Source organism: Miscanthus floridulus, chromosome 9 (assembly GCF_019320115.1).
Source record: "Miscanthus floridulus cultivar M001 chromosome 9, ASM1932011v1, whole genome shotgun sequence".
NCBI lineage: Eukaryota > Viridiplantae > Streptophyta > Magnoliopsida > Poales > Poaceae > Miscanthus > Miscanthus floridulus.
The window spans coordinates 110,595,587-110,667,675 of NC_089588.1; the positions used below are offsets into that span (position 1 = coordinate 110,595,587).

The 72,089-nt window shown below is 45.8% G+C and overlaps 2 protein-coding genes, 1 long non-coding RNA gene and 1 pseudogene across 4 annotated transcripts; all 4 read right to left on the reverse strand.

Moving 5' to 3' along the window:
• Nucleotides 1-14,950: 14,950 nt before the first annotated feature.
• On the reverse strand, nucleotides 14,951-17,196 carry LOC136482634 (MEIOTIC F-BOX protein MOF-like; annotated as a pseudogene).
• Nucleotides 17,197-22,380: 5,184 nt separating this feature from the next.
• Nucleotides 22,381-24,797, reverse strand: LOC136482635 (MEIOTIC F-BOX protein MOF-like). Of its 2 annotated transcripts, XR_010765143.1 has the most exons (5): nucleotides 24,661-24,797; nucleotides 23,244-24,372; nucleotides 23,094-23,139; nucleotides 22,857-23,006; nucleotides 22,641-22,778 (listed from the first exon to the last, which is right to left on the reverse strand). XR_010765143.1 is itself a non-coding variant. In XM_066479849.1 (4 exons), exons 2-4 carry the CDS (start codon nucleotides 24,357-24,359, stop codon nucleotides 22,575-22,577), a joined length of 1,620 nt encoding a protein of 539 aa, XP_066335946.1. In that variant the 5' UTR covers nucleotides 24,360-24,372; nucleotides 24,661-24,797; the 3' UTR covers nucleotides 22,381-22,574. The 2 variants fall into 2 exon arrangements, 1 of the variants encoding a protein (XP_066335946.1); XM_066479849.1 differs by having other exon boundaries at nucleotides 22,381-22,778; nucleotides 23,094-24,372.
• Nucleotides 24,798-53,246: 28,449 nt separating this feature from the next.
• Nucleotides 53,247-53,738, reverse strand: LOC136480567 (uncharacterized). Its single transcript, XM_066478071.1, has one exon. It carries the CDS (start codon nucleotides 53,736-53,738, stop codon nucleotides 53,247-53,249), a length of 492 nt encoding a protein of 163 aa, XP_066334168.1.
• A 9,161-nt stretch (nucleotides 53,739-62,899) lies between these two features.
• Nucleotides 62,900-64,002, reverse strand: LOC136482636 (uncharacterized). The gene is made up of 2 exons (XR_010765144.1): nucleotides 63,526-64,002; nucleotides 62,900-63,402 (listed from the first exon to the last, which is right to left on the reverse strand). It is a non-coding gene; the product is annotated as an uncharacterized lncRNA (long non-coding RNA).
• Between the last annotated feature and the right edge of the window lie 8,087 nt (nucleotides 64,003-72,089).

Sequence of the window (72,089 nt, forward strand, 5' to 3'; positions counted from 1 at the left end):
CTAGGAGATGTTCACCATCCTCCTAGGTTATACACTTCATCAAGATTTCCTCCTTCATGTTCTTGTGCCACAATTTGCCATCGATGAGCAGATACTACTTACTGCGAAGCATCAGGCATTTGTTTTTTGTCCGATCGGTGTAACCGCTACCATCTATCAGGTACTTAATGAAAGGTACTCTCCAGTTAGGCTCATTAGTGGTCGGAGGTGGTTTGGTGGTGTTTGATGCCAGAACCGTAGCCACCAATAGCTGGTCTGGAGGCTTATCGACCGCAGGATCTTCTTCTTTGATGGAGGGCATGAGCAGGTCTTGAACAAATATGCCATGTGGGACTTTGGCTCAGGATGATCCTAACTTTGACAGCGCATCTGCTGCTTGATTTTTGTCCTGGACCACATGTGTGTACTCGATGCCATAGAACTTGCCTTCCAGCTTTCTGATCGATTTGCAGTATGTTTCCATCTTTTTGTTGGTCATATCCTAGTCCTTGTTGAGTTGGTTGATGACCAGAGCTGAGTCTCTGTAGACATAGAGACGCTTGACACCGAGTTCGACCGTGATGCGCAGACCGTGTAGGCATGCTTCATACTCGGCGGCGTTATTAGATGCCGGGAAATGAATCCTGAGGACATATCGGAGCTGCTCCTTGGATGGTGATACAAAGAGGACTCCTGCCCCTGCACCATCGATGTTGAGAGAACCGTCAAAGTACATTTTCCAATACTCGGTGGGCCCCTAAGAGGCAGGTGTGCTTAAGTCTGTCCACTCGATGATGAAATCGACAAGTGCCTGAGACTTGATTGTAGTATGGCTTGCAAATTCCAAGGAGAAAGGGCATAGCTCCATTGCCCATTTGACGATGTGCCCATTCGCATCCTTGTTGTGAATGATGTCTCCCAGAGGGTACTCGGTCATGACCACCACGCAATATCCGTCGAAGTAGTGTTTCAACTTTTGGGATGTAATTAGTATGGCGTAGATCAGTTTCTAAATCTATGGGTACCTAGTCTTGGATTCAATGAGCACCTCATTGATGAAATAGATTGGTCGCTGTACCTTGTAGATGTGGCTAGGCTCGTTGCGCTCGACCACCATGGTAGTGGAGACCACTCGATTAGTTGCCGCAATATAAAGCGGGAGGGTTTCGTCTTCTCTAGGAGCAGTGAGGACCGGAGGTGATGTAAGGAATTGTTTCAGCCATGTAAAGGCAGCGTCTGCTTCCTCCGACCACTCAAACTTCTCGGATGCTTTGAGCAGCTGGAAAAATGGTAGTCCTTTTTTGCCTAATTTTGATATGAAATGACTAAGGTAGCCATGCATCCGGTAAGCTTCTAAACATCCTTCACCTTTTTGGGCGGCTTCATGTCCAAGACAGCTTTTACTTTCTCTGGGTTAGGGCATATGCCATCGTGACTGACGATGTTGCCAAGCAGTATACCAGATGGAACACCAAAGATGCACTTCTTTGGGTTTAATTTCCACTGGAATGTGTTAAGGGCTACAAAGGTATGCTCTAGGTTGTCAACAAGGGTGGACGCTTCCTTGGTTTTAACGACTACATCATCAACATAAGCCTCGATGAGGTCGTCTTTTATTTCATCTTTGAGGCAGGCCTGTATGGCGCGTTGGTAGGTAGCCACAGCGTTCTTGAGCCCAAATGACATGGTCATGTAGCAGTAGGCGCCGAAAGGCGTGATGAAGGATGTCTTGATCTGGTCGTCCTTTTTGAGAGCGATCTGGTGATAACCAGAGTAGCAATCGAGAAAGGAAAGCAGCTCACAACCGGCAATTGAATCTACGACCTCATCTATGTGAGGTAAGCCGAAGGGGTCTTTAGGGCAGTGTTTGTTGAGATCAGTGTAATCAATGCACATTCTCCATTCCTTATTCTTTTTGCGTACAAGAACCGGGTTGGCTAACCACTCCGGATGATACACTTCTTTGATAAATCCAGCTGCTAAAAGCCGTGTAACTTCTACCCTAATAGCCTCTTTTTTGTCGCAAGTAAACCGTTGTAGCTTCTGCTTGATGGGTTTGGCCTTGCCATCGACATTTAAGGAGTGCTCGATCAAGTTCTGAGGTACACCGGGCATGTCAACGGGTTTCCATGAGAACACACTCATGTTGCTTCTTAAGAACCTGACGAGCGCGTCTTCCTATTTAGGATCCAGGTTGGCCCCGATAAGGGCCATTTTGCTGGGATCACCGTTGACCAGCTAGATCTCTTTGTGCTCTTTGGACTTGATGTTCTTGCGTGGGGCCTCGAGCTCTGGGATCTCTAGGTGATCGGCTAGGGTCTTCTTGGCATCGAGCATGGTCTCGGCCATGCAAATAGAGAGGTCATGAGCCTCTGCTATTTTGAAGCTGTCATCCTCGCAGGTATAAGCTGCGTATATGTTGCCCCTAAGAGTTAGAACCCCTTTCTCAGTAGGCATCTTGAGCACCAAATACCTGTAGTGAGGTATGGCCATGAACTTGGTGAGCGCTGGTCGACCAAGGATAGCATGGTAGGTGCCTTCGAAGTCGGCGACCACGAAGTTGACGTAGTCGGTGCGGAAGTGGTCTGGGGTACCAAATTACACAGGTAGCGTGATCTGCCTGAGAGGTGTAGAGCTATGTTCGGGGAGAACACCCTAGAACTGTGCCTCGTATGGCTTGAGATCAGCCTGGGTTATCTTCAGGGCTGGCAAACTGTTCTTGAATAGTATATCGATGGAACTGCCACCGTCAATCAGCATTCTATCGAACTAAACCTTGTTGATACAAGGATCGAGAACCAGAGGAAAACACCCTAGCTCAGGTATTGCGGCCCATTGGTCCTTTCTGCTGAAGGAGATCTCGCGGTGAGACCAAGGAGGGAGCCATGGATCGGCGATGAGGTTGTCGGCATTGGCCACGTTCAAGCAAGCGCGGGCAAGCAACTTGCGCTCTTGCTTGGTCTCAATGGACACTCTGCCCCCAATGATGGTGTGGACGTGGTCGGTTGGCTTGACATACTTGTGATGGGGATCTACGTCTTCATCATCGTTACGCTGCTCCCCTGCATCGTTAGGCTTGTTGGATTTATCCAGAGCCTGTTGGCACGTGTAGATGGATTTGAGAACACAACAATTCTCCATGGTATGGTTTGACTTGGGATGGAGCTGGCATGGTCCTTTCAATGCTTTGGCATAGTCTTCTTCGTAGTTGCGACGTCCACCACCTTTTTAATGGTGTTGACTTCGCCGTCATCTTCCCGAGCACGCTTGCCCCTGTAATCGTCACGGCGATTACGCCGCTGATTACGTTGGTCGTGGTGGTCGCGGGAATCGTTGCGCTAGTTGCAGTGATCAAAATTGTTGTTCCGACCATGGTTGCCGTGGTAGTCGTCGCGGTGTGGGGGCTGGTCAGAGCATGGAACCCTTGCTGCTTCTTCAATGATTATCTTTTTAGCATCATCGGCATTTGCATATTTTTTAGCAGTGGCTAGGAGCGCTATGACCGATTTAGGTCTTTTGCGGAGGAGCTTGTCCCTTAGGGCATCATGGAAGCGGAGACCAGTGATGAAAGCTTCGATTGCCTCGTTGTCGGAGATTGACGGGACCTTGATGCGCATCTCCGAGAAGCGTCGGACGTACTCGCGCAGTGGCTCATCTTTGCGATCTCGAATCTGCTATAGATCATATTTGTTGCCGGGTTGTTCGCAAGTAGCAATGAAGTTGTCGATGAATGCTTGCTTGAGCTCTTGCCAAGAATCAAAGTAGTTCGCCAGCAAGCTGACTAGCCATTGGTGGCCCACATGGCCGACGGTGACTGGGAAGTAATTAGACATGACATGCTCGTCAGCCATGGCTGATCTGCACGTGGTTTCGTAGAGCATGACCCATAACTCGGGGTTCTCCTTGCCGCCGTACTTCTGGAGTTTTTTGAGCTTGAAGTTCTTGGGCCATATGACTTGGCGAAGGTGAGGAGTAAACTGCTTCAAACCCAGAGGGCCATGGGTAGTATCATATTCCATACGGCGATAGCTTTCGTGGGATGCACGATCATTGGCTCTTTGGTTAATGCGATCTTGTAGATCGCGTTCTCTGAGGGAATGGTAGAGATCGTTATTGCCATCACGGCGATCCCGATTGCCATCTTGGTTGACCCTACGACCGTGGTTACCATGGCGATTGTTGTGGTTGTCTCGTCGATTATCGTCTCGGTTGTTGTGGCGGTTGTCATCCCGACCACCGTTTCTGACTTGACGGTTGTCTGATGGGTCGTTGTTGTGCAAGCCACATTGGTTGAGTGACTGTGGGCGACTTGAGCACTGGTGACTGTGGCTTGATTTGACTGAGGCAGACGGAGCTCGAGCTTGGTTTGCAATCTCTATGGTCTAGGCCATAGCAGCCGTCAGATAGGCTTGTACATCATCACGAATTGCCTAGGTTTCCGGGGTATTGGGTAGTCGTTGCATTATTGCCATAGCAACAGCTACGTTGGCGCTTGGAGTCCTAAAGACCTGCTTTCCCCTACCCTATCAAAGGCATTGTTGAGGTCACGTGGCTGGAACCTTATGCGTCGTGCCTCCTCTTTCACCTCGGCTTCGGCTTGTCTGCGATTAAACCGGTCAATATTGTGTGCTTCGCGTGCTAGCCTGTCTTATTCTATTTCGCCAACTGCCGGTGGTTCATCATTACTAACGACATTGATCAAGCCTCCTCGCCTTGGTGGGAAGGATGGGAATCGTGGGAACCCCGGGGAGTGGTCTGGGATATCCAGATCGTATTCAACTTCTTCATTGTCATGATGCTGGAGCTCAGTGTGGACGGAGCCATTAGATGCGATGCCGAACGGGGAGCTTGAGCTGCCCTCTTGAACTGTGTGGACCGATCCTTCTTGATACTCCTTAATCCAAACCATGTTGACAAAGTTGCATAGGTTGTAGGGCTAAGCCTAGTAATTCTCCATCAAGGCTTCGCACTCAGAGAGCCAGAGACCCGTTGCGGGGGCTAATCGGCGATGAACGGAGCGCCCTTCAGGAGTAGATGTGACCACGAGATCCATACCAAGTCGTGCAAGATGACTGGCCTGAGCTAGTCAGGTAGATCTGTTGTGGGTAGTGGTTACCTGCTCAGTAGGTTGATTTTGAATCGAATCTACCAGAGCTAGGGTTTCAGCAAGCTTGGTGCCGACCCGATCGATGGAGTTGAGCAGGTCGGTGTTGTCGATCTACCTCCCTTTGTAGCGAGGAAGCGAACAATGGGTTGTCAGCATGGCTGAAGACGATGCTGGTGTGGCCGGAGCCAGGTCCAACGTGGTCAGAGCCATAGCCGATGCCGGTGAAGCAGTGGTCGATGCAGATTGGATCCGTGCCTCCCCCATGGTCATGGCGATGAAGTTGTCGGTGCTAGTGGTCTAGGTGATCTGGCCGATGGTGAACGTGAGGCCGTTCGGCATAGCCATGGATCCAGGGATGATGACCATCTTGTTCTTCTAGGAAGCAGTACGCACACCCCCTACCTAGCACATCACTATCGATGAAATATGGTCGACAGTCTACCTAGGGGTATGCCCAATGTAGTAGATTATCGGCAGACAGATGCGCAAGCTACAAACAAGATGGTGATGCAAGACAGACACGAGGTTTTATCCAGGTTCAGCCGCCGCGAAGGCGTAATACCTACATCCTGCGTCTGATTGTATTGCTGTATGTTAATGAGAGATGTTTTTGAGAGGGGTCCCCTACCCACCTTATATAGTCTGGGGGCATGGTTACAGATCTGGAAACTAATCCTAACCAGTTACAATTGCCATAGGTGGCCGGATAAGGATTCCTATTCTAATCAACCAGGATCTTGCTTGATCTCCAAGTTTGCCTTGATTCCTTGCGTGGGACTCCGAGCAGATTGGCCAGGCCGCGCATCTTCTAGTGGGCTAGACCCCCTGGTCTGGGCCGGCCCAAGCCTAACCATAAGGGTATAGGGGTTAATACCCCCATAATTATCAAGATTCTCATGTGCTCCTTGGGAGCCGTTAGATTCATCAAATTCCACATCATATGTTTCTTCAACCAAGCCGGTGGCATGATTAAATACTCTATATGCTTTGGACTTTGATGAGTAACCAACAAGAAAACCAATATCACAACGTCTTTGAAACTTCCCTAGGTGTTGTCGCTTCTTGTAGATGTAGCATTTACAACCAAACACCCTAAAGAAAGAGATGTCCGGCTTCTTCCCATTGAGCAACTCATAAGGTGTCTTGCCAAGGAACTTTTGAAGGAATAGGCGATTGGATGCATAGCATGCGGTGTTGATAGCTTCTACCCATAGAGCTTCGGGGGTGTTGTACTCATCAAGCATTGTTCTTGAAAGAGTGATCAAAGTCCGGTTCTTCCTCTCAACTACACCATTTTGTTGAGGAGTATATGTTGCGGAGACCTCATGTTTGATTCCAACTTCATCACAATAGGCTTCTATGTTTGTGTTGTCAAATTCCTTCCCATTGTCACTTCTTATCTTCTTGAGCTTCACTTCAAATTCATTTTGTGCTCTCTTGGCAAACTTCTTGAAGCATGATGCAACTTCGGATTTGTCATGAAGGAAGAATACCCATGTATATCTCAAATAGTCATCAACAATCACAAGACAATAAAGATTTCCTCCCAAACTTTTGTATGTTGTTGGCCCAAATAAGTCCATGTGAAGGAGTTCTAGCACTCTTGTGGTTGACATGAAAGCTTTAGTTGGATGAGTATTTACAACTTGTTTGCCGGCTTGACATGCACTACAAAGCTTGTCCTTCTCAAACTTCACATCCGTCAACCCTCTCACCAAATCATTCTTCATTAGCTTCTTGAGTGAGCTCATCCCAACATGAGCAAGTCTTCTATGCCATAACCACCCAAGTTTTATTTTGATGAATAGACAAGTCTTCAAATTTGCATCTTCGGAGGTGAAATCCACTAGATATAGGTTGTTGTATCTAAATTCTTTGAATATCACTTGATCATCATCCTTCTTAGATACAACAACTTCCTTCTTTGTGAACAAGCATTGGAAGCCAAGATCACACAATTGTCCAACAGATAGCAAGTTGAAGCTCAATGAAGCAACATGTAGCACATTTGAGATAGAATGATCATTTGATATTGCCACTTTGCCCAATCCTTTAACCTTGCCCTTTGAATTATCTCCAAATGTGATTCTTTCTTGTCCATCTACTTCTACATCTAGTGAGGTGAACATACGAGAATCACCGGTCATATGTTGTGTGCCACTATCAATAACCCAATAACTTCCACCGGTCTTGTAGTTCACCTACACATAAGAGATTAAGCTTTAAGAACCCAAACTTGTTGATGGCCCTTCACCTTCTCAACAAGTGACTTAGCAACCCAAATCTTCTTAGGCCTATTCTTGTTGGGAGGTCCTAAGAACATGACTTTTATCTTTCCACTAGAATCCTTTCTAAGCATATAGTGAGCATTGAAGGCAAAAGGTCTAGCATGCTTGGGCAAGGGTTGTAGTGGTGGAGTTTTACACTCATGAGCAAAGTGGCCTTCTTGTCCACACTCAAAACACTTCTTTGGCTTTGGCTTATGTTGTTGAGCTTGAGACTTCTTCTCTTTGTTTGCCATGTACTCAATGCCACTTCTATCCATCTTCATGATGGTGTTCATTAGTATCTCACTTTGAAGATACTTGCCTCTAGTGAACTTGCTCAATCCAATTTTGAGATGCTCTTTCTCCAACTTGAGCTTCTTGTTCTCTTCTTTAAGAGCATCATTGTTTTTCTCTTCCTTGAGCTTCTTGTTTTCTTCTTTGAGCTTCTCATTCTCAAGTATCAACCCATCATCATGAACAAGAGTTTCTAGCATTATAGACTTGGTGGTTTTGAGTTCTTCAAGATCTTTCTTGAGCTTTTCATTATCATTCTTGAGCTTGACAAACTCATCATAATCATCGGCCTCAACCACTTGCTTGCCCTTGCTACTAGAACTTTGCTCAATGCTCTCAATGATCAAATCATCACATGATGTAGCTATATCAATCTTAACAACATTGTTAGTAGCATCATGTGGCTCATTGGATAAATATTCTTGAGCAATAACAAGGTTATCATGATTAATCTTAAGAGTTGTATATTCTTCTTTTAGCTTGTTATGGCTAGTGATGAGCTCATTGTGTATCCTCTCAAGTTTATCATGTTTTTCTCTAAGCTCTTTCTTAGAAGATTTGAGCTCCTTAAGTTTGGATGATATAGCATCATTTGCTTCTCTAAGCTCAATACTAGCCTTTTCCGCCATATCACATTTTGCTAAAAGTGAATCATTTTTAGCTTCTAACTTGTCATTCTTAGCTCTAGTCTTTATAATGATCTTGGAGTATTTATTTAGCAATTTAACAAGATCATCATAAGAAGGTGATTCATACTCATCATCATCACTATCGCTATCATCATTACTAGCATGTTCATCACCACTACTCTCATCATCATTTGATACCTTGCATTCACCCTTGGCCATAAGGCATAGGTGTGTAGAGGATGATGGCGATGGTGGCGGTGAAGATGATGAAGAGTTAATAGCAATGGTGGCCACCTTCTCATTGTCACTATCATCATCGGATGAGTCACTGGATGAATCAATGTTCATGAGCCAATCACCAACGATGTATGCCTTTCCACTCTTCTTCTTGTGGAAGTCCTTCTTCTTGCCATCTCTCTTCTTGTATGGCTTGTCTTTCTTCTTCTCATCTTCATCACTTGAGTCATCTTTCTTGCCCTTGTTCTTGTTCTTAAACTTATCTTTCTTGGGCTTTGTGCATTGGTGAGCTAGATGACCAAGTTCTCCACAATTGTAGCAATCCATCTCAGAGATTGGCTTCCTTTTAGAGCTAGTGAAGAACTTCTTGCCATCAAACTTGATGCCACTCTTGTTGAGCTTCTTTAGCATCTTGGTGGTTTTTCTCACCATGGGAGCAAGGCTTGCATCATCAACTTCATCATCACTTGAGCTCTCATACTCAAGCCTTGCTTTGCCCTTCTCTTGACTACCTTTGAATGCTAAGTCCTTTTCTTTCTTCTTGTTAGAGGATGAGCCATCTTGAGGTGTGATGTGCATGTACATCTCATGGGCATTGATCTTTCCCAAGATTTGTGTCGGTGTAGCGGTGGAAAGATCACCTTGATGAAGCACGGTCACAATATGCCCATATTTGTCAATGGGGAGGACACTCAAGATCTTTCTTACAACATCGGATTGTTGCATTTGAGTTAGTCCAAGCCCATTGACTTCCTCTACAAGAACATTCAAACGTGAATACATTTCATTAGCACATTCTTTAGGAAGCATTTCAAAAGAGTTAAGCTTTTTCATGACAAGATGATAGCGTTCCTCATGCTCACTCTTTGTTCCCTCATAGAGCGCACAAATGTCCGACCATAGTTCATGGGCGTCTTTGTGGTTCCTCACCCGGTTGAACACATCTTTACAAATGCCTCTAAATATGGTGTTTCTAGCCTTTGCATTCCATTTTTCATAATTCAACTCATCGTCTTGTAGGTTAGTAGCATCCTAAGGTTTTGGGAATCCTTGTGAGGCGGCTCTAAGTATTCCAACATCTAGAGCTTCTAAGTACGCCTCCATGCGAATTTTCCAATATGGAAAATCATCCCCCTCAAAGATAGGAGGAGATCCATCCCCGTGAGGCATCTTTCTCTAGACGGTTAAGCCTAAATACGTGAGCACGAGGCTCCGATACCAATTGAAAGGATCAAGATGCCCAAGAGGGGAGGGGGTGAATTGGGCTAATTCTAAATTTCTTTGCAATAAATACACTCTACGGTTAGCCCAATTAACTCCTTGTGCCTAGAAAGTGTTTCTATTGATCTAACACACAAAAGTTTAGCACCCTAAGTTCCAATCATACTCTAGCATGACAATTCTAGGAATGTAAATGACAAGAATTGAATTGCTCAAAGTAAATGCTCAAAGTAAAGAGAGAAGGAGGAACGCGGTGATGTTTTGCCGAGGTATCAGAGAGTCGCCACTCCCCACTAGTCCTCGTTGGAGCACCCACGCAAGGGTGTAGCTCCCCTTGATCCACGTAAGGATCAAGTGCTCTCTACGGGTTGATTCTTCGATACTCCATCGCGGTGGATCACCCACAACCGCTCACAACTTGAGTTGGGTCATCCACAAGCACCGCCGGATGATCACCAAGCTCCCAATCATCACCAAGCCATCTAGGTGATGGCTATCACCAAGAGTAACAAGCACGAACTCTCACTTGACCACGACAAGCCTAATGAGAAGGGTGGATGCACACTTTGCTACTCTTGATCTCACTAATGAGGGCTCTCTTTGGGATTCTCAAATCTCAATCACCTCACTAGGACCTTGCTCTTTTTGGCACTCTCAAAGGTGTTTCTCAGCTGTTGGAATGAGCAAAAGTACCCCCACACACGAATGGAGGAAGTATTTATAACATGGGCTGAAAAACGAACCATTATGTGCCTCTGTGGGGTGACCGGACGCGCCGGTCAGTTCACCCCAAACTCTAGTGTTTACAGTGTGACTGGGCGCTGGCCAGCGTCCGGTCAGCACTGACCAAACGCGTCCGATCGAGATTTTCCCTCTCTGGAACCTTACTGGAGTCGATCGGACGCTGGCCTTCAGCGTCCGGTCGCACTAGACAAAAACACCTTGGTCAAATGAACTGACCGAACCCTGAGCTAGCGTCCGGTCACACCGGAGCCAGCGTCCGGTCAGTATTTGACCCTCCATTCACTTCCAACTTTTGAACGTACATGAATGAAGTTTGTTCCAATGGATCTAAGGGCTTTTTAGGAGCTACCTAGTGCTAGGATTAGCAAGTGTGCACCACACCTAACCCACTAGACTCACCTAGGTCAAGCTACCCGTCCATACCCCCCTTAATAGTATGGCCAAAGGAAAAACAAAGTCGTAAACTACTCTAAGTGTCTCTTCAACTCTAATCGACACTTAGAACTAGTCCATCCTTAACCTTGTCGTTCATCTTTTGAAAACCGAAACAATTTCCATCGTAGGGGCATGACCACCATGATAGCCCAATCGATCTCCATTACCATGACCTAACTTAATTACCTCTGCAAAACACATGTTAGTCATAGTAATCATGTATTGTCATTAATCACCGAAACCCAACTAGAGGCCTAGATGCTTTCAAAGGCTCATGTAACATTAAATTTCTAAACATCACGCTCCAAGTATCATTTTTTGAATAACAGTACAATTCATGTTTAACTTATATTATCGTGATATTATTTTGTTCCCGTTGTAATGCATGGGCATTATTGTGACGCCATGCTCTCCCTGACTGAGTTAATTTCACGAACTTTGTTTTTGGATTAAATGTCACTTTAACGTCAGTATTTAATTTCACACTATTATTATTTTATCGTGCGATCGTGTGTTTTTAGTACAAAAGTTTAACTGTCCCGTAGCAACGCACGGGCACGCTACCTATCTATAGAAAAGTTGAAGGTGGTTAGAAATTGTTCCTAACCATTTTTGATAGTTCCATCCCTAAGACCCTCCCTCGAGAAGGTAAAGATGGACATTTTTGTAAAAATCTCTCGCAATCTAAAAAGAGTAAAACGTGGACATCATCTTCGTGCGACAATTGATCGCTACGTCGGTCTGCCCCTCCGTGCGACAAAAACGCGCGCTCCATTCCAGGTATGAAAAAGGCGTCAATCATAGAACCGACGTGTGCTCCTTCTTGAGAAAATTGGCTATTTGCCTCCTCCTTCCTTCCCCATCCCTCAGCCTCGCGGACAATTGCCGACAGCCTCCATTGCCCCAAGCTCGCGCCCCCGCCGTCCTCATCCTCCGCCCCCTTCGTCGCCGTCACCCTCCACGATCTTGCACCGTCATCGCCCTCACCACAGCCCGCCCTCGATTGTGCACTAAACCCTAAACCAGCACTAAACCGTAATCAAGCACGTCGCCACTGTTGGCCGGTGGCAGAGGAGCCATGGCGTTCCTGTCAGATGCGAGGTGGAACATCGCCGAAGCACGTTGCCGCTGCTGGCCGGTGGCGGAGGAGCCATGGCGTTAATGCAGATGGGTCAATTTGGCAAGAACATCTTCTCTGAGTAGTGATCAGGCCAACCACATCCACAACCTCACGAAGAAGAGAGGCTGCAAGGTGCCCATTTTGGGGATCATCTACAACTGTTCTCGTTAATTTTTTTCTTCTGAATGCACGGCTGAGTACCACGAGTTCATTATAGATTGATTGAGGTACAAGCATGATTGAGTTCGTGTTTCGCGGGTCAGCGGGCGGCGGTGACGCGGTAGACGCGGCGTTCGGGGCAGCATTGACAGGGCGGTGCTAGAGCTGATGCCGCACAAGATGGCGCAGTATACACGCCGCCGACGGCCAACACCCACCAGGTATTCATACCCCTTCTCTTCCCTTCCTGCCGTCCGAAACCGAGCACACGAACCCTATTAGGATCTGATGTAATTAAAGTTTATATATGTATTTGCCTAATGAATACAATATTATTTTTCGACTATGACCCGCTAGCTGCAGCTAGCATCGGTCAAGGTAATCGCTTGAACTGTATAAAGTGTTTTTTTTTTTCCTGCAGCCGATTGTGTTGATGGACTTGTTTTCGGTAGTCCAAGAGGCTGGAACTGAAGAAAGCTAATTGGAGCTGTGAATCCTACAAATTCGATGATGTCTTCAATGAAAATGCTAGACATAAACTTGTGTATGAGGCAGTCCCAGAGCCTGTGCTTGAGGCAAGTCTTGCATTCCAGATGCCACTAATTAAAACGAGGGGCAATTTGAAGCCTTTTTTCTGCCAAACTAGGTAAAATAAAACGACTTCACAAAGAGAGACCCTTAAGACGTACTGAGACAAAAGATAGATGAGGAGTGGAGCCAAAAATTGGCTTCACCTTGCCTACGTGGAACCCAATGAGCATAAAACCCCGGATTGTCCCCGTTGAGGCTCATGGGCGCCTATGCGGGCGCTCGGCCACCAGAGCGCTCGGCCCTCGGGGCGTGCAGGCCAGCCTGGGCGTGCGACTGTAGGTGCACACGGGCCGCGGGGGGCACATCACCCTGGGCGCACGGGCACAGGGGCAGACGCTAGGCTGTGTCTGCCTGGGCGCGCAGACTGCCGGTATGCGGGGCGCCGGAGTAGGCGGGTCGAGGGAGCGACAAACGCTGTTCCTGAGTTTCCTCGCATTCGTCTAGCACAGAGGGAAACAAGATATGGACAGGAGAAAGAAGAGCATTTTGCGGCCTATTTGCTTGGCCGTAAACGATCGTAAATTTTCAGCCGGAACAGTATTTTTCTCTCATACCAAACCAGCCAGCAGTAATAATCCACGATCATATACGATCGTTTCAGCCCCAGCCGAACAGACTGTTGGTCTTTTATTCATTTTGTCTAATGTAAGGAGTTGTTTTATCAAATGGGGTACCAAAACGGCTCTAGCTCCACCAAAAGAGCCGTTCATGGAGCCAAAGCCAAAAAAAAAAAAAAAAGGACTTCGCTAGTGAAGTGGAGCCATGCCAAAAGAGCCTTTATGCTAATGTTGTGTACTGGCAACCTTGAAGTTTAGATTTGTTCTGTGGTTGGTGTGGCCTTGTTGGGTGTGATGCGACATAGGACTGTGTATGACTTTTATATATGTGGGTATAAAAAGTAGCACTAAACAATGCTGCACTTTGGCCCAGTGATTGATCTGTTTGCTTTGCCTAATGCCATTGCCATCACACGAGTGAAAAAGAATGAAGTAAAAGAGGGCCTAATTCGCCTGAGACTATCAGTGGGTCACTTTGGCCGGTGCTTGGTGCACTGCGTGGTTCTTAATCCATCGGTTTATTTGGTTGCCTTTTCAAATCCTTACATCACCCGCATTTGCGTTCCTATTGACTGAAATTTTGTTTCACCGACTGAAATCCTTATCCTTGCACATGATAAGGTTTGTTTGCACGAGTAAACGAACTGAAATTGGAACAGAAAACACACAAATTGTGCTGGACTTGATCACACATCTTGTGCATTGCAGAAGCAAAAAGGGTGAGCCAGCTAGAGGATTCAGTTCGTCTGTAGTCACCACAAAGTTTTCAGTTCATCAGTAGTCAGTAGAACCTCAAATAGGGATAATAGAGAAGAAAGATATCAATATACAATTTGAAATCTCCAAGTTAAGTTGAGAGGGTATGCATGTCAAAGCGGAGGGATTCAAGATATTTTGCACAAACATGACGGGGACCAATACAGGAGATATCTGCATAATGATGACAAAAACGCTGATGAATTTGAGTTGGTGTATAGTTTTCATGTAGCTCTCTGCCTAATCCCAAAGAGCCCCAGGGAGAAAATAACAGAAGAAAACATGCGATTTCCGGTGCATTTCTCAAGATTGTCATGTTTTATAATTGGCGACATTTCAGTAGGAAAGCAGTCAAGCACACACACAGAAGCCAACATCAAGGAAAAAAGAGTACATAGAGCTAAAAGCACCAGAAGCAAGTTAAAAAGACTAAAAATCAATAGCATATACAGTCAAAAGAGCAAAGACCTGCATCACTTCGAAATTGGTCAAAAGTATAGGCTTGCCATTTAGTGCATCTGAAGGCAACCCATAATATGCATGTAAATTCCACATCTGAACCATAAGGCAAGAATCCACATAGAAGGACATGCATGTTAAAGCAGAGGAGCTCAAGATATTTTGGACATACAAGTAGGGGACCCATACACAAGATAACTGAACAGCGATGGCAAAAACGCTGATGAATTCAAGATGGTGCATAGTTTTCGAAAGTGTGTACCTCTGCCTGGTCCCCAGAAGATCCGTTAAGGAGAAAAATAGAAGAAAACAAGCTATTTCCAGACCCATTTTTCAAGCTTGCGATATTTTATAATAGGAGACAGTTTCCCAATATGTAAGTGGACGGTGGGCAGTCGACACTGACACACAGCAGTACAGCACATAGGGCTTAAAGCAGATATTTTACAGAGGCAATCATATCCTTAAGCAAGGAAAGAGAGTAAAAATCAATAGCATATATAGTCAACACTTAAAATTAGTCAAACATATAGGCTTGCGATTTAGTGCATCTGAAGGAAGCCTATAATGTGCACATAAATTCCACATGAACCATTTGGTGAGATGCCACATAGAAGGCATGGGATAACAAAAACACTAATTAACTTTGGTGAGTTTAATGTTGTTCTTCGACAGATTCACTGAAATGTGCAGCAGAAGCCGCATAAGGTGGGGTCCATAGCCATCATTATATATGATTTCAACCTTGAGGTTCTCACACAGCAAATCCAGTCCACGGAGCTCAGAAGATGAGATCTCGTTGCATATGGGCATGTGTCTCTTTTTAGAACATTTTGGGAACTGTAGCCAGCATAAAAGATGTAAGACAATGCACTATGTTCGTTAGTTAATTATTAAAAACCAAACAACAGTATACCTTGCAGCACCGCAAAGTGACTTTCTCAAGAATAGGAGAACTCCGAAGAAAGAATACCAATGTCCTGAAGTTATCACTGAGATCACAGTTGTCCAGCAATAATTTCCTCAGGTTCTTGAATTCTTGGAATCTGGGTTCCTTACCAAGCACCTGTAGTACATTAGACAGTACCATAACATTATTGGAGTGAATAAAGAACATTGCAAGAGACGGCGAAGGCATACCCTTGTCCCAACACCCGATAATTCTAAATTTGTCGAGTTAGATATGCTACAAAGAAGCTTGAATTGATCGCCATCAAGTTTACTTCTGGCATGATTATATTTGTGATGCAGCAGATGAATAAAAGCCTTTCCAACGGATGGCACTTCGTTTAATGAAACACCACCACAAAATCTATAAACATCCACAGCCAGATGCAGATATGCAAGAGCAGGGGCCAAGATAACAAGCGCACAGGCAGCAGTATTTGAGCCACCATCAATAACCAATGTCTTCAGTGTGGGCGATATAATCTCAAAAAGACTGCGCCATCGACATTTTTTAAGAACCAAGGTCTTCAGCGATTGGGAGGTGATTGACATAATTTGACAACTGCAATCGTCCAGCTCCAAATCCTGCAAAGAGTGGTACACTGAACTAACACGCTTCACAAAATGGTCATCAAGAAGTACATGGCAGAGATGCAGCCTTTTGAGGCGCCAAGAACCTGAGCTCAGTCCCAGCTTACTGGCACGATCTGGGGTGTCATATTTCATGGCGCGACGGAGCCATCCTGCTGCCAGTCTATTGCCAAACATCGGAGCTCTGCTTCTAACCAATATTCAGCCAGAATGAATCCAATTGTGCAATGTTACAGCGGCGCATCAGGGTCACGGCAAAATCCTCAAAATCCTCCCAGTCCTTGTACTTGATGAAGTGCTTGTTGAAAGGATGCGGTAGCCATCGGTCACTGTCAGAATCAGAGGTATCACTCTCGGAGCTAGAACTGTCGTCGCTACTTGAGAGACAGATGCGATTGACATCAGAAGGGGGCGCCTTGTTGAACTCATCAAAGTCGATGTCCAGGGACGGCACCGAGCGCCAGAGGTGCCTCCACCGTGTGGACAGCACGCATGTCTGAACCACCTGACGGGCTTTCAAGAAGGACATGATGGCATGGAGGAGGCAGTCTGGCAGAGAGCTCAACCGATCCGGGCCGCCGGCCGAGCATCCGTCGATGACACCACTCACGCGGGCCCACTTCCTGAAGGCGTCATCAAGCTCCATGGCGTGCCCTGCTCGGAGCAGTTCTCACGTTAGAGAACCAAATAACCCAGCAAGACAAATAAATAAAAAGATAAACTTTTAAAAAATACATCTATACATAACACCACAAAATCCTGTTCCCATTACTAGATGAGTCGCGTTACCAGATCAAAGACGGCTCAAGATTTCGAAAAATGACGAAGCATTTTGCTGTGTTAGAACCATGTTCTTGATCGGAACATTGAAATCAAGAAGGGTTCACGAAGGGCCGAAAGCAAACCAGTCAATGGTACGGGGAGTGGGGCGAGAGATGTGCAGTCGGAGAATGGGGCTTACCGAGCGCCGCAGCCTGAACCTTCCGTGGGGGGAGGAGCTGCTCCAGCCGAAGGAGACGCAGCAGCGAGAGGGGCGGCGCCGGCGCCGGCGCCGCGAGAGGGATGGGGAATTTGGGGGTAGAGGAGCTGTGTTTCTGGGCCGGCCCTGTTGTGGGCTGCCGCGACCGAGTTTTAGCTTTATTATTCTGCTAAACAAAGCTTTATTATTCCATATATTTTGTTTATGCAGGATTCGTATGCTTTTTTAACGCAATTATTACCATTCTCTAAAGAAATCCCTCCACTCGAAATTATGGTTAAAATCAAACCTCATAAGATTTTGACTAATAATTAGCCAAACTATATGCATATTGGTCCCGTTCGGCTGGCAGAATTTTGGCTGAAACCGACTGAAAAACACTGTTCTGGCTGAATTATTTTGAGAGAAAAATACTATTCCAGCTGAAAAAGAAGCCGAGCAAGCCGAATATAGGGGTAAGCTGAACGGGGCCATTGTATAATTTCTCATTATCAAAATAAGGTCTTTAAGGTTTATCTTAAATTAAACTTCTTCAAGTTTGATCAAATTTGATGTTTGTCTAAGTTGGTGTTTGTAAGGTGCTTCTATATTTTTTTTATATAAATTTGGTTAAACTTAAAGTTTTAACTTGGGACAAAAACTAAAACACCTTATATTTTAGGGTTTTTTGGAAAGAGACAATTACAATTCTTCAACTTTTGAGAAATGCCATTGCAAATCGTCTAATCGGAGATAGGCCATTATAATTCCCAGCTTCGCTGAACCATGCCATTTTCTACACCCCAACCGTATGAGGGCCCACTGTTAGCACCGTATGTATATGGGACACAAACACTCGTGAAAATATCGGCCATCTCCGTTAGTCAACACCGCGTCGGTCTTCTTCTTTCTCTCGTCCCCGTTCCCCATCCCATCCCTGAACCCCAACCATATGAGGGCCCACTGTCAGCACCGTATGTATATGGGACGCAAACACTCGTGAAAATATCGGCCATCTCCGTTAGTCAACACCGCGTCGGTCTTCTTCTTTCTCTCGTCCCCGTTCCCCATCCCATCCATGAACCCTAGCTCGCGATTTGGCGGCGGCGGTGGCGACTGAAGGCATTGATAGGCGTGATTCAGGTGCGCGGCGGCGACGGTGCAGGCGACTGCGTTGGGAGAACCAACAGGCGGTGGTGATTGAAGTTGTTGGCGACTCCGGTGCAGGCGGCAACGATTGAAGTGGGTGGCGGCTTCGGTGCAGCTGTGGCGCCGGGAGAAACAGAGGGCTGCGGCGATTGAAGTGAGAGGCGGCTTCGGTGCAGGCGACGTGATGAGGGCAGGTTCGTCTGCTTCCAGCGGCACTGCAAGCAGAGGAGAGTGCCCCTTTTGCTTTGTTCCTCTGATCCGCATTTGAAGCAAGCAAGAGGATACGAAGGATCAGTGGTTTTTGAAGTGCCCCTACAATGTCAAGGTTTGATTTCTTGCCATGCTTGGCTTGTGCAAAGTCTTGTTTTTCACTTAATGACACAACTGTGATCTGAACAAAGGGTGATCCAACCACATGTGGCTTCATTCGCTTTGAGGTCGAGTATGAAGCTGCAAAAGCTCATGGACGCCGACTGCAGATGAAGGACGCAGTCTGTTTGAGTCCAGCGTCTGGTGAAGCATATGCCGGTTTGAAGGAAGAATTGGATGAGGTTCGCCAAATTGTGGACAGTCTTGTTTGTGATGTTCTGGCACTGAAGGTCCCGCTTAGTGAGCCAAAGGTGGCGCTGGTTGAGCCCAAGCACGAACTGGAGACCAAGAAACTTCATATTGTGATCGATTCTGTAGCTTTAGTATCTTCAGTGCAGGTGCGGCAGCCTCTGAGATCCCCAGCCGTCAGTGCCTACTTCCTTGCCCTGCCACCTCCTCTGGTTCTCCTGCCGCCAAATCGCCGAGCTAGGGTTCGTGGATGGGATAGGGAACGGGGACGGGGACGGGAGAAAGAGAGATGAGACCGATGCGGCACGGACTAATGGAGGAGGCTGATACTTGACGCACGTTTGCCTCCCTGTATACCTATGGTGCTGACAGTGGGCCTCATACGGTTCAGCTGTATAAAATGGCATGGTTCAGTGAAGCTGGGAATTATAATGGCGTTTCTCAGAATAGACGACTTGCGATTGCGTTTCTCAAAAGTTGAAGAATTGTAATGGCCTCTTTCCAAAAACCCTATATTTTATTGAACAGAGGGGGTGTTGAATAAACCCATCTTCCAATGATCTTTTAACGACCATTGTTCAGTATGTAAGACAAATTGAGAGTCAAGTATACCTTTAAAGAAACTTTATTTTAAATCACTACAAGAGGTTAGGCCTTCTAACTGTGACAATTACAGCCTTTTTCTCGTCATTGTACCCCTTTTTGTGACGATATGGCTGTGATCAGATTTTTTTTCTTTGAAGGGGATCAGACTCAGATGTACCTGCCTACCTGGTGATTGGCATTGATCCTTGCACCTGGTGAAAATGCTTGCTTATATATTTTATATCTCGTTACTGTTCAGGGTCTGGGACCTACCTGCGCAAGCCGTTTCTTTTCTTTACATGCTAATGAATCAACAGGTGCTACTACTAGATATTTCAGGAATGCATCAGCATCAGTTATCTGCTTCTCAAAATAGGATCCAGTCCAGTCTTTCCTGGGGTCAATTTGTCCTTTATACTGCATTGTTTAGTGTGATTTTCAGTCCAAGGATTATGATACTTGTTCTACAGGGCAAAATACTCATAAATTTTCATAATACTTTTACAGCTTTAACTAATTTTGTAATGGCCAACAAAGTGCCCCACCCATACAGCACACACCAAGTATTAAAAAATGATTTTTAATTTATGACCATCACATTCCATCAATTTGGTCATGAGCTATTGTCACAAAGATTGGGAAAGGTACATGGTGACGGTTATTTAGGACTAAATCACAACTTAGTCACAAACGTTTATCATCCAAAGAAAAATTGTCATAAACGCATTGTTTCTATGACTAAAAAATGTTGTCATATGAAAATTGTCATAGAAGGCCCAATCTCTTGTAGTGAATCCTAATATGCCTACTTAAAACGGACAATGGTTCTTTGTATGGAATATTTTCTTCCCTAATATAAAAGACATGCAACTCTCACTACGACAAGTATCTCATCACCGCTGGGCCTCAACCCCCTATCATCCTCGATTTTGCTCGGCGACGATAAAAATGGGCGGTAAAAATAGAGTTCATTGTCATCGATTACAGACCGATAGTGAAAAGCGAATAGATCTTTAAAAAATTGGTCATTCGTATGCTACCATCGATGTCATCCGTGTTGTCGTCATTGTCCTCAACCATGCTGCTGAGGGGAGGCGAGCCCCGCCGCCGCGCTTGGGAGAGGAAGGGCAGGCTGAGGTGGTGGGTGAGGTAGAGAGAAAAAGAGGGTGGCGATGCCTAGGGTGAGAGTGATAATGCACCTAGGTCCGTTTTCCACCCCCGCTGGAAACCTATAGTAAAAACTGAACTGGGTTTCACCGCTAGTTTAAGATATGAACCTGTGGAGAAAATGATTTTCACCATCAGTCCTATTTCAAATTAGCAGTAATAGATCATCACCATCAACTTTCGCCCTGTTCGTTTGGGCTGGTTTGGCTTATAAGCCATGGCTGGAAGTACTGTTGGCTGGTTTGGTGTGAGAGAAAAATACTGTTCGTTTAATAGGACTGATTCTATTAAACAGCCAAACCAGCCAACGAACAGTATTTTTCTCTCACACCAAACCAGTCAACAGTACTTTCAGCCAACAGTACTTTTTTTAATAGAATTGGCGGTTACCATAAGGGGAAACTATTTCTATAGTAGTGTCTCTTGCTTAGTTGAGAGAGAAAAAAACAGTTTTCTCGATGACTCCATATAAGTATTCGATTATATACAAGAATATTGCATATGTCAGTTTTGTGCTGTTATGAAATAAGTAGCCATTTATATATTTTATATTTTTGGGCATCATATCTTTTTTTTAAAATACTTGCATTGCATCACAAATAGGTAATAAGGATCATGTTACCACGGTCGAATTTTCCTAAAACATGCTTCATATTACAAGTTGGAGAATGAGCAACTGTTTGGCAACACAAAAGGAATGAATTCTAGATGCTTGCCCATCTTGCCTTTCTAGCAAGAGCATCAGCTATCTTACTTAGCTCTCTGCAGGTCTTGATTACCGAGTAGCTTCTTGCTCAATTTATATCCTGCACTTGAGCAATGATGGGACGCACTGACCAATATCCATGATGCTTTGACAAAGAAAAAAGTCTACTTAACCTCCACCTTTCATACTTGGTCTACTTCACCCCCAACTATAAAACCGTCTGTTTTACCCCCTGAACTTTCTAAAACCGTCTATTTTACCCCCTGTGCGGTTTTCAGCGACGGTTTTGCTACAGTCAAAATTAATCTAAGACAAAATTGGATTTTCCAATTAATCTAAAACTATAAAAAAAAATTGTAGTAAAGCATACCGTATTATATATTCACTGTGTAGATCTACTCATGTGGAGTCTAATAAAATTAGATTTTTCATTTTATGATTTTTCTATAATTTACTATGATTTTTCAAAAATTCATCGAAAGTTCAGGGGCTACTGTAGCAAACCGATGTTACTGTAGCAAACCGCCGCTGAAAACCACCTAGGGGTTAAAATAGACGGTTTTAGAAAGTTCAGGGGGTAAAACAGACGGTTTGGGGGTGAAGTAGACCAGTATGAAAGATGGAGGGGTTAATTAGACTTTTTCCCTTTGACAAATGCCATCACACGTAAAAGATAATGTGTACTCATTGACTTGCCCCGTTCGGTTGACTGAAACTTAACTGAAATTGACTGAAAACACTGTTCTGACTAAAATGTTGTGAGAGAAAAACACTATTCCGACTGAAAAGAGATGACGAACAAGCCGAAGGTAAGCCGAACGGGAAAGGTGTACTCGGTGATTATGTGTTCAGTTCATGTGTAGTCAGCACTCAGCACAAAGTTTTCAGTTCGTGTTCGTCCGTAGTCAGCACAGCCTCAAGCAATCTCTAGACCCCAAAAGTGGGATGAATTCGAGTTGCTGTATAGTTTTCGAAAGTATGTACCTGTCTGGCTAGTCCCAAGATTCCCAGGGAGAGAAAAAAAACAGAAGAAAACAAGTGATTTCCGAGCATTTTTCCAAGCTTGCGGTGTTTTATAATTGGAGACAGTTTCAGTAAGTAAACACAGCAGCAAACATGTAGGTGCACAGTTGACACAGACACACAGTACACAGGGCTTAAAACAGATATTGTCCAGAGGCAGTCATATCCTTAAGCAAAGAAAAAGAGTAATAATCAATAGCATAATAGTCAATACAGCAAGGTCTTCATCATAGCTTGCGATTTTGGGCATCTGAAGGGAACCTATAATGTGCAACTAAATTCTACATGTGAACCATACGGTGAGAAACATAGAAGGCCTGGGATACCAATAACACTAATTAACTTTGGTGAGTTTAATGTTATTCTCCAACAGATTCACTGAAATGCGCATCAGAAGCTGGACAAGGTGTAGGCCATAGCCATATTTATATATGATTTCAACCTTGAGGTTCTCACACAGCAAATCCAGTCCACGGAGCTCAGAAGATGTCTTGTTGAGTATGGGCGTTCCTTTCTTTTTGCTAGAATGTTTTGGGAACTGTGGACAGCACAAAAGATGTAAGACTGATGAACCATGTTGGTTAAGTAAGAAGTTAAGAAGCAAACTACAGTATACCTTGCAGCACCGCAAAGTGAGCTTCTCCAGAATAGGTGAACTCCGAAGAAAGAATACCAATATGTGGAAGTCGTCACTGAGATTACATTTGTTCAGCATTAAGTTCCTCAGGTTCTTGAATTTTTGGAATCTGGGTTCCTTTCCGAGCACCTGAAGTACATTATAGATACTTAGATAGTACAATAACATTACTGGAGTGAATAAATTGGAAAATTGACAGAGACAGCGAAGGCATACCTTCGACCCGACACCTGACAACTCTAAACTTGTCACGTTCGATATGCTACAAAGAAGCTTAAACTGATCGCCGTCAAGTTTACTTCTGACAAAACTATATAAGTGACCATGACCCTTTATACAAATTGAAGCTTTGGCAAGGGATGGCACCTCATTTATTGAAACACCACCACAAAATCTGTCAGCCTTCACAGCCAGGTTCAGATATGAAACAGCAGGAGCCAAGATAACCAGCCCAGAGTCATCAGTATTCGAGCCGCCATCAATAACCAGTGCCTTCAGTGTGGGCGATGCAATCACAGAAAGATTGCGCCATCTACAATTCTTCAGAACCATGGTCTTCAGAGACTGGGAAGTGACCGACTCAATTTGACAACTGCAGTCGTCTAGCTCCAAATCCTCCAAAGAGCGGCACACTGAATTAACACGCTTCATGAAACCATTATCCAGTAGTACATGGCAGAGATGGAGGCTTTTCAGATGCCAAGAACCAGAGCTCACTCCTCCATGCTGTCTGGGCCGGTCTGGGGTGCAGTATTTCATCGCGCGACGGAGCCATCCTGCTGCCTGTCTATTGCCAAACTTAGGTGCTCTGCTCCCAACAATGTGCAGGCGGAATGAATCCAGCTGTGCAATGTTACATTGGCGCATCAGGTTCACGGTGAAATCCTCGAAATCCTCCCATTCCTTGTGCTTGACCTTCTTGTTCTCGTAGCTGTTGATGTTAGCGCCATAGATGTAAGTATCAGAGTCCGAGCTGTCGTCCTCAGAAGAAGTTGTGATGTCGGAGGAGTCAGAGCTGACAGTATCAGATTCGGAGCTGTTGCCGTCCGAATCAGGGACGTCGCCGTCGTCGGAATCAGAGCTATCAAGATCAGATTCGGAGCTTTCAGAGCTTTCGCCGTCAGAATCAGAGTTGTCGTCGCCACCGGAGCCAGAGTTGTCGTCACCACCGGAGCCAGAGTTATCGTCGCCACCAGAGCCAGAGTTGTCGTCGCCACTGGAGCCCGAGTTGTTATCAGAAACAGGCACCGTCTTGAACTCAGCAAGGTCGATGTCGAGGCACGGCACCGAGCGCCAGAGGTTCCTCCACCGCGTGGACAGCACGCATGTCTGGACCGCCTGCCGGGCCTTCATGAAGGACATGATGGTATGGAGGAGGCAGTCCGGCAGGGAGCTCAGCCAGTCCGGGCCGGCGGCCGAGCACCCGCCCCCGCCGCCGCCATCACCACTTGCGCGGGCGCGCTCCGCCTCCTCAACCTCCATGGCGTGTCTACTCCTACACGGAGCAGCTCTACCGTTAGATGAGGAAATAACCCACACCAAAAATAAATAATAATTAATAAACAAAAAAACCCTATTTCCATCTTTCACAAAACACCGCAGGATCCGGTTTGATCACTAGATGAGTCGAGCTGCTAGATGGAGGGGGCGGAAGATTTCAATACATGGCGAAACATTGCTGAATAGAATAGGACAGAACCTCATCGGAAGGCTGAAATCGAGAAGGGTTCACGAGGCATACGGGATACGGGGCGAAAGGAGGAGGTTGGGGAGCGGGGCTTACCGAGCGCCGCAGCCTGAGCGAGGGAGGAGCGGAACCAGCTGGAGGAGACGCGGGCGTGAGAAGGGCGGCGCCGGCGCGGGGAAGGAAGGAGTTGCCTAAACTCTCGTCTCCCTCTATGGCGGCGAGACGCAGGGGAAGGGGAGAGTACAGCGCCGAGCCGCCGAGCAGTTTTGGGCCGGATAGCAAAGGCCCAGTTGCCGCCACCGAGAGGATTCGTCGTTTTTTTTCTTCTTCGAAATATTTATCCATTTCTGGATTAGGAACATGGTTTTCTAATATACCAGGTAGCGTGTTCGTGCGTTGCTACGAAACAACTAAATCTTTTATATTAAAAATATACAGATCGCACGATAAGATAACAATACTGTTAAATTAAATACCGACGTCAAAGTGACATTTAATTCAAAAAGCAAAGTTCGTGAAATTAACACAGTCAAGGAGAGCGCGACGTCGCAGGCTCACATACTCTACTGTATAGACTTTTTCGTGATACGGCTAAGATAATATTTTATATCAGCAAAAAGAATTCTATGATATCCATTTTTTCATGCGCTAATAAATCCATGAATAAGTTCCGCTGCATCTCCATATAATCATGTACACACATGTTAGAGCATATATGCAAATAGGTTTCGTGCCCATGTGTTGCTACGGAACAACAAAACTTTTGTACTAAAAACATACGGATCGCACGATAAGATAACAATACTGTAAAAGTATATAACCGACGTTAAAGTGACATTTAATCAAAAAAGATAAGTTCGTGAAATTTACATAGCCACAGAGAGCGTGGCATCGCGGCTCACAAACTCTACTGTGTAGATCTTTCCGTGATGCGGCTAAGATCATTTTTTATACCGACAGGAAGAGATTTCCGATATCCATTTCTTTCGTGCGCCAACAAATCCACGAATAAGTTCCATCACATCTCTATACCATCCTGTATACGGCGCTGGCAAGTGAATTAGCCACAACGTATATAATTAGATTTATAATTAGCTCATGTTTAGTCCTCCTAATTGATATCTAAAAATTCAATGTGACAGGGACTAAAGTTTAGTCTAGGATCCAAACACCCCTGAGGTGGTGTTCGCTGGTCTGGACTCGTCCAGCCAGCCGGCTGATCCCACTCACAAGTTACTGTTCACAAAACCAGCCAAACAGTGTTTTTCTCTCACAACAAACTAGCCAGAACAGTGTTTTTCAGCCAAGTTTCAGACCAGCGAACGGGGCCTGACTCTCGGCTCCTGTTGGCTGCTCACCTACACCACCATGCCTATGTGTCTGCACGTATATACTCTAATGCCAGAACGTCTAAGATGGTCTTTATTGTCCACTCTTTGAAAATATCATAACTTTAAAGTTGCCATTTGTGTATGCTGTAGGATTGGGACGCTTTACACTCATCCATGAGGGTGTCCATGAGAGTCGAAATTTTTGATGCTATTATGATATCTAAGCTTATCAATAAGACAGAGACGAACTTGATTATTAAAATATTTTCAACACTGCTTTCATATATTCCCTCTCTCCAAAAATAGAATTCATTCTCGCTTCCCAAGAAGTTAACTTTTTTTTTAACTTCGACCAAATATATATAAAAGAATATTAATATTTATAATACATAATTAGTATCATTACATAGAATATTGAATATATTTTTATAATAAACTTATTTGGAGGTATAAATGTTGCATGTATTTTTTTATAAATATAGTCAAAGTCGAGAAAGTTTGACCTGCATGCATCCCATAACGACTTATATTTTGGGATAGAGGAAGTATATGCTAATGGGAGTAGTCAACTGGAAGTGGTGATGAACACAACAATACTTTCATATTATATGCTAATGGGAGCACGAAGAAACGCAGGGGAATGGACCTATATACTAATGGTGAGAATATCCGTTTAGGAAATTGCACCAGTCTCACCATGTATAACCTGCACATCTTTTATTTAGCACCACTGATGTTTCCTTCCATGCATGATTATTGTTTCCTCCCATGCATGATTATTGTTTCCTTCCATGCATGATTATCGTTTTCTTCCATGCATGATTATCGTTTCCTTCCATGCATGATTATTGTGGGATCACAGGCGTAGGCAGACGGACAAATCAAAACAAAAGTCGCACCAAAAAATATTCACACTTTTTTCTTTTTAGTTGTAGGAGATCAGAGCTATGACTAGCTGCCTAGCTAGTTAGCTAAACTCCCCTAAAAAAGTTAGCTAAACATTTGTATTAACTTATCTAAACAAAGAGTTCAATAGCTGGGCTAGTTGTTACCCAAACATCTAGCTAAAAATTAGACGCTCTTAAATAAATACACAACTTTTGCTTCTCCGAAACTAATTTTAGAACTTGGTTGTTTGTATCATTATTTGGCTTTTGACCAAAAGCCAAAAGAGAAATTTATAAGAAACATGACCTTAAGCTCTGCACTCAGTCTCTCAGCCTCCATCGACATGTTGCGTACCTGTATTCCGCTCTTTTCAGCCAATGGCGCCGCAAGTTAGGGATGCAAGGCTAAAAGGTCCTAATGGCTAGCGGGGGTGAATAGCCTATTAAAAATTTCTATAACAACACTAAGCAACTCGGTTAGACAAATATGAGGTGAAGCGAGTGTTGCGTTAGCCTATTAAAAATGCAAGCCACCTACCACAATTCTAGTTTGTATAATCTCTATCCACACAATGGCTATGTCAATACACTAAGTTAGTGTGTTCTCAAAGACTACAATTTGAGTTTTGCTTTCTCTGGTAGTCTCCTATGGTCTTATCGTTCATCAAATGGACATTAAGACAACTTTCCTAAACAGAGAGTTAGAGGAAGAGATCTATATGGATCAACCGGATGGATTTGTAGCAAATGATCAAGAAGGTAAGGTGTGTAAATTATTAAAGTCATTATATGGCCTAAAACAAGCTCCTAAGCAGTGGCATGAGAAGTTTAACATAACTTTAACATCTATTGGCTTTGTTGTGAATAAAGCTGACAAATGTGTGTACTATCGGTATGGTGAGGGTGAAGGAGTTATTTTGTGCTTATATATTGATGACACGCTGATATTTGGATCCAACCTCAAAGTGATTGAGGAGGTGAAGGAATTTTTATCTAATAATTTTGAAATAAAAGATTTAGGAGAGGCTGATGTTATTCTTAATATCAAGCTTATGAGAGAAGGTGATGATGGGGTAACTCTGTTACAATCCCATTATATGAAAAAGGTGCTGAGTCGCTTTGGGTTTAGTGACTGTGAACCTGCTCCTACACCTTATGACCCGAGTGTGCTATTAAGGAAAAATCGAAGAATAGCAAGGGATCGGTTGAGATATTCCTAGATCATTGGTTCGCTCATGTATCTTGCTAGTACAACAAGGCCTGACATCTCATTTGCTGTGTGCAAGCTGAGCCGATTTATGTCAAACCCGGGAGATGATCACTAGCGTGCTCTTGAGAGAGTGATGCGCTATCTAAAAGGCACTATGAGCTATGGTATTCGTTATACCGAACACCCGAAGGTGCTGGAAGGCTATTGTGATGCCAACTGGATCTCTGATGTTGATGAGCTTTATGCCATAAGTGGATATGTATTTTTGCTTGGAGGTGGTGCTGTTTCCTGGATGTCTTGCAATCAGACTATCTTAACGAAGTATACAATGGAAGCAGAACTCACAGCATTAGACACTACTGGCTATGAGGCCGAGTGGCTTCGTGATTTCCTTATGAATTTATCGGTTGTTGAAAAACCCATACCGGCTATTTCTATGAACTGCGATAACCAGACTGTGATTACGAAGGTTAATAGGTCTAAGGATAACATGAAGTCTACAAAGCATGTTAAGAGACGACTAAAATCTATCAGAAAATTGAGAAACTCCGGAGTAATAGCGTTGGACTATGTTCACACGTCTAACAATCTGGCAGATCAGTTCACTATGGGTCTATCACGCAATGTGATAGAAAGTGCATCGAGAGAGATGGGTTTGAGACCCACATGAAATTTACTATAGTGGTAACCTGTTCTATGTGATCGGAGATCCCGTGAAGTAGGATGGTGAAATAAGCTAGTAGTAAATTGTGAGAAAAGATCCTTAGTAAAACTCATTTCTGATACATATCTTTCCTTTCTGTAAGGCAGGTTGGTTTTTACCTTAATGTGTTCCAAATGGCTTGCTAAAGCAAATATGTTGTCCTACAGAACATCTTTTGAGGAACACACCTATATGAGTCAGACTGCTGGTCATAGTCTATGAGATTTGGGTGATCTCTAAATACTCATGAAAGGCACTGGACTATGACTTATCTGCTTCAAATAGAGGGGATGCCTTTTGCAGCCAAGTATCAGCTAAGGACTGTAGTGACACTCACCTCACATAAAATTGTTAATTCAAGGCTTAGTCCATTGTTCAGTTGTGATTGAGTGAAACAATTGCTCTAAATGGATATTCAACTTAATAGGCTCCATCAAAACACTGGTATATAAAAGAAATATGATTCTGAGACTACTTTGTTACATACCCTAGAGTTTGGTGGGGATTGTTGGATATATTATGGGCTTGACCCGTATAATATTTAATAAATCAAATAAAACTCTATGGTACGTAACATTAAGCATTGTATGGTTTAATACCGTATGAGATTTTGACTGAACGTTTACTTAGCTTATTTGGTTGAAAATTATCCATCTTAATTGAGAAGCTCAGAAAAGGACAAAGGAGTGCCACATGCGCACGCTGCCGCCGCCGCTGGCCGGGCCGGGTCATGGCTGTGGGCGTGGGCATGGGCCGGGCCGAGGCCGTGGCCGTGGGCTGGCGTGGCGTGGTGTGGCGAGGCGGCCAGGTTTTACCACTTAATCCACATAATCACGCGAGTTTCTCTCCTTTATGGTGGACGCGAACTGATTGCGCCAGTTACCATCTCTCCGCTGTCTCCGTCTCTTGGGATCCTCCGTAGCCTTTCTCCCTTCCCGCCCCAGCCATAAATCTAAAATCCTCAGTCAGTCTTCGTCCCTTCCGCTTCGCTTCCGAGAGACCATATCTCAGCTGCCCTTGGGCTTTCCCCGTCCCATACCTCTGCGCGCACGGAGCAGCGGGAGAGTAGGTGCCTCTGGAACCCTCATCCACCTGCGAACCTTGCACGGGGTGTGCGGCGATTAGGTTTTTGGGGAGCGATTCCGCGACTGCTCATTCGACATCTTCTTGGTGATCGCTCGGGGAACCTGTCCTCTTTCTGGTGATCCGTTCGTGGGACTGCACTGTGAACACCGTCCAGCATCGACTGTGGTCCACGACTTCGAGTAACGCACTATGTCGACTAGTGCGAATGGAGCCTCTGATGCCCTCGGCATGGGACCATCCGCTGGGCACAATCTTATCTCTGTGATTACCGCACTTTGCGTTCTTACTGTATCGATTTGTATGTCATGTCTGCATGCTGTAGCGTTCGTTAGAGATATAGACATGCACATATATGTCGTCACAAACCTGCTGATGTTATATTTATGGATTAAATTGACCATGAAAATGCCTAATTATCTAACAATATGATCCAAAGTGTGTTCAAGAAATTCACTTAGAAAATGTTGAGCACCTGTAGTGATGACGTCAACATTTCACTCTTGTTACTGTAAAAATAAGAACAGAGACAAATATGCAAATTTCAGGTCCACATCAAACTTTCTAGTAAGATATATGTTCACAGGACTCAGAAGATATTTTCTTTAGTAGTCACAGGATAAGAAAACAGAGCATCGGGACTATAGCCTACAGAGCAAAACCTTATATCATCTAGAAACCAGTCAAAGGTCCAGTCAAAGGTATATGCTTGCATTCTAAGTACTACATCTGAAGGTACCGTAGAACATGTGCTCAAATTTCAGAAAAAAACCAGGAGATGGCAACTAGCAAGACACATACAAGGCCTACACTAAGGATTTATATGCCAGCAAAGTTTGCTTGCGAATACACTGTCTCTGTGACCACATCGTTAGATAAATCAAAGCCTTGGCCGTGATGGCATCCGATTCACTGAAATACTTCTAGCAAAGTAAAGAGGCACATCGAGGCACAGATGAGCAATCGCGGGGGCCACGACAACGCAGGGAGCATTATTCGAGCCACCAGCAACAACTAAGCGCTTCAGTGAGGGCGATGTGATCTCAGTGAGATAGTTCCACCAGCAGTTCTTCAGAACCAAGCTCTTCAGTGAGCCGGAGGCAGTGCCAGTCCTAGGACTTGGCCCTCTGACGATCTCGTCGCAACGGCTCCTCTTGATCATGTATAAAATCTCATAATATATAGGCACTAATTTTACTTGCAAAACGAAAGCAAATTCAATAACATATTTTTAATTTAACATGTCTGATAATTATCGAGGAACAATGTAGATTAAGCAATATATTTATAGATGTATGATAATTATCGAGGAACAATGTAGATTAAAAAAACAATATATTCGTTTTCTTTTCTCACCCATGATAAATATTTCTTAGGTAATATTCTAAAATTTTAACACCTAAATTAGAAGAAAAATATGACTATATGGAAAGCAAGTACTAGAAGTCTGCAATACTATACAAATAATTAATTTGGATTAAAAATAAAAAGGAAAAAATACCTTGGGCCTAAACAACTAATCGGTGATCACAATTCGTAAGAAGCCAAGAATCAAGATGTCGTCGTGGTGGAGCCCTGCCTGGTCGCCGTCCTCGTACGCCGTGTCCGTGTCTCCGATAGTCTAGCTCTTCGCGGCGGCGTGGCTCGCCAGCTCCGCGTGTGTAAGGCGCACGTCGCGAACTCACGATCAGAGTGTACTGTGTGCAGCGTGACTCCTCGCCTCCTCTCTACCCGAGGGCCGTGGGGAAAGGAAACTAGGAAAGAAATGCCGATGTTGTCTTTTTGGGCCGCCTGGCCAGTTTTATGTCTCTCTTCTCATTAATTTGCTAATGCCTAATGGATTATAGGACCTGGAGGTTTGTATACTTGGGCTTAGGCCCCTCCTTCGCTTGGGCCTTCGGCCGTCGCACCTCGTGCCCTACCCCTAGGACCGGCACTAGCCGGAGGTGATTGCTTGAAACGCACACGTGCAGTCCTCCAACTCCAAATCCTCCGGATGCAGTACCACACGGGAGCGCTTCTGCAAGGATAACTCGTGGCGCACTTTAATAATACCACATCAACAACTAGCTTGGGAGAGAGGCACCCCCGTGTATCAAGACAAATATTTCTTTCCCTTTGTTTCATTTATCTTTTTATTCTAGCTATTTATATAGTTAGTTAAAAAAATGCATACCTGAAAGCAAAATAAATACTTATCTATATATATTAGTAATAAAAATGAAAACAAAATAAAAAGAGTGTGTTTATAATTTGCTAGTCTTTGCTTTTAAGAACTGATATTAAATAAAAGGGACTCTCTGAATAACCTTTGAAAATGGAAATGATGAATATTTACTCTGTTGTAATTCATTCCAAGTACCTAGTTTTTAGCATTGAATTCTTCCGAGTTTTGGATAAAATTGTTTTCATATAAAGATTTACTTTGAACTTGAAACTCGTGGGTAGCATATGCTTGATCTAAGTCTAGGTAATTGACGGATATGATATGAGAAGGTCTGAGTTGTTGTTTATCTTGTTCCAAGTGACACTAGAATCCTACAGATTTACTTTTGGAAAACATAAAAATGTTACATGATGAGTTCCTGTATGAAAAAGCTTGAATTCCTACCACAGACATACATGTTATTTAGGCTAGAAAAACTTATATATATATGCTGCTTGCTTTGCGTTAAGTTTTGTCAAGCTTCGTTGACCCTTATGAGAGACTTGTCATGCTCTTGAAACCAAGATCACGTACACACCACCTACATATGCACTACTCCTACACTGAGGGTAGGCGGAAAAATATGCCATTCCATTTAGATCCACTTAAAAATGTTTTATTCTTATACTGGGAGTAAACACAAAAACATGCTTTATAGGTTTTTCATCCACCAAATAAATGCTCCGTTGTTCTTGTTGCTATCTCTCAAAAGCTTTTGTTGCAAAAAAGAGAGAGATTTGGGCTATGCAAAAGTATTGAAAAAAATGGACACAAAGATGTCCGAGATATTGAAAACAATGGGTACTTAGATGCTCGTCTGGAAAAAAAGAAAGAGAAGAAAGAAAAAGAGAAAGAATAAAGATAGCCCAAGCTCTTGCAAAAATATTTACAAGTTTCAAAAGAGAGATATGTTTTCAAGGAGCAAAGTAGAATTAGGATTCCACTATATTCACTCCACCATATATATCCACTTCATATATCCATACACATGCACATCTTACTTTGATTGTATGACTCGTTTCATTTTGGATCCATTGTTTGACTTTACAACATATGCTTTGCAAGTATGTATGCGATGTCCACACCTATGAGCTCTACATAAGCCTTAGTTGTAGGAAGAGAAAGGCACAACATCATTATTTTTGCCTTGGTGAAGTTTCACAAATACCACATATATTGAAAGACTTGAGGGTGTCATACAACGGAATCTCTGAGTTTTATTTTGAAAAAGAGTAAAATGCACCGGAGGTCCATTAACTTTCGTTGGGTGTCATATAGGTCCATCAATTTTGAAACTGTATTTTTTGGTCTATGAACTTTTAAAATAGTTCACTGCAGGTCCATACCTATTTATTTAATCTTAAATCCAACGTATATTTGTAGAAAAACCCCTACCTTTCTCGTGCAGAAACAGTCACGGCCACGGCCAGCACCACGCGCGGCCACGGGCGTAGCAGGACACCGGCACCGGCAGCAGGAGCAAGAGGCTGGGCTGCTCCACACCGTCCATCTGCAAGCTAAAGGACGACAATGACAGCAGGCACCAGAAGGTGCCCGTGCCGCCGCCGGAGGAAATCATTGGCGGCACGGCGTCGGCGGGCGAGCCTTGCAAGCGGCGCGCGTCCGTGAGCGGGAGCAGCGAGTGGTGCGTGAAGAAGCCCCTTAGCGAGGCCAAGTGTGGCACTGGCCGCAGCTCATTGGTGACGGCCACGAGCAGCGACAGCAAGCAGCTACAGCGGGGCGAGGTCATCGTCGTCATCGTCGGGCGGGTCGTCGTTCAGGGCCGACATGCAGCTGAGGCGGCTGTCGGGGTGCTACGATTGCCACATGGTGGTGGACCCCATGAGCGGCAGCACCTCCATGAGAGCCACGACCGCCACCATCTGCCCCTGCCTCGACTGCGGCGAGGTGTTCGTCAGGCAGGAGAGCCTCCACCTCCACCAGTCCATCAGGCACGCAGGTTGCTTGCTTGGTTCCTTCTTGCTAGTACTTAATGGAGTACAATTGAATCAATTAATAGAGTTGCTCCACGCCAGCTCCTCCGCGTCCATCACCAATTGAATCAATTAATAGAGTTGCTCCATGTCAGCTCCTCCGCGTCCAGCACCATCTACCAGTACCACCATGAGGACGGTGAGGACAGCGACACCAGCACCGACGGCGGCACCGACTCGGACGGCGCCGGTGAGGACGAGGACGCTGAGGCGCTCGGCGAGGCCACGCAGGCGGAGCAGCTACTGCCTAGTGGCGCGGGCAAGTTCCTATGGACCGACGACAACATGTACGAGGGCACGTCGGGCCGCGGCAAGTTCTCCTGCTCCTCCGGCACCACCTACGAGGGCGACTTCACCGGGGGGTACATGCCATGGCCACTACATCTGGCGCCACGACCACGAGTACATCGGCACCTGGAGGGCTAGCGACATGCACGCCAACAGTGGGATGTACATTGGCACCTGGTGCGAGGAGGTCGGTGCCGTGCTCACCGACGACGTCTACTACCCGCCGTGCCTGTGCCCCGCAAGCCCTATGACCCCATCATGGCGCTGCTCTAGGAGCTGAGCTATGCGAGGGCATGAGCCATGGTGCAACTCGTGTCCAGCCGCAATGGCAACCACGCCGAATGCAGGTACATGATGTGGTTTGTGACAGAACCGACCAATTATACGAAATTAAGTGAGAAAATCATCCACTAGAGCAGACGATTTATCCAACTTAAGCTCGTATAACCCGGTAGTCCATGAAATCACGAAGGATTTCAAACCAACTCGTGTCCCAGCCATGATCGTAGTAAGTTTAGCGGTCACCGTCACATATTACATAAAAGTTCACGGTCTCAGATACATCAGAGTTTAAACATAGTTATTACAAACCAGTTCGAATAAAAGTAGCGGAAGTCATTTGTTCGAACCACACACACACTCACGCGGAGTTTAAATACAGTGCCAGCGGATGATCATCTCCAACAAAAGCATTAGATGAGACGTAAGGAATGACCATGCCCATGGTCCTAAGCATCACCCATTGCAGGATAAAGGCAGTTGATATAGTAGCCATAATACATCTGCCCATCTGCAACAAGTGGGAATAAAACCCTGAGTACGAGTAGGTACTCAGCCAGACTTACCCGACATAACCGAAAATAAATGACACCAAGGATTATGAAGGGCTTTATAGTAGGGTAGCTGACTCATTTGCAAAAAGAAGCATTTTTAGCATTTCAAGAACCTTTCTAAAAGCATTATTGCCAAGTTAATTATTATTAACCTGTCAACTAGATTTGCACCTATGCTAGAGTAATCATGTGAATAAGCAGATAATGATAACCAATGATCATTAAACAATTTCCATACTGTCATATTCACTATAACTGTCCAAGTGTTCCATAACATTTACTACGATGAAGTAACTCAAGTCAAGTGCTCACTATCCAGGAGCGATGGCGATTCGAATCGATTCCTAACCAGCTGGTGGTTTATCCTTACACAAACCTCACTCACCCGCTAAAGTGAGATATTGATCACCGAGCCAACTTTCCAGGTATCTCGAGTTTGCTAGGAACCACATGTACCCGGGGGCCGACCGACTGCACTTTGGTCTTATCATCCCGCCCCCGTGTCCTACCACACCTGCTCCGGTACAGTGCGTTGCGGGCAATCTACTCGGCCCGAAAAATCTCCCAGCTTCGCGGTCGGAAGGTACTTTATCCGGCCAGCTAAATGTAAGGCATGCGTTCAACATGACTCGAGGCCCAACAACGGTCGGTCCTTAATCGACACAGACGGAAACACTACAGTCCAAAACTCTGCAAGTCTCCGTCCAGTCTCAACTTCATTTAACACTTAGTTATACCATGACTTCATAGTCATCCAAGCAGATCCAGGTAACCACCTATAGCTCGCAGGTGACAGGAAATCACCCGACTTCTACCGGTCTAAGCCAGCTAAGCATTGACTCGACTGCGAATACCAGGGTAACAAGGATATAGTATAACAAAGGTAAGAAAGGTATAATGCAGCAACGGTTGCAAACAACTCCTGAACATAATGCATCAATTTAAAGTGAAGTATTTAATTAAATAATTGCAAACCGGGAGAAAATGCTCCGGGGCTTGCCTCTCTCGAAGGAGCTCGGACGGTGATCGGGGCACTCCGGAAGTTCCTCAACGTCCTCCTCGTCGACTTCTGGCACTTCCTGCTGCTGCACCTCGAGCTGCTCCTCGGGCTCCTCGGGTATGACGACTGGGTTTTCGGTTTGCGATCCTGTATGATGCAATGCACGTAAGTGATTATGCAAACGGTGCATCGAAGGAGATGAATGTAATGGATATGTTGAAATGCAAGGTAGTCAACATCATCCAAGAACTATACTACAAGCACATGTCATCTACTGCATTCTCTTCTACTACTAATATGTTAAGTTAACATACCTTATGAAATGCTTCAAAGATACACCAAAGCTTTACTAATTTCCTTAATCACACTTAAAGCAACACTTGCTTAAACTCTAATTAATAATAGGTTTGAATAGCAACATATATTTCTGATGTTCCTAAAAATCTGAGAAAATTATAGTAGCATACTACTACCCTAAACAGACTACCATAAAAATTTCATGGCATTTGGATAAGTAAACTATCCTACACAAAAATGACAAGCTATAGCATGAAGATGAGCATGAAATTACTTTGTACTATGAAAAGTGTCAAACAACAGAATTAATATTTTTCCTAGGTTCTTCATAGCATATAATGACTGTACAAAAATTACCACATGCATGTTTTATACAAAGTTTGCTCTCTAACAAAAATAACAGAATTCAGCCATTAAAGGTACTTGAACTTCACCTCAAAATTTTCCACAACACATGCATGAAACATATTTTTCCTAAGAAGTACATGACACTAGAAGATTAACAAACTTAGAATCATATTTTTCTGAATCTTATAGATTTTTCTACAAATTTTTCAAGTTATTCAGCAATATTCATGATTAAATAAAATCCTATAGAAAAGTATCCCAAAAATGACATGCAAAAATTTTCCCAAGTAGATCTGATAATAAGGAACCTAGCAAAATTTGTTTCAACAAATTTGGAGCAACTTTGAGTATCCAAATATTTTGCAAACCATTTCTGTTTTCAAATAATAATGAATAAATTGAAAACAAATCATTTAAATGCTACTGGGCCGGCCTGCGGAAATGAACTAGCCCACGGCCACAGCCGGCCTGCGCGGCCCGAGCGCGAGGGAGGGGGACGGCCCAACAGGGCGTCAGCCCTCGGCCTGGCTCGGCCTGGCCAGCCGAGGCAAGGTGCCTCGCCGGGGCGCGCGCTGGCGCGGCGGCGCAGCTCGGCCAGCAGCCGGCGGCCATCTCCGGCCTCGGCAGCGCAAGCGAGCGAGCGCAGGAGACATGCGAGGAGAAGGCGAGCTCGGTAGGGTAGCTAGGCGAGGCTGGAGGGGAGAAGGAAGACGGATTCCATGGCGGCCGAGCACGGCGGCGCCATGGCCGTCGGCGGCGAGACGCGGGGAGGCCCAACCTGTGCTCGGAAGGCGGAGCAAGCTTGAGCGCGACTTGAAGGAAGGCGAGGCGGAGCTGCGGGCGTGAGTAATTGGAGAATGGCGCGGTGGTGCGGGAGTTTGACGCCGGCGGAGCTCGGGCGCGGCGAGGGCGGAGCTCGGGGCTCGCGGCTCTGGCGGAAGGAAAGGCAGCGCGGGAGGAGTGAAGGCAGAGCGCGTGCGGCTGGCAGCAGGGCGCGCTCCTCTTCAAGCTCGCCAGCGCGCTGCGTGGTCAGAGCTAGCCGGGCGCGTGGCGGACACACGGCGGGCGTCGCCTGACGCGGTCAGGACGTGGCGCGGCGACGGGCACGGCGCGCGGGAGAAGAAGGCGCGGCGCGCGGAGGCAGGCTGGGCTGGCACAGCACTGGGCTGGGCCGAGGCGAGGCGCGCGGCGTGCGGGAGCTCGCTGGGCCGGCTTCGGCTGGCGGGCCAGAAGCGAGGCGGCGGCCCAGACAAATAGAAATGGAATTTTTCAATATATTTTCAAGAAATTTTTAAATGCCATCTTTCAAACATTACTTTGAGCAAGAAAATGACCTCTTTTGAAAATGTACCAAAAATGAAAGTTGCTTAGAATTTAATTCCCTACAACTTTGCTTTTATGACCAAAGTCCAAATCTATCTAGATTTTAAATTATAGAATCAAAGTTAAATTTTAACTCAAAACCCTAATTTTGGGAAATTACTTTGGGAAGCAAAATTTTGAATTACTTTGAATACAAACCTTGCTCCAAAAACTGTGCTAGACAATTCTAGATGATTTACAAGTATAACCAACAGTTTCTACTCAACTAGCAAGCAAGAATCAGAGCAAAACAACTCTAATAAGTGTATGCATCATTTACTTTTCACAAACATGTTTCGTATGTTTCGAAGTAATGTTTCAGTTGTTATATGCAAGATTACGCATGTATGATGAGGATGCTTGATGATGCACGATATGTATGATTAGCAATGCCTAAATACAGGCATAACACCGGGGTGTTACATGGTTCCCCATCTAGGACGTGGGCAATTGGATGCTCGACGTTCGGCTACGTCGCCCACTCGCTGGCTAGGCTGCGACCCTAGCTGCTGATGCTGTCGGACCAGACTACGCAGAGGGCTGCAGTGGCTTGTGTTAGGCCAGCGTTGGTGGAGCCATGCCTGCACTCGCCGCTGACGTGAAGGACGACACCAAGGACAACGTCTACAGCATCTCAAGGGACGTGGCCCGACCACCCACGGCGCTAGCCCACGCACGCGCGCACGCGTCGGTGGCTACGGACATGCGGCCTGGCCACCCATGGCTGCTAGCCCACGCACGCACGCACGCGTCGGTGGCTACGGACATGCGCTGCCTCAAGTTCTACCCCGAGAGGTGGCTGTCCACCGACGACACCAGGTTCGAGCCTCACGACTCATACAGGTTCATGATGTTCAACGCCGGCCCGAGGATATGCCTGGGCAAGGACCTCGCGTACCTACAGATGAACAACCTCGGCGCCGGGGAGTATGACGCGACGGCCAGAGCCATCGCGACCTTCGCCTAGAGGTTCGTGCAGATCCCTGAGTCTACGTCCATGCGTCCCTGTGTCTGCGTGCGTGTGGCGTGGGAGCTCCTCGTCATTCGTCGGCTTCGTTCGTTGTTTGTCATTGCCGTTAGCGTCCAGCTCGTTGCAGACCTTGACGGCTTCATCGAGGCAGCTGCTGTCCGAGGCCGAAGCTGCGCATCATATGACACAGGCTATCGTCCCTGGTCGCCCTCGCGTGCTCGCGTCACGCATGCCACCCTGGCAGCCGGGGACATGGCTAGGGCGGCCGCCATGACAAGTTTCCAGGCGCTGAGGTCACTGCTATGGAGGTGCTTCGTCCGTGCACGGCGCACGTCGCCAGAGCAGGAGGTGGTGTTCCGCGCGTCCGCCAACAACCGTGTAAGAAGATATAGGGGGTTTTCTGCAAATATACTTTGGATTTAAGGTTAAATAAATGGCATGGACCTGCAGTCAACCATTTTAAAAGTTCATGGACCCAAAAATGCAGTTTTAAAGTTGATGAACCTAGATGACACCCCAAAGAAAGTTAATGGACCTCCGGTGTATTTTACTCTTTGAAAAATTATAAAAACTCCGAAACAATGGTGGAACAAAGAACTTGAGACATAGTGCTTGATTTGATCATTCTGTCTTTCAATTGCTCAAGAACCAAGTGAAGGCTAAGAAGCCCCATGGTTAAAGGTAATATGGGTAAATTTGAAAGTCAGACCAGATTATTCTAATCCAGAGGAGAATTTTTGTTTGAACGCATGTGTACTTTTGAGGAGTGAAAACATCAAAACAACTCTGATCCATTAATTTAGTTTAGTCTTTGCTAAGGGACTTGCAAAGGTTAAGCTTGGGGTAGCCTGTTGATGGTAGTTAATGCTCATCATAAACCATCAACTTAACTTATAAAATTGCATGAATAAGGTCACCAACATAGAACTAGGGGTTTAAACTAATGATTTCCACGAGCTTTGGGGATTTATATATGCAGGAGGATTTATTCAGAAAATAGCTCCTGGGACCACCATCGTACACTCCAAACAAGCAAACTAACGCAAGGGAACAACCAACTCATGAAACATCCAAAAGTCAACTCAATACGGAGTCAAAGACCCACCGCCATAGGGGGTGGCCCACCTGTCACAGGGGAGGTTGGGCGGCCCCACCTGTAGGCCGACCGGCCTGTGGGCCCATCCTATCGGTCTCCGCTTCGTCGTGCGCACTCCACCGCCTATGAGGATCAATCTCCACCGTGTATGAAGGTCGGTTTCAAGCCAGTTCATCCAAGGATGATCAAGGGAAATAACATGGATTGATGATGTGGCAATTCCTTGCCCTTTACTCCATCTCCCCTATATAAGGCACCCTCTACCCCCTCTTGGATAATAATCCAATTCATTCTGATTCATGACAACAAGAGAAGAATAGTCTCCTTAGGAGCTATCCTTTGTAAATAGAATAGTGAGATAGAGAGTGAGGGAAGAGTTTGGAGGAAGTATTGTCCTGTCGGGCTCTCTCTATGGCTTGTACCTTGGCGGATTTAAGTTCTATTTGAACATGCTTCTGAGACATCTCTGGTAATTGATCTCTAATCCAAGTAAGTTTGTGTTTATATTGTTCATCAGGTTCATGACTTTTTTGAGTGCTTTACTCTTTTCCTAAGAAGAGTAAAGTAGTAATCAATAGTGTAAGCGCGGTGCTTAGACTTTTGGCTACTCGTAGAGGAACCCTACATTCTGTATCGTGTGGTAGATCGTGGGGGTGACAGCCCCGTTGAGTGCTCTATAATCCACCTCCCGTCTGTAGGCCAAGCAGGACAAAAGTTGCGACAGAAGTAGTTAAGCTCTGTTCTTGCTCTTTCGTTGCGACAAAAGGTGAATAATAGACAACACGCTTTACCCAAGTTAGAGAAAGAGAAAATTAAGTCCTCTCTATGCTCCTGTTATCCTTAGCCTTGTTGCTAGCTCCTGGTTAAGTTAGACTTAGTTAAACTCACACGTTTCCCTGAGTTTGATATCCTGGAATACTTCCAGTGAAGAGCTACAACTGATATTCATGCGCTTGCGGATCTTTTTCTGCGTGCGCCCACATGTGTCAATAGCCAACAATGAGGTTGCCGGCAGACCATTACTCGGTGGCCTCCCAACCAATCTCATGCTTAGAGCTAGCTCTTACTCATGCATATGTATGATTACTTACTGTTCTTTGCATAACTATATTAAAGATACGCCTGCTGCCGTAGGATCTTTATTCTTTATTCATTTTTTCTTCCATCTTTACCTCTGTGGTAGGCTTGAGTGTGTGTCACACTATCCTTAAACCATACTATGTTTATCCCTGTCATGAACTTTGGTCCATTATGCAAGCATGTTATCCTGATCATATCCATGCTAGAATCTTTACACCATACCTTCCTTTGGAAAAATATAAATAATGATACCCTTAATACTTTCGGGTGAAATGCTACAACTCTATTTCCGTGCGCTTGCGGACTTCAATCTGTAAACGTTAAGATTTACCGGTTGATGTTTTCTAGTGTTGTTATTAGGACCTCAATCCTAGGTAGCGATGCTAGGAAATGCCAACTGGCATTTCTAGCGTCATTGTCATTGATAGATTCTATCTCTATTCATAGTGTTGACGTTTAGAAATGCCAACATTAACCGAGGCAGACAAGTAATAAAAACCGCCTTTGTTACGTTAACGGAGGTGGTTTGTTTAAGACAACCATCTCGGTTAAATCTTTAACCGAGGTAGTCGCTTTAGGATGACCGCCTCGGTTAATACCTATTAACCGAGGCGGTTGACTTAAAGCAACCGCCTTGGTTAATCAATTAACCATGGTGGGCAAACCAACCATCTCGGTAGGTTCAGATTAACCATGACCTTTGCTCCGAGGCGGTTGCGATGCCTGCCTCGGTAAAGCCAAAACGCCCGCCTTGGTTAAATTTCATGTAGTAGTGTTAGTTAAAAATTAAATTATACTTTTGATGTCAAAATCATGTTTAGATGATAGAGGATATTTTAAATAACACAACAAAACTTGTTTCACAATTTTTGGAGTTCAAATTCATCTTCTATTAATTTTACAAGTTTAGGTTGTGCTGATGTGCATTTACCGGAGCCTCCGTCAAATGTGACGGACCCTCCAGTGGAAATTACCGGACCATCCGTCAAATATGACGGACACTTCGCCAATACAATGCTGCTCTCGGGTTGTGGCTATAATTCAACAGAATGAGGAACAGCAACAGTGCAAAGATGTCGGAGATGATTTCCGGGGAGTCCAAACTCCGAATAGAGTGTGGTTTGTTCCTATGGCTTTCTAGGGATGTGAGGAAGGTATTCCAAGTGTTGGAATCACCATTCATGGGCTGTGGGGAGTTCGCCCTTATCAATGGTGAAATCCACCATTGGAGGACCATGGAGCTTGGTGGGAATGGAGACTGGGAGGGGATGATGAAGATGGGCATCATGGGGAGTCTCACCATGACTTGGGATACCTCCATCTACAGCAGCTCGTGGCGGGATGCCTTGTAGAGGTAGATCGAGCTTGCAGAGCTTCTCCATGGGCTTGGGGAAGAAGATGGTGTCTTGGGGGCCGTCTCCATCTCTGGCGGGGTGGTGGCGTGTTGAAGCTTGCCAGCGACAAGCAGGGCTCCAGCATGGGTGCCTCCCTCCTCCTCCTTTTTCTCCTCTCCTTCTCCTCTCTTCTACCTTCTTCTCCTCTCCTTTCTCCTTCTCTGTTCTTTCCTGGTATGTGTGTGAGAGGGGTGAGGGAGAGAGGGCTGATTGAGAGGGTGTATATTTGTGAATGGTGCGGATGACAGGTGGGGCCAGGCTGACATGTGGGCCTGAGTTGAGTGAGAGATGGACAGCACAACAATTGCATGTTACAGGTGTCGACACGATTTTGACGGACAGTCCGCCCCGAGCGACGGATGATCCACCAGTGCTTGACTGTGCGTGACAGACTGAATGGTCATGCAAAGGTTTTGACGGACGCTCCATCGTGATTAACAGACGGTCAGCCAAAAATGTGCAGGTTCAGTTTATGCACAAGTTAACTTCTAATTTTTAAATTTAAAATGCACATGATGCACACCAAGTTTCTAGATGTAACATGCAGGGTTTTTGATTTTAAGAATTTTCAGATGCAACCTAGGTTCATAATGCATGTGAAAAAATTGGCATGACATTTGGTTTGTGACAAAAACTATGGGCATGCAGCTGTCTCTCTGCGAACAAGGAGAAGAATAGACGATGTTTGATGATATTTAAATTCCCATTCTGTTGTCATTAGCGACCTCACGATGTTGTTTCCTAATTAATGGTGGACGTGCATTGTTTACAACTATCGTCATTGGGAGCGTCATGTTACGTTTGAGCGAACATCATCATGCGTTATGCGAACATCATCATGGTTGACAACTATCATTATTGGTAGCAAAATGGCAATATGATGGTGTTTCCTAATTAATGGTTGACAAAATGCTTACATTGTTTTCACCGAGAAGAGCCAAGCTAATATACAAATGTCGGTGTATATATATACACACACACGTACATAGAGCACGTATCATTGCCATAGGCTACTGCATTCTTCTTCTTCTTCTTCTTCTCCGGAGGTATTGTCATGTATTTCTTTGTTACTTATTTCTTCCAAACATTTTCCTTTTAACATTTTAGTAGACTATTTGCTGCTCGGTTGGTATATGGTTCAATCGATTAAGACATCTTCTTAGTATGAAAGTGGGATGTCTATTGCAGTATGAAGTTTATTCTTGCCAAAGATGATAGCATTAGTTCGAGACAAGATGTTATGTTTTTATTGATTATGTCAATATTGCTCGATTATTGATTCTTATTGGTATTATAACAGTTTCGAAAGAGAGAAAAGCAAAGGATATATATAACACACTTTGACGAACTAAATTCAGATGATAACGAGCAGCCAACGCCTTGTGACCAACTCGAAGCCGGAACTAAAAAGATCGTTATCTACTACACCGTGGAAAATAACGTGGACACGATTGAGGAGATACCGTATACTGTTCAATGCTAGGTTGCCTAGCAAAGGGTACCTTTATACATTTTTATGCCTTGATATATGAAAGGCAAGCATCAATTGAATAATGCGAGCGAGGGTGTCATCTGAAGTTCCTTGTATGGTTGATTTCATATATGTACGTGTCTGTGATGAATCTATTGAGTAGTGTCCTACTCAATATATATGTAATAATAAACAATGAGATGTCTTGTGTTGATGAGTAACGTATGTCCGGTGAAGTATTTATATATAGTCCTTTAATTTAGGCGCAATTATGTCATGAGAAATTGGCGAGCAATACTTGACACACTTCGTGGATGGTTCCCAATATTGGCATCGAGCATTCCGATCATGGATGGCTACCAAAGTTTTCAGGCGTCGTTGTTAGATAGGATGAAATGCATTGGCTTGGCATACAGCAATTCTTTTTTGTTTGATTCGGAAAAGTATTTCAATGTTGAGCTGGGTTATATCTGGTCCTTGGGGCTTGGTGGTGTGCATATATATCTAGTTTCTTAAATAAGTTGTTGCTTGCTTCCTGTATAGGCATTTCACTGTCTTTTGATACCACGAATAAGTAAGTTTGATTTGGGATTCTTGCAGATGACCAAGTAACACAGACCATGCATCTTGTAGTTGTAGCCCCTTGTTCATTTTTGAATTTGTATGTGAAATGAACTTACAGCCTTTTGATGACAACCAAAACTTGAGATACCGATTTGGCTCTCCCAGCCAATGGCAAGGGATTGTAGGAAGAGGTGACTCAAAACTTACAAATTTCAAATAGGGACATATATATACTCCTATAAATAAATAAAGAAAGAAAAAAGCCACACAGTCAAGATGACTGAGCGGTCAGATCGCAGCTGTTCGTTTGGGATGAACGGCCGGATTTCGCTCAGCGTAGCAAATCAAATCCTGCCCCAATCCGAAACAGCGCCTCCCATCTTATTATCCCAAACACAACACTCTACTCCCTGAGTCCGTCCATCCCTCCCACGAAGACGAAGCAGCGAGCATGTCGCCTGTAACATCCTGGCCCAGGGCTTAACAGGATTAATAGGATACTCATACCAATAAGTTGCAACTTCTTTTCCGGAAGCCCATCTGCAAATAACTCCGAGGTTAAGCGCGCTTGGCCTGGAGCGATGGGTGACCAACCGGGAAGTTCTTCCCGGGTGCGCACGAGTGAGGACAAAGTGCGCAGAAAAGACCTGTGTTGGTCTGTGAGGGCAGTCTATATCCTAGAGAAGCTGCCAGATGTAAGCGGGCCCGGCCTCGGAGAGGCGGGACGTTACATCGCCGGTGACCGCGCTCCTGGCGGGCACGACCGTGCTGCCGGCCCCGTCCCCGTCCCGGGCGCCGGTGAGGCAGCACCAGCACGCCCGCCACTACTCCGTCGGCTTCCCCTCGCTGCTGGTGGTGGAGTGCTCGTCGCGGCCGCAGAAGAAGGGGACCAAGCACCACATGAAGACGCGGCCCACGAAGATGCAGCCGTGGGACATCAAGTGCCGCCCCACGCAGTACCTGCTGCTACCGCCGCTGCCGCCGGACTGGACGCTCGTGGCATCCGGTGCCACGACACCCGCGACCCCCGTCCTCGAGGTGGTTGTGACCCTCGTCCAGCTCGCCCGATTCCTAAACTGCCTCGGCTGCGCCCGACGCGTGCGCTCGACGATAGGATCCACGAGCTCTGTCTCGCCCGATCCCTAAACTGTCTCGGTTGCGCCCGACGCATGCTCCCGATGCCAGGATCCGCGAGCTCTGTCTCGCCCGGTCCCTAAAACTGCCTCGGCTACGCCCGACACCAGGATCCGCGAGCTCTGTCTCGCCCGATCCCTAAAATGCCTCGGCTGTGCCCGACGCGTGCGCCTGACACCAGGATCGGCGAGCTCTGTCTCGCCCAATCAATAAAACTGCCTCGGCTACACCCAACGCATGTCGCCTGACGCCAGGATCCGCGAGCTCCGTCTCGCCCGATCCCTAAACTGCCTCGATCCCTAAACTACCCGCTGACAAAACACCCCAGGCGATTCAACCCGAATCACTCGGGGGCTACAATCGTGGGTGCACTCGCGCGCACCCACTGACGAACAAAACTTCCCCCGCTGGCAACACGAAAAAACCCCAGATGATTCTACCCAAATTGCCCGGGGGCTACACCCGCGAGTGCGCTCGCGCGCACCCGCCGTCAAGACAAAAATCCCCCAGATGATTCTACCCGAATCGCCAGGGGGCTCGGGGGCTCCTGTCGGGTTCATAAACCCAAGGTCCCTCATGGATTAGCTCCCCAGTAAAGGCTCGGCCTAGCAGGCGACATTGCGAACGACATGCAACTCCTGGGCTGGCCCAAAAAACCTAAATGACAGGCCGAAAGGGTGATCCAAATCTCCAACCGGAAGGCTTGGCCGAGGAGGAACGACGCCCGCTTCCGACTCCGGCCCGCCTCTCTGATCGAAAGGCCTGGCCAAAACACCACTTCAGACTCCAATCTGCGTCTTCGACCGGGGATGCGCCGAACCCCTGCTTACAGCTCCTCTCCGACTGGCGCAATCAGAGCCGACTGGGACCAACCGACCGGGGACGCCCGTTCGGTAAGGACTAGGAAACGGACAGAGAAAGTAAGACAGGGCACTCAAGTCAACCGCAATACCAAGGACCGTACCCTGTGCATCTACAGGACAATACCCTGCGACCTTCCTAGCATGACAGAACCCAAGCAGTGTTGTAGGCGCCAACATTTTCTCTACAGTGTTGTGGGCGCCATCGACTCTCATACCAGACAAACACGGTAAGGCTTCCCCACATGCCTCTGGGCAGCAACAGTGTTGTGGGCGCCGGCATTTACCGTACCAGACGAACATGGTAAAACCCCCTACATGCCTTTGGGCATCAACAGTATGGCAGGCACCGACATCTGCCATACCAGAAGAAGAAGACGCAACCTCCCACATGCATCTGATATTAAACAGTATTGTGGGCGCCTACCATTATCTGGTACCCGTCGGCGTGGGCAACAAGACTTAGTAGCATACGTATTCTCTCTCTCTCTCACTTGTAAGGCCGTCCCCTTCATCTATAAAAGGGGATGTGCCCTCTCCTAACGTGGAGATCGATTCAGTACACCACAACAGAACCACCAGGTTCAAACCTCGAGTACACGCTCGAACACTTAGCACATAGCGGAGCTCCCATCACTCTCGGCCCTTTAGACTAGAGTCCGACCGGACCTCTTGTACCCCCATCTTTCTCCTTCTTATTTGTAACCCCACTGCAAACTTCGAGCACCTAGGCTCAGGAATAAAGTCACCGACCGACTCAAACTAGACGTAGGGCACGTTGCCTGAACCAGTATAAACCCTGTGTCATTGAGTGCTAGGCCACATCCGATCACAACGTATGGCAAAGCTACAATATTTACGTGTTGGTCACTTTCTGCACCGACAAGTAGCGTACTATTGCTTGCCACACTGTGTGAGAGTCCAAAGGACTACCACTTCGGTTGTCCCACTGAGTCTCTCCAATCAATTTTGGACCCTAACCCCCTAACTTGGTGGTGCCAAGGTGGATGTTTGGTTGCCCAGCAAACTTTGCCTACCATTGTTATCTCAAGAAGTCAAGAGTGACCAACCTTACCGCACATGTTATGAGGTGAGCTCGACAACCATCCAAGCACATGTGCACCTCCAAATCCTCATTCATCAAGTCAAGGCAAGTTTTGCCGGAGGATCAAAACACATGAGTACAGAAAATTTTGGCGGCATACAAAATACATGGATGGTACAAAAGTAATTTATGGACCCACGGGCATACGGCACAAACCACGGTACATGCAACCCACACTGCATTATGGAAAAAAATTAGGTGGAAACTGTATCCATCGTGCCCCATGCTATAAATAGTTGCCATGTGTCAAGTCTCGCAGACTCTGCATGCTCCGATCATGGCCTCCCACGCCGCTGCTTTTCCACCACCGCCATGCGCTGTTGGATTTGTGAGAATGAACACGTGGCAACTATCCATAGCATGTATGCATGGTGGATACACTTTCCGCCCAATTTTTTTCATGCGTACGGCAACGGCTTACGTGGACCATGGTAGCGCCAGAATGAAGCGTGCACCATGAGGGCGGCGCAACCTTGGTGAGATGGGCATGGCCCATGGCTCGCACCGCGGCATGCATGCCGTTGTCACAGACCGCCTCGGCCCTGGTTAAATTCAGGGGCCTCAGAAAAACCGTGGCTGTGGAAATGGGCCTCCAGTGGGCCCATCCATCCCAGACGATTCTCCTGCTCGACATACAACGTACCTCTATGTAGGTATACGTATTCCACCCTTCCCCTCAAAAATAAAAAAGTACGTATTCCACCCTTTGCAGGCATTATACGTAAAAAAAAATATTTACTGGTGCCCAGTTCGTCGACCCCCCACTCCTCCTCTTTTCCGCACTTGCCGTCGCGGTCGACGCCGCCGACGGAGACGACGGTTTCCGCTGCTCGTCTCCAGCTCTCTCGGGCGCTTCCGGTTGGATCGGAGCATCTCCTCCCGCGGCAGGCTGGAGGCTATGGCGCGGGCGCTCGGTAAGCCCTTCTTTTGCCTCGTTGATCTCTAGTATCTAATCTCTAATCTCTGACTATGTATCTATACCTAATAATAAAGAGACAAAATTTTCAGCCATTTTTTTCGTCCATCGTCCCCTAACAAACTTTGTGAATGTGAAAATTACCTCTCTTTACATCTGTCTATAGCTCTCATGTTTTATATATATATGACATCCTGAAATAGCCAGAATATAAGTAGGAAGCCTCATCCAAATATAAGATATATTGATCGGATTCCTTTTGTGGCCCATATGTCCTATACGAACCGAAATCACTCACGTTATTAATTTGCTGGTGTTAAAAGGAAGCAACTTAGATTGGTTAATTATTTGCTTTTGCCTTTTGGCAACATGTGTGCAGGAGCATAACGGGGTGGTAAGGGCAAGCAAAAGAGGCAAATAGAGTCCATCCGCATAGGAAACCTATATTTTAATCTTTTTATTTTCTTTTTATGTTGTGTTATTTATTATTACTTTTCCTGTCGTATTTCTGGAGAGACCCATCCTCGTACGTGTAGAGAGGCCCGAACAATTCTATTTTTGTCGATTTTATTTTTTTCAGTTATATTTTTTTTTCATCGTACGTCCGGTAAGACCAGTCCGATTCTTTCTCTCTTTGGACAGAACACGTGCAAAAAGGAAAGTGACTCTGCTTCTCATGTCTCAGTGATGGACTCTCTTACGAAATCCGACAAGATACAAGCATCGCCCCTATTTTTCCGTATATCCTATGGATCCTTGCCTTTCTCCAAAATCAAATACAATACATCAAGGCGATAAATAAATAACAGATGCAGCTCGAGCTGCTCGGCGGTCCACCTATGCGTCCAGATCTTGGAGATCTTCACAGCCGCCAGTTAACCTTTGCCCATCTCTTTAAATCATAATTTTTTTATAAAATAAAAAGAAAAACTCCTGTCCCTGTGGCTGAGCCTCATGACGCCGATGGACTGAGATCCCGTGCAGTTGCTATTGCTACTACAACTTATGCAGTTGGACGTTTTCAGCCTTCCGATGACCATCCGACGGCCCAAGCGAACCAAGCAATACTTCTTCCTCCTCTGCACTCTGCTGCTTGTCTATCTTGTTCAAGGAACCAAGCACGGTGGCATCGACGGCCAACGGCACGACGCTGGCCACCTGCTCCGCGGCAAGGGCAAGGCACCTGGCCTGCTCCTTCGTGAGCCACACACCCTGTCCCTCATGGCCACCGCGAACACCATCACATTTCTCAGCTGCTGGCCGAACGCTGGCCACGGCCCCACGACGAGCGCGCGCCGGAATAGGACACCAGGATGTTGCCGCCGCCGCGGTACTCCATGTTGTAATCTAGTTGCATTTTGTTTCAGTTATAGATTTGCATTAGGTGCATGTTTATCTTGTAATCGGTCATGGGTGGCAGCGTCGTGCTTGTACACGTCGTGACTGCGTCCAATTTCTGTTTGCACCCGCCACGGTGATCACGGCAGCTACGTAGCGCACGTCGTCGCAAAATCAGGGGCGTCGCCCACCGTGCGAGCTGTGGCCGGGAGGTCGGGCTACGAAACCCGTGTATGCATTGTGTATATGTGTATGCGTTGTGTATATGCGTCCACCGTTCGTGTTTTGCCGATCCTGGCCGAGCTGCAATCTCCGGCAGCCGGTCTCGTTGCGGCAGTTGTCTGCGTGCATGGCAGCATCGAGCTGCTAGGAGAGGATCAAGGAAGAGGACGACCGGTGAGGGCAGCGGGCCGGCGACGTTGATGTCGCGCATGGAGAGCGACGCGACGTAGAAGGACGGCACGAGGCAGCGGATCGGAAGGCGAGATACACGCCGCCGATGAAGGAGGAGGTGGTGCATGTGCATCAACAGGTGCGGCGAAGCATGCAGCAACAGGCGATGGCCACTGCCACTCTGAACTCTGAAGACCACCGTGCCCGTGCGGCTGCGCTTCGGCAAGGTGCTGCGGACGTTCACCGTTCATGTCAGGGCGCACAGCGACGTGGTGGTCGACAGGCTCTCCGGCGACGTGGCCGGCAACAGGGGGTTCAGGGTCAGGGTCAGGCCGTTCTAGTGGTGGTGGTGATTGCCGTCACGGCGGCAGTGCGGCACTCGCTGAGTTGCTGGCTCGCGTCGATGAGTGCTACCTGAACAAGACGGACAGGCAGAGGAGGAAGAATTGTTGCTTGGTTTGTTTGGGCCGTTGGATGGTCTTCGGATGGCTGAAAATGATCCACTGCTTAAGTTGCAGTAGCAATAGCAACTGCACGGGATCTCAGTCCGACGCCGATGTCCCGTGGTCACGTCGAGGCACTCGCGGCCGCTGCTCGTTGCTAGCAGCGCGGCAGTCGTGAAGCCAAAGCAGAGCAGCAACCATCGCAGAAAAGCGACGACGGAGAGGCACATGCTCCGCTGCGGCCTTGCCCGCCAGAGCTGGCAACCTCGCCGCCGCTAGGCGGGGCGGCGTGGTCAGCGCCGCGCAGACCAAGCTGACATGCCACGGCGGCGTTGGCGTGGTGCTGTCGTCATGGAAACGCGGGAGGGAGGCCGACAATGAGTAGTACATGTCGTCGTCGCCTGAGCTGTTGTGGCCGATCTAGGGGATTATCAGGCAATCGCTAGACAACAGTTGCCTCGGTGCCACGACTGTAGATCGGATAACCGATCGAGTCCGCGATGGCATCAACTGGCGGGGCCCTGCGTCGGGAGCATCGGTGGTGGATGCTCTGGTGGAGCAGGCTCAGAAGCGACAGTGCTTACCGCTGGTGCGCCTCGCCGCTGCGGACACTACTAGAAAACAGATATTTCATCCTGCCTTTATTTTTGTTTTTAGTCCTGATATTTTTGTGTTTGGGACTAAAGAGACTATTAGTCCCGGTTGTATCCTTAAACAAGGATATAAAGTTCCTGCCCCAAGTGTGTGGCGACGACAGACAACAATTAGTCCCGGTTATAGCCCAAAGCCAGGATTAGTCCCGGCTGGACCCTCCAACCGGGAATAAATCTTTACTCCCGGCTTGAGGCTCCAGCCGGGACTAAAGGATGACCTTTAGTCCCGGCTCTAGGATATAACCGTGATAAAATCTTTCTTGATAAAATAATATAGTCATGCTGGACAAAAAAAAAATGGGACAGCCAGGCATTGAACCCACGACCTCATAGCCAAGGTCCAAACCGCAGCGCACTAGCTAGCCATCTGAACCAAGTCACTTTCTCGACGAGAAGGCACCTAAACATTTATTTAATAAGAGAAAAAACCCTATAATTGATTATATTCTTTTGTTTACTATACTTTGAATTTTCTGGTCCATGTGCTTTCTAGTGCCTGATTGATCTCATAATTTTTATCATGGTTTCAAATGCCCAGTGTGAAGCCACCATCAAGTTCGAGATTTTTCTGAATTGGTTTGGTAATTTTTTTCACTTTAATTAAATTTCCACGTGACTTCACCGATTAATTATACGTTGAACTGAGTCCACCTCCGAAAAGATCCGGAATGGTGCCAAACTTTGCCAAATGGTCTCTTGTGCCCTAGGAGACAACTATTTGTAGAGGTTGATGCAAAATTATATTGTTTTGAATATGTAATTCGCCGTATTTCGTCTCATGCGGCACAAAGAAAAATGTAATAATAAAAATAATTATCAGAAAAACCTAAGATCTTGTGTGGGGCCATATTTTGGGTGTAAATGACTGCCAAAATTTTTTTAAGCCATTTCGACATAGGCGGAGTCGACGTACTTCACAGAGGTATATAGAACCTTTCGTCGAACCCTATCTATACAGCTAGGTTCTCTGGGATTCTGAGGTCTATGTGCTTTCTAGTGCCGGATTGGTCTCAAAATTTTTCTCAAGACTACAAATGCCCTGTGTGTAGCCACCACCAAGTTTGAGATTTTTCTGAGGTGGTTTGGTACTTTTTTAACTTTAATTGAATTTTCGCCCGAACTCACCGAATAATTATACAATGATTAATGAAGAACATAAAGATTTACGTTACAATTACGTGAAAACTAATTTCCTGTCGAAAACCAATAAATTTAATAATTTCAATTAAAGTCTACATTTTTGCATTAACGAAAATAGTGAGTGTTAGTTGCATTATGTTCAACATTTATAATAAAAAACACAGTAGTTTAGGTCACATATTTTTTTTGTGTGCAGTAAATGAAAATAAAGTTTATTACTTTTTCTAAAAAATTTTATGCCTAGTATTGAATTTACTGCGTAAATAATAAGACTTAAACATTTAAATACAAAACATATATAAAATAAACTGATCTGCTTAAAAGTTCGCGGGAAATAAAAATGTAGCCCACCTTTAGTCCCGGCTCCTGCCACCAGCTGGGACTAAAGGTGGGCTGCATTTGGCGGCCCGCCAAAAAATCCTTTAGTTCCGGCTCCTTCCAACAGCCGGGACTAAAGGTCCCCCCTTTAGTCCCGACCGGTGACAGGAGCCGGGATTAAAGGTGCTTTAGTCCCGGGCGGTGGATGGAGCCGGGACTAAAGGTCCCTCTCCTATATACCGCCGCATCCCTTCTCTCTTCCTCTTCATCGATCGTCTTCGTCTTCAGCGCGTCCCCAGAGCTCCGCCGCCGCCGATTCGCCTCCCCAGCCACCCCCGACGCTGCCTTCCTCACCGGAGGGCACCCCGAGGCTCGCCCACCTCGCCGGAGTAGCCCCGACGCCGTGCCCCTCACCGAGGAGCCCCCGGCCGCCCCCGACGCCCCGCGCGCGCCACGCCACCGCCGGTTTCGCCTTCCTGGCCACCCCCGACGCCGCCTTCCTCACAGGAGGGCACCCCGACGCCGCGCCCCTCAAGGAGGAGCCCCTAGCTGCCCCCGACGCTGCACGCGTGCCACGCCGCCGCCGATTTCGCTTTCCTAGGCCACCCCGGCCCGACGCCGCGCCTTCTTCCTCACCAGAGGGCATCCCGACACCCACCCACACCTCGCCGGAGTAGCCCCGACGACGCCGCGCCAGGCCAGGAGCCCCCGTGCCTCGATCCAGCGCCGCTGTCCACCACCGCCCGTCGCCGTCCATTAATTCTAAACCGCCGGTATATATATATATATTATTTATTATATTTATTATATTTATGAATTATATTGAGGAAATGTGTATTAATGTATATATGTATGAAATTATATATGTATGAAATGTGTATATATATATATATATCAACTAATGTATATATGTATGAAATTATGTATGTATGAAATGTGTATATATATATCAATTAATGTATACATGTATGAAATTAATGTGTGTGTGTATATATATATCAATTAATGTATACATGTATAATTTTTCCTTAGGAAAAAAATCAATTGTGTTATATTCTGATACCATGTGGCCTATACCCTAAACCCTAAACCACCCTAAACCCTAAACCACCCTAAACCATAAACCCTAAACCACCCTAAACCACCCTAAACCCTCCCCGGCCACCGACGCTGGCCGGCCACCCCGCGCAGGCACCACCGCCTCGAAATGTGTATGAAATGTCTATGAAACCCTAATTGCATAATTATTGTTTTATAATTATTTAGGCTCTCTATGGCCGACCCGAGAGACGATGACCTAGAGGTGGAAATGATGGATATTATCAACGCCGGCACTGAACATTGTGCCGATGTTGATAATGACTAGCAGGAAGACGACGGGAGTTAATACTTGAATCTCGATCATATTGTTGAGGAAGTTATTCATGAAGATAATTCCGACGAGGTATATATTTCTCAATATCTAGCTCTCATTTATTTATTATGCATACATGTAGCCCACTGGATCGACCTTCGTTTTATAATACTTTTTATGTTTCTATGCATACATAGTCGTCTGGATCGACGACGACGACGGGGAACAGAAAGAATGTTCGAGGGGCCAAAAAGCCGTTGGAAGGCCGCTACATCATCTCAGAATTCAACGTGGCTATAGGCGAACCACTAGGACAATATGCACAGAAATTCGTGTACCACTGTGGGTACCTTGTAAGGGACAAGCTCCCGATCAATGCCCGTGAATGGAAAAAAATAACAATGCTCCTCATATTAGTTATGTCTCTGATAAGGACAAGGAGCTGATTTGGCAAGATGTCCTTGCACATTTCACGCTCCAAACAGATGATTATCATGAAGACATCACCCACGAAAGGTTGATGGAGCGAGTTAGGCACTAGACAATGAAGAAGATGGCCACCCAATTCCAATCTTGGAAGAAGCAGCTGTACAAATCATACGTCAAGAAGAACAAGACTCCAAATTGGAACGATAAGGGCCCAATCGCGAAGGCAAGGCCCTACTAGGAGGAATTTGTACTGTACAAGACATCAGAAGATGGTGCGGAACGGGCGAGAAGGAACCAAGAGAATTCCAGATAAAAGCAATACCACCATAACATGGGATCAGGTGGCTACGCGACTTCCATTCCCAAGTGGCAAAAAATGGAAGCAGACCTTATTGCCAAGGGGGTCGTACCTGAATTAGCACCGTGGCCTGAACACACAAAGCGTTGGTTTTTAGGTCATGGGGGAGGATTGGACCCAGTCACCGGGAAGCTCGTCCATGGCACAAAACTCGAAAGAGCAACAGAAAGGTTAATTCAAATTCTAAAAGCTAGAGATAGTGGACTATTCCGGCCCAATAGAGAGAAAGATGAACTGACATATTCCATCGGGACTACTGAGCATTGTGGACGAACTAGAGGCAAAGGGGCCGTTCCGTGGGTGCAAGGTTTCCCTGAATGGATCGATTCGTATAGAAGCCGCCAGAGACGGAAGGATGAGGAGGCAGAGAGGATCCGCATCTTGCAGCAATATGTTATTGAGTCACGAGAAGCGGTGCTTGAATCACAAAGGTGAGAAAAAGAAATGCAAGCGAAAATACAAGAGGAAGTCGCAAGGCAAGTGCAAATACAATTGAGTGCCCACGGGATTACAACAGATCCGGGAATCAACATTAGCCCCCCCCCCCGATCAGTTGAGAAGCAGTTGTGCTTCTACGGAGCTGCCTGATGCCATAAAAGATGCAGAGCTGCACTTCCCCGTGGATGACGTCACTGAACCTTTTACATCATGTGAGCTACACATTCCAAAAGATAATGGCACAGGGAAGGTGGCTATTGGTGTTGTAAACCCTATCGACCGTACCAAGACACCAAGAATCCATGGGGCAGTAGTACCAGCTGGATATGCTACCGTCTCGGTGGATAAAGCTATTGAAGGTTTTAGCGATGTGCCTCTTGACATTCATGGAGGTGATGGGGAGAAGATCGTGGGAGAAGCAGAGAAGTCATTCATTGCATGGCGCAAGCGCTACATCAATATTCTTAGGAAGCCGTTGTCGCACAATAGGTACGGATGAAAGTGAATGAAACAATTTTTTTAATAAATTTTACATTGCCTCTGAAATAACAATTGACTCATTGTCTTCTGTACGCACACAGCAGGGCCTCCCCCAACCTAAGTCCAATAGTACAATCACTAGACCAGCATAGTGCTCCGGGCGGTGGTTACGATGGGGTAGAAGACACGGCTACATCCCCACCATCTCCAAGACGGTCTCCACCGCCGCCGCCACCGCCTCCAAGGCGTTCCCCAACACCGCCTCGAAGGTCTCCAATGCCTGTTCCCCCACCATCTCCAAGACGGTCTCCACCGCCGCCGCCACCGCCTCCAAGGCATTCCCCAATGCCGCCTCAAAGGTCTCCAATGCCTGTTCCCCCACCATCTCCAAGACGGTCTCCACCGCTGCCGCCACCGCCTCCAAGGCGTTCCCCAACGCCGCCTCGAAGGTCTCCAACGCCTGTTGCCCCACCTCCTCCCATGAACCAGGGAAGACAGCTGCAAACAAATAAGCCATCTGCCCCACCGGCGAAGACGACCAAGAAGGCCCCCGTGAAACCAAGGCCAATTCCACAGAAATTGCCTGGTGAAATGAGTAAAGAGGAGTTACATGATGCGGTTAAAAAACCATCAAAGCATTCTTCTCAGGCATAGGGAAGAGGAAGCAGCAGGAGCAGAAGCACTTCCACCTACCTCCAGCTAAACTAAGGCGGATGGTGGAAGCTGAGCAGAAAAAGAGGTGGCAAGCTCGTAAGCCCTCGCCACCATCAGACTTTGACCGCACTCTTAGCAAGATAATCAAGAAAGCTGCTAAAGCAGGGAAAACTGTTGCACAACTCAGAGAACAAGAATTGCAATCAGTCCCTCCTCTAGTTATTGCTAATGAATATGGTTCAAACATAGATATGCTGAATATGATGGAAATACCTGCTGATAAAGAAGTGGATATGGCAAAACTTGCTAACTTTTATGCTATGAGAGGTATCGACCTTGGCGATTTCCTCTTCGAAAGTGCGCCCGTAGCGGATGAATGGTAGAAATATGAGCATGACAGGAGTCTATGGAATTCTAAGACCATCAATGAACTGGGTACATAATTGTTCAAGCTAAACACCTTATACCTCGATGCGTGTCACCGGAAAGAGTTCTATATTTCTATCAGAATCAAAGACGACCATTGGTTCCATGGCGATGATGTTATGTACATTGAGTTTGCTGAATTACACCAACTAGTCCACCAGAACTCTCTCGACAAGACTCTCATCAGCTGCTATTGTCTGTAAGTGATTCTTTCAACTAATTAATAATAAGTCGCTACGTATGTACATGTCTGTGTTTATTATCCTCACTCTATATATATGATGCAGGTTTGAGATGGGAGAGTGCAAAAAGAGAGGGTGTACTGATATTGGTTTCATTGATCCACATATCGTATTCAAAAACCCTAAACCCCAACCAACATGAAAGCAGAAACGGAGGCCAATATCAAGATGTTCTTAGAGAAGCAACGTGACAAGAAATGTATACTCTTCCCCTACAACTTCAGGCAAGTGTTCATAATATCGACGATCGTATATCCATATATATATGTTCACTGTACCTATTAGCTAATTAATGAGTGTTAATGGACATGGCAGTGAATACTGGATATTGATGGAACTCGATCTAGAGAAAGGTCTTCTAGGCATCATGGACTCGATGAGAAAAGAGCAAAAAGAGTTCCAAGAGATGATATATATTATTCAGAGGTAATTGCAATCTCACTAGCAAAACTATTCTAGTCTCTCTGCATGCAAATTAATGGTCCAAATATTTTTTATGTTATTTGGTAGTTGTTGGGAAAAGGTTTGTCAGGAACACCATATGAAACGCAAAGTGCCACTGAAAGTAGTGCTATACAAAGTAAGTACTATATACCTACCTTAGTTCAATTTCTCTATGCTCGGATGATGACGAATCTTTTTCTCGTAAAGTGGGTTCTGCTGCAGCCCTAGGGGACCAATCTCTGTGGATACTATGTTTGTGAGTTCATGAGAGTGTGCTAAAAAAGAACTAGTCTAGAGCAAAAAAGGGTAAGTGTACACATATATATATATTCTTCATACATATATTTATATATATATATATATATATATTCATGATAGATACAATTTATTTATCATTATTCTTGATACATATATATATATTCTAATATACTTTTTCTTTATCTCATATCTCAAATTGAAGACTCGTTGGTTGAAGGAAAAAACCCTGGACACACACCATCTCAAAGCAATCTAAGAGACAATAGGTGGATTTCTGAATGATCAGGTCTTAACTCCCGGCGACGAGTTTTACTATGACCCAAATATGTGATGATGAAAGCCAAATTTCATATTGATCCAAAGAACATGTGATGATGAAATGTATAATTAATGCAAACTTTACATGTGACGATGAAATGTAATATTATGTTTTAGTTTACTTTTACTTATGTTGCTTGCGTGCATTGATCGAGCGAAAACTTTACAGTATGTGCGTGTATACGTATATTACTTTGTAGCGAATAATGCGTATTCGAAAACCAAATTAAAACAAAAAAGAATCATCAATTGAAATAAGCAGGAAAAGAAAAAAAAGACCCTTTAGTCCCGGTTGCTAATACCAACCGGGAATAAAGGGGCCAGCCTAGGCGCTAGCGTGGCTACCTTTTTAGTCCCGGTTGGTATCACCAACTGGGACTAAAGGTCCACTTCTATTCCCGGCTACTAACCCTTTATTCCTGAACTCCTATTCCCGGCTGCGTATCCGGGAATAAAGGGGGTTGGCAGCCGGGAATAGAAGCCCTTTTTTTACTAGTGGGACAAGGTGAGTGCGCGGCGTGAGACCGGATCAGGTAGTGCCAGACGGCCGGACGAGTTATACAGGGCGCGTTTACGACCCTGTACCTGGCCGGCCTAGCCAGCCCTACTAGCCTAGGCCTGGGCAGGCCTGCCCCAAGTGGTGCAACAGCTCTTCTTTGCGCCTATGTATCCAGTGAGCCCGGCTCAGGCAAGGCTGTGTTTGTCATCGAAGAGGCAGCCGGGCTAAGAGGCTAACCGCCACCAACTGCCACACCGAGATAGTGTTTGTCATTTGGCTGTGGTCGGCCAGGCCCATAACAACAAACAGAAATGGACATGAATGAAAGGAGAATGAGGTTGCTCTTCCATAACCGTTACAACAACAGATCAAAGTTTCAGCATGCAATAGTTGGCCTCAGACATGCTAGTTTAACAATTCATGGCATTACTGGCTACATTGGATAATCAAAGTCAGTAAAGAAGAACAGCAGCATCCGCTAAAGTTTTGAAGCCAACAAACGAAGAAGTTCATAGAAATAGATAAGAGGCAGCAAAATGATATGTAGCCAGCTAATGCATCGATCCATTGTGTCATCATTGGCCAAAATACAACATTTAACAGTTCTTGCACATGGACAGCCTGCACCAAAGAGCAAAAACAATGATCAATAAGATCAAGATGACCACATTCTTCCAACACCTAGGATTACCAGCAGCATTTGGTTTGGTTTCACATTCCTCATCTGTTAACAACATCTGGGCTGCTGTAACCTGTCTAGGTGAGGCAGCAATTGTGCAGACACATGATCAGAGTAAGCTCTAAGAGCATCATCATATTTGTTGTACTTTTGATATATAGATCCTTCAACCTTAAGCACTTGCTAAGCACACTCATGCCAGCTCAAATAAATGCCAGGTTTCTTGCCTTGGAATACCACATAGTAAGGTGCCATTGTCTGAAACAAAAAATGATGTAATAGATGTTGTTGCTGAGTAGAAGTGAGCACAAGTGTTTCATGACAGGACAGGGCAAATCAAATAACAAGGCAAAATAACAGAGACAACAACAAAGCAGTTAGGTAGCCACCTCATGTCAACCAAATAAAAGTAGCCATGAGAGGCTACAAATAAAAGTAGCCAATAGAGGCTACAAATAGGTTCTTACAATAACTTGTTCCCAAATTGCTGCCTATTGTCAGCCACCCTCCCAGGCATACATCTACTGAAGGTTATGTGTCAAAAGATCAACCTACACTGCACAAAAGCTCTACAGCAAACAAAATCCCAGCTGTAGTCAAAAGAAGAGAGAGCGGGTGAGGGGGGTGGAGGAACTATACATCTCAACAGTCAACCCCCTCCTGTCCATGCAAACCATCATGTAGTGCAGCTACATGAAGTAGTTTTTGGCTAAGAAGGTCTGCAGCCAAATGGTCCTATGGGCATCAGTCATGTTCACAAAGCCCCTGCCTTGGGCCTTGTTGTCTAGGAGAAAGGTGTAGGCAACAATAAGGGCCTCCTCAGAGAAGCTAGGCATCTCCATCACAGCAAGGTACAGATTGGCATCAACATGGGCAGGTCCAGTCTCCCTAAGAGCATTAGCCACATTGTTGACAGCATCAGACATGTTGGTCAACATGAGTATCCCCTCCTCAGAGAAATTCCCTCTCTTCCTCTTCCCACCAACACCTGAGCAGGGCACTTCTGTGGCCTTGCTACCCTCTACAGGTGCAGTGGGAGCTTTATCACCAGTGAGTGGGGTCAATGGAGGACCATCAACCTTGGCAGCAGCACTGTCAGCCTGGTTCTGCCCTAAGGCTTCCCCAGACCCAAGTGCAAACCTACCAGTGGCTAAAGCATTGCCAAATATGGCCTCCATCTCAGTGTAGAACCTAATAGGGGTGTTTAGGTACCCAGCATCTTTAGGATAGTCCTGCAGTTTGGTGCACATGGAGGTTTAGACTTGTAATTGTACAAATACAAGGTATGTAGGACAATGAAATAGAACCAAATTGCTACCTTGGTGTGGCCAAGGTAGTGCTCATGGTCAAGCATGATAGCATGGGTGATGCCATCCCATAGAGCACCACTAAGGTCCTTGAGTTTGGACACCTTAGCCCATTTCTGCCTCTATTTTCTCAAGTGGTTGTACAACTACCATGACATTTTGAGTGGGGTCCTTTTTCCTACCCTTGGAAACTTGTTGGATGCGCCTTGGCACCCTAGCTAGGAAATGTGTGCCATCTATGAAGCCAATGCAGTCCTAAAATATATGTGTAAGTTATTGGACCATGTGCTATTCAATTTATGAATCGAAGGTAAACATTTACCTTGAAGTATGGATTCCATCTATGGCTTCCAAAGATCTTTGGGTGAGTGGAAGTGCTAGGTGCCTTGATCATTTCATTCCTAAGCTCACCAACAGTATACAAAACCTGGTGGAAGTGTTTGTGCACTGTTTGAATGGACCTCCTAAAGGAATGGTGGACAACTTTGAACCTTTGGTTGTGCCCTACAACATGCAAGAACATGGCTACCTGCTCCTCTACTGAGACCCCATCCCTATCAGTGACCAAGCTCCTCTCTCTAAACGTTTTGACTAACTCAAAAAAAGGAGCTCTCTTCATCCTAATCATGGATATACACTCTGTATCAGTGGAGTGGTAAATCATGTGCATTGTCCTCAGTCTGTGCTGCTCATTTACATCCCTAATAAGTGCAAGTGCTGTAGGGTCAGGCTGGGGTGTATCAGGTTCAGTTTTTTTTCTTTTTAGCCTAGTGGATACAAAGGAAACCATAACAACAGTCAAAGCAGCGGCCTGCCTACACAACATCTCATGGCTCAATGAGGGATCCATCTACAACCATGTAAAATTGAAACAGAAATACAGATCATCAGACCCTGCTAGGCATCAACATGCTCATGAAATGAATGAATAAGGAAATAGCACGACTACATCATGTATTGATGCCTCCCAGTGCACAGAAAGGACCACATCGTCGACCACATCTCATAAAATAGTAACAAACCGTAGCTTATCAGGTACCAAACCATAACAGAACCAAAGCAGCAGCAGCATCAGGTACCAAAAAATAAAAAACATCATCAGCTACCAAACCCTAATACATGTCGCATCCAGGGAAAACACAAGATGGAGGGGGGGGGGAGGGGTGGTCCATTTCACCTTGGGCTCGAGGTCGTAGAACCGGAGAGGAGGCAGATCTGGAAGTAGAGGAAGTAGATCAATCTAAAGTCGAAGCAGACGGGGACGGAGAAGAGGAGGAACACCAAACACGCCACCGAGTACCAGCAGCAGCCGGAGCAGGAACGTGGCGAAGAACCCCCAAGGCGCGGAACGAAGGCAAAGTACGCCGGAGGTCGCCGCCGCCACCACGCACACGAGCTCACCGTCGGTCTCTCAGGAGGGAGGTGGAAGGTGACCAGAGCGAGGAGAGGAAGGAGAGGTAGGGGGAGCGGCCGCACTTATAGGCGTGCAAATTGGCGGGTGGATTTGCCTTCCCGCACGGCGGCAAGCACGCGCGGAAGTTTCACCTTCCCGCGCGAGCCCGCGCGAGCCACCCCGTCGCTGCCCGAAATCGCCCGCGAGCGCCACGTGCAGCCGAGCTCGCCAGAAACAAACCCTAGCGACGTTTCTCCAGGGCCAGGCGGCGGCGTCGTATTTGACTCCTGGGAGCCGGGCTCGCTCGCGGGCCAAGGCCGCAAACACGGGAGCCTGCAACCCACGAGCGCAAGGCCGGCCTGGGCCACCCTCGCAAACGCACCCACATACTCCTCTACGTCTATCCCCCGTTCGCTGGGCCTTGTTTGGCTCATAAGTCATAGCTAAAAATATCGTTGACTGATTTGACGTAAGAGAAAAATACTATTTATTAACTGAAAAATACGGTTTATAAATCAATAAAACCTAAGCGAACGGGGTGTATAATAAATGACACATAAGTCTCAGAAAATGGGTCTATATTTTGCGACATATTTGATACAAATATATATATGTTGCCTCTGTAAATGAAAGCAGTAGTCTCCAAAAATCATCTTTATAGTAGTGCAACAAGCCATTCGTTCCGTTATAATGCATGACCACGTTTGCTAGACGATACAGAGTTCTATTTTAAGACGCGTCCAGCGATATTACGAAGTCCGATATCAATGCTTATTGGAATAAATAACACAACCGCTGAATAAATTTTCGTCTGGCCTCTCCCCACTCCGTAACAATCTCCACATCGAAATCAACCAGAATTCCTCCGGTCCCCCAAATCTATAACGAAGCTTTTCCAAATCTGCAAGCAAGCCAAGAGACCAAACCTGTAGATCCCGAAATCGTAGCAATATAATACAACACGGGCAATCCAAATCAAATACAAGTATAGATATAATCTAATCAAAATCAAAGACAGATCGAATTAAATCAGGCGCCCCATGAGCGAAATCGCCGAATTCCCTCTGATTCGCAAAATGAAGGACCGCCAAGCCGAGATCCTTATCGTGGGACGGTTGTTGTCTCCCGAGACCTCGCTCGCCCTGCCATCAGAAAAGAAAATAGATTCAAGAAGAGCATAGATCTCCAATAAATTCAAGAAGAACAAACACAAAGCAACAAAAAAAAATTCAAAGAGAACATAGATCACCAAGAACGGTCCCTACCCTTTGTGGGGTAAAAAAAAATAGTCGCACTCCCCCACGACATGGTCCTGCCTTACTTGGTCTGTGCCCCTGGCTGCTGCTCGACGGCCCACCTGCTCCCTGGCCGCTGCTCGCCGCGCGCCTGGATCAGCAGCTGGAAGGAGCAGGAGGAGCGGCGGCGACCGGATCCGGAAGGATGGCACCTTCTTGCCCCGTGCTTTGCTGTGCTAGCGACGAAGCATTGCTGCGTGTGCGCACGAGGTCTAGCTATTGCGAGTGCGTGACGGCTGGGGAAGGGGAAAAAGGATAGTAGGATGGAGGTGTAGAGTCTAACAGCCTGTTCGGGAGGCCGTATCATGTCGTGGATTATTTATTGCTGGCTGGTTTGGTGTAAGAGAAAAACATTATTTTTGACTGAAAATTTACGATAATTTACGAGCAAGCGAACAGGCAATAAACTGAGATAAGACAGAGGGGGAAAGATGTGTGGGAGGAAGAAGGAATGGCCACTGCTTGTTGGAGTAGATGTGTGGTGTGGGATAACCTGTGCGGCGGCTGCGCGTGGGGTGTGAGCACGCGGCGCTGGTGGTGCTGTGTGTGTACGGGTGACCACTGGTGACGCGTAGGACAGCAGCGGGGCAGACGACGACGCGTGGGACAGGAGCGGGCGCGTGTAATCAGCTGCTCGGTCGGTCCAACCAGCTCGACAACAACGTTCGAACTTTCAAGGCACGGAAACTTTATATAAATATAATATAATATAATATAATAAATAAATAAATAAGGCAAAGGAACAAATAGATGATAGCATATTAACGTCGTACTAAGATTTTTTACAACTAAATCGCAAAGATTCTTGAGCTTCTCTCTACTTCCATAAACCGGCAACTATTTTATTTCAATTAAATTTGGCAATTTATCTAATTATAAGGTATAGCCATTAATTTCAAAGACATCTACAAGAATTTGTTTATTTGCTTCAAGCCAATATCACCGGCATATAGCCAGAGAGACAGGTTATAGCCATGAGATCGCTAATATAGAATTAAGGGATCGGTGTCTGAAATATAGCAGTTTTTCACTAGACGGATTCCACGGTCAGATTTGATAAACATCTCTCAGGGCGCACAGATCTTAGAGAAGGATCATGGAACCACATGTCGCAACGACTGATACACATAGAAAAGGTGTAGAACTAAACACACGATGGAACAAAACTGCCTCCTCCACATCATCATGTCCTCCCTTCCCTCAAGGCCCGACAGGCAGTGCAGACGTGCGTGCTGTCAACACGCTGGAGGCACCTCTGGCGGTCAGTGCCGTGCCTCGACGTCGACATCGTTGAGTTCAGGACCAAGGCGGCGACGCCTGTCTCCAGCAGTGGCGGCAGCGACAGCAGCTCTGACTGATGATTCCGACTCTGACTCGGGCAACAACCAGGACAAGGGTGAAGGGTGGGACGAATTCGAGGATTTCAGCGTCAACCTCATGCTCCGTTGTAACATCGCTCTGCTAGATTCATTCAGGCTTGACATTGATAGGGGCAGCGAACCTCTGTTCTATGGTTGTTCGTCCAGCCGTGCAGCTCTAGGCAGCTGGGCATACAGCGGCCGACAAGCAGCAGCGTGGCTCCGTCGTGCGATGAAATACTGCACGCCTGGATCAGGTCATGCCATCGGTCAGCGTCAGGGAGGATTTGGATCTCTGCCACGTACCTCTGGACGACTGTTTCGCGGAACATCTTATAGTTCAGTGTGCCGCTCTTTGGAGGATTTGGAGCTGGACCATTGCATCTGTGAGATCCGTTCGATCGCCTCCGACTCCCTCAAGAACCTGATTCTGAAACGTTGCTTGTGGGGCAGATTCCTCTCTGACATTGAAGACCTTGGTTATCAATGGCAGCTCCAATGAAAATCGCAACCTGCTGGCTATCTCGGCCCCCATGGTTGTCGATCTACACCTAGACGTCCATGGTGGCTGCTTCCGTGGAGGTATTTCGATGAATGAGATGCCATCCCTTGACAGGGCTTCGATTCGTCTACGTGGCCCCGTTCGGCTTACCCATATTCGGCTTGTTTTTTCAGTCGGAACAGTGTTTTTCTCTCACAACAATTCAGCCAGAACAGTGTTTTTTAGCCAGTGTTTTATGTCTGGAAGTAAACTTGGTGGGGATCAATCCAAGCTTCTTTGTAGTGTGTCTAATGCGATGAGTTTGGAGTTGTTAGGTGTCGGGAAGACGGTATGCAGTTCGCTTTGTCTGCAAGTACGTGTTCCATTTTATCGATTCGTCACTCTGATAATGTGTTGGTGGCATTCTACGTACTTCCAATGTGGTCCAGGTGCTCGGGAATTCCAGAACCTGAGGAACTTGCTCTGGACGACTGTGATCTCAGTGACGACTTCCGGATATTGCGATTCTTTCATCAGGGTTCACCTAATCTAGAGAAGGTCACTTTGCGGCACTGCAAGGTACTACACTGTAGCTTGGTTTTTACTAGCTCCTTATGTAACCAACCAATGCAACAGAGTTCATCATTGATCTCACATCTTTTTTGTTGCCCACACCTACAGCTCCCAGGTGATTCTGAGGACAAGGAAGGAACGTGCAAACTGGACAAGACCTCATCTTCTGGTTGCTGCTGTGGCCTGGACTTCCTACGTGATGAGAACGTCGAGCTTGAAATCATACATAAAGATGGTGATGCCTGTCCATCTACTGATGAGCTTGTGCGCGACCTACCAGATCCCAAAGGTACCACTGATGCTGTTCCTGACGCTGCTGCTGTTACTGAAGATTCGATGCCTCATTCAACTGGAGTTGGGCCTCGTCGGGGAGCTCGGGCAGAGAAAAACATTATTTTGGCTGAAAAAAGAAGTCGAACGAGCCGAATATAGAGTAAGCCGAACAAGACTATAGTAGGACATTTATTTATCAGACTCTATTTAAGTGTAGGACATTTATTTATCTGACTCTGTTTAAGTGGGGCTGATTTTTTTTTTCTAGAATTTTATGTCATTGAGAAACCTAGAATATACTTCCGTGTAGTGTAACTAGGTGCGGCTAGCAACGTGCATTTATTTGGTAGGCAGCGTGGCCACAACATCTCACTTTTGAATTTTTTTTTCATGTCCCTGCTGTCGTCCGGCTGTTGATTACCTCCATTTTACTTGCAGTGTGGCCACTTGCAGGTGCCCCGGGCGACCACCGGTGAGCATGGAGGGCACATGCGGCGACGGCGAGCACATGTTTTTCTTTGTTGCCGTAAAACAATTTGCACTGGCCATTGATGTAACTGACTAGCCAGTATAAATACATTTACACTGGTGGTTGGTAGAAGGCTATCACCAATGAAGATGCGTTTGTAGTGGTGGTTCTTCAGCCGACGTTAGTGAAAATTCTCTATTTCACTGGCCTTTCACACCAAAGATTCAAATAACTGCTAGTAAAGATAAAAAAAACTACCGCCAGTGAAAACCCTTTTTGTACGAGTGAAATGTTGACTTATGATCCAGTGTGTTCAAGTAACGCAGTTAGAAAATGTTGAGCAACTGTAGTGATGACGACGTCAACATTTAACTCTTGGAAGGACGCAACTCCTTTTAAGTCTTGCTACATACTCCGTATGTTATTATAAAAATAAAAACAGAGATGAATATGTAAATTTCAGGCCCACATCAAAGCTTCTAGTAAGATAACAGGAATCAAAGAAGATATTTTTCTTGAGTAGTCAAGATAAGAAAACAGAGCATCGGTACTCTAACCTACAGAGCAAAACCTCAAATCATCTAGAAACGAGTCAAAGGTATATGCTTGCATTCTAAGTACATCTGAAGGTAGCGTAGAACATGTCCTCAAATTTCAGATAAACCAGGAGATGGCTAATTGGCAAGACACATACAAGGCCTAGACTAAGGATTTATGACAATAAAAGTTTACTTGCCAATACACTGTATGACCCATCGATAGATAAATCAAAGCCTTGGCAGTGGTGGAGTCTGATTCACTGAAATACTTCTAGCAAAGTAAGGAGGCACATCGAGGCACAGATGAGCAATCACGGGGGCCACGACAACACAGGGAGCATTATTCGAGCCACCAGCAACAACTAAGAGCATCTCCAGTAGCTCACCAATAATTTATCTCCAATAGGATGTTTTTAGTGATCACCAATACCGCTTTTTCGGATTATTGAGAGAGATATTCCAGTAGATCGCCAATAATTCATCCCAATAGAGATGGGTCCCATTTGTGAGCGAAAAAGGCTATATTTTTTTTCTCCGTTCACCCTTTTTCTCCCACGCGGTCGTCTCTCTCCCTCGCCGTGCGCTCCCTGCAGCTTCTCTCGCATCTCGCCCGCTCCTCCACCGTGCTGTTCGCCCGCCGCCACTGCCGCTGCCGCCCGGCTCCACAGCCGCGCTGTGTGCATGGAGAAGCCCAGGGAGGTAGAGCCGGACGCGGCTCCTGGATGAGGAGGCCTGCGAGAAGAGTAGTGAGGTGGATGGGCTTACCAAGCTCCGCAGCCTGAGACTGCGGTGGGGGAGGAGCGGGACCAACCGAAGGAGATGCAGCCATGAGAAGCGCAGCGCCGGCGCCTAAGCCCTACTAAGACCTCGACGGCAAGACGAGTACGCAGTTCTGAGCCGGCCCAAAGTTGCCGCGACCGAGTTTTTGTATATTACGTACAATTTTCGCCATGGAGGATTTATGTCTTCCTTTTTCATCCCTCAAAAAAAAGTCTTCCTTTTTTCTTTAACGTAACAGATAACATAATTTCTAACCATATCTTTTTTCTTTTTCTTTTTTGGAGGTCTCTAAAGTGATCCTTCCGTTCTAACTTAGTAAAGTTATTATGATTTTTTTTTTAAAAAAATCAAACTTTATAAAATTTTGAATAATAATTAGACAAATTATATGCATTCGCCAAATATACCTTTAAAGAAACTTTAAATCCTAATGCGTCTGCTTAAGTTGGGTGGAGGTTTCTTCAAATAATTTTTTTTTCTCATAATAAAAAGATGTGCGGCTTTCATGAGCATTCGAGAAAAGAAAATGTTAGTATTCTCCATAACTCTATACTGGTATTCGGTCATATATAAGAACACAGAAACGTGTTAGTTTTGTGCTACATGTTAAAATATGAAAGAAGTAGATTCTATCTTTTTTGTTTTTTGGGTATCATATCTCTCTATATGGCATATCAAGAAAAAAAATGCTGCTACAATAATCTTGATTCAATGGATTTTCCAACAACCTGCTTTCAGATTTATTTATTTATTCTTTTTTGCAAATCCGTATATGCCAGACTTCATATTCTATGTTCGTAATTTTTTCAACAAGAATACGCAAAACAATAATCCTTGTCAGTGGCGAACTCAGAAACGCGACAAGAGGGGGGCTGAATAGTAAAGGGCTAACAGCCTGTTCGGCAGGCCGTAAACGATCGTGAATTATTTACTGCTGGCTGGTTTGGTGTGAGAGAAAAATACTGTTCCAGCTTATAATCCACGATCTTACTAATACTATTGCACTATACTAAATTATTTAATAGATATAGCCAGAAAGACAACTAGCAGTATTCATTTGGAATGCTCAAATGTCATCAAGTACAAGTTTGTGGTAGAAAAGCATACCAAATAAAGCTCTAAATAATTGATAACCCAAAGCCCAGAATGACCATTCATTCCTTGATTTCGTTCACTGTTAATTTTCTATCCACAGCTACAGAGATAAAAGTGTCAGCGTGCTTACAAATTATCATGTGGAACTCATCCATAGGCTTTCTAAGTCCTGGATCCAGCAACTATGTCACTCATATTAAGCTCAATGTGAGCTCCTTTTGGTTCAACTCGACTCTCTCTCTCTAGTGTGAGCAGTAATCTTGGAAGCATCTTTCTTAATAAGAAACTTGTCCATTCTAGTATGCAATAATGCAAATTGAACTATTATCACAGACTAAATGTAAATATGGACCACAAATTCAGGATTCAGACATCAAACTTCAGAGAGTTCACAGTTGCAAACCTAGCAGCAGGGGTGAAGGGGGCGTGCAGCCGGTTCATCAACATGGACTGACTTCGAGGCGAATCCTGCGGACGTACCGATGCAGCCCATATTGTAGAAATTGTCTGCCTCTTCTTTTGCCTTCACCCCGAGCTCAACGAGCGAGGATAGCTCGTTGATGTAGGGGGTGCTGGCGCTGCATGTGCCGGCACCTGGCCACATCTCTGCAGGGTAGCTGCTGCTGGTGCCGTTGATTAGCTCCTGCAAGGCCGACGCGACGGAGAGGAACTCTTGAAGGATGTCAACCTCGTTGGGGTTATTGCTGCGGAGTATGTTTGTCTTTGTGTCGAGGCTGACGTCTTGCGGAAAGTCCTCCACCTCCAGGGGAGGCAAGGAGAGTCTGTGCTGCAGCCTTGCACACGTACTCCAGGGCAACATCGACCTGCATTGTATATAATATTTGATTTGATTTGATATGCACCAGTGTTCGTTTGTCCTGTGCTACTGCGCTGAAATACTAGCATTTTCTGCCTCTTTTCATACCTTGGATGGGTGGCACGACAAGCTGGAAGAAGCAGGACGATTCATGAAGAAAGGATTGGTGGCGTTAAAGGCGTCTTCACTCAGGAACTGCATCCATTTGCCATCTTCGTGAGCCGTGCTCATCTGCATCCCGAACCCACCATGCATGGAGTCCATCGGCGCCTCTGTCGGAAATGAGAAACTGCTGCCCTCGAAGTCATCACCTCTAACATCACTGGATAGGTCCAGAGTAGGGAAGCGGTCGACACTGCTTGCCATCCACTGAGGTTGCTCGATGGGGTGGTGTTTATGTTATTCTATTTCATAGTTAGGGTCCAAGGAATCTATGGCTGCCTTAACTTGAGTTCTCTATGGTACATAACTTCTTTCATGATTAAGCATTATAACTGTCACAGGATGAGATTTTGTCAGATAGGATATAGTCTTACTTTATCTTTAGTTAGATAACATCAATTTCAATATTATGGGTTTCATAAGTTCAAACTTTATTATTATACCACACCGTGATTGATGAGTATCATTGTCATTTCTACCTGCAATACTGCGCCAACTGCACCAACTGGCAATGATAAATAATCATGGCTGTTTATATTTAAAACAAAAAAAACTCATTCAGGGTACCGTTATGGTCGTGCATCGCAAGTCATGCAACTTGTAACGTTAAATACACGTGCTTGTGGGTCTTTGGGAGTCACATCCGCAACATATAATTTTACGCGTAGCTTCCTTGCTGTTCAATCTAAAGTTCATTACTCATAGCAAAGTAAATAACTTGTTGACCCATATATTCATGAGTTTGGAGTTTGGACACATATATGAGCATGCAAATGACATTTGACATCAAATTAAAAGTTTCCAACTACAAAGTTGTAAATCTCATCGAGATCATTGGTTTCATATATAATATTTCTACTTTTTTACTCCATATGGAATTTTGGAATGTTTAGAAAACAAGCTACAAAATAGAAACCGCCTCTTGTTTATCGTTGCTATTAGTTTGTTATGGATGGACTTCACTATCAGTTCGTAACATGAACCATCAGTGTATGAGCGCAAGGATGACCCGGGGGTGGGGATGATGATGATCCAAGAAGAGTAAAATACACGACCGGTCCTCAAACTTGTCAGGGTGTGCCATCCCGGTCCCTAAATACTAGGAATCCGGGCCCTCCAACTTGTCGAGGTGAGCCATCCCGGTCCATGCAACAGTTAAAAGTGGTTTTCAGGGTGGTTTTGAGCCATGCCATCTTTTTTTAGTTCAAAAACAAATCCAACAAACACTAGATATGGTTTTTAAACCATGAAAAATATCTCTAAGCCTCCAAAAAAATCTAAAAAAGACACTAAAGATATATCGGAGAACGGGGAGCCTACATAAAATAATTGGAGCTCTTGAAAATATCTTTGGAAGCTTCTCAAAATCGGATTTAACTCTAGGAGAATGGGAAAATATTTTTTCACGGTATATTTTCACGAGCTCCGATTATTATTTAAGCTTCCCGTGCTCCGATGTATCTCAAGTATCTTTTTTTGGAATTTTTGGAGGCTTAGATATATTTTTCATGGTTTAAAAACCATATCTAATGTTTGATGGATTTATTTTTGCACTAAAAACATGGCTCAAAACCACTTTTAATTGTTGCATGGACCGAGATGACATCCCCTATCAAGTTGGAGGACCCGGATTCCTGGTTTTATAAGTTTAGGGACTGGGATGACACACCCTGACAAGTTCGAGGACCCGGATTCCTGGTTTTATAAGTTTAGGGACCGGGGATGACACATCTCGACAAGTTTGAGGACCAGCCCTGTATTTTACTCATCCAAGAACATGCACTTTGGAAGGCTTTTTGCGGACACATGGTTGATATGTGCCCATGTGGTCTTGTGTGATGAGTGATTGTCAACGTGATTCGCGTCTTGGGTTGAGTTTGTGAACTAACCATGGCGTGAGTTGGGTTGTGCAACATGTCTCTTGGCTTCTGGTGCGCAGGTGTGGAGCTCGGAGGCGGTGGTCGATGGCGAGGTGAAGGTCATGTAG

What these genes read in the sequence shown, in the direction of transcription:
- LOC136482635 (XM_066479849.1), bottom strand. Translation starts at nt 24,359, where the DNA reads ATGGAGGTTGAGGAGGCGGAGCGCGCCCGCGCAAGTGGTGATGGCGGC. An exon ending in TGTCAGGTGTCGGGTCGAAG is followed by an intron (nt 23,007 to 23,093) that starts GTATGCCTTCGC and finishes AATGTACTTCAG; the next exon opens with GTGCTCGGAAAGGAACCCAG. An exon ending in TCACTTTGCGGTGCTGCAAG is followed by an intron (nt 22,779 to 22,856) that starts GTATACTGTAGT and finishes TGCTGTCCACAG; the next exon opens with TTCCCAAAACATTCTAGCAA.
- LOC136480567 (XM_066478071.1), bottom strand. Translation starts at nt 53,738, where the DNA reads ATGGACGGCGACGGGCGGTGGTGGACAGCGGCGCTGGATCGAGGCACG.